This window comes from Melospiza melodia, chromosome 25 (assembly GCF_035770615.1).
Source record: "Melospiza melodia melodia isolate bMelMel2 chromosome 25, bMelMel2.pri, whole genome shotgun sequence".
Taxonomy (NCBI): Eukaryota; Metazoa; Chordata; class Aves; order Passeriformes; family Passerellidae; genus Melospiza; species Melospiza melodia.
Genome location: NC_086218.1, coordinates 3,317,625 through 3,389,713, shown reverse-complemented (window position 1 = coordinate 3,389,713; position 72,089 = coordinate 3,317,625). Strand labels below are relative to the sequence as shown.

General features: G+C 49.6%; 1 long non-coding RNA gene across 1 annotated transcript; it reads left to right on the top strand.

Annotated features, from left to right (window-relative positions):
* Positions 1-33,567: 33,567 nt before the first annotated feature.
* On the top strand, positions 33,568-47,829 carry LOC134429171 (uncharacterized). The gene is made up of 4 exons (XR_010030536.1): positions 33,568-33,641; positions 37,689-37,802; positions 47,163-47,219; positions 47,510-47,829. It is a non-coding gene; the product is annotated as an uncharacterized LOC134429171 (long non-coding RNA).
* Positions 47,830-72,089: the final 24,260 nt, after the last annotated feature.

Below are 72,089 nucleotides of genomic sequence, written 5' to 3'. Positions count from 1 at the left end.
TCTGGAATGAAAGAGGATTCCTGAACGGTCAAAGTAATCAAATCAAACATGCTGAACAAATACTCACTCTCTTAGAAGGCATTAAGAAATCTACAGTGGTAACTATCATGGTCACCAAATGGTATAAAGGTCACCAAAATGGTAAAGGTCACCGAAAAGGAAAAACCACTCCAGAACTGGGAAATCGCTTTGCTGATAAAGCAGCAAGAGGGATTGCAGAAAAACAGATTCTTGCAGTAATTCCACAAAAAAAGGTTGAATTGTCAGCGTTCACCCCAAAATATGACCAAGGAGACCACAACTAATTAAGTTCCCTAAAGCTGAGATCACAGAGAGTGGATGGGCTGTCACACCAGCAAATCAAGTTGTAGTCCCACCCCTGATCTTTCAGGAGCTAGTCCAGAGGGAACATGAAAATATATATTTTGAGGTTGAAAATCTTCTGAAACATCTGAAAAAGGTAGTAATAGGAAAGGAAATTACTGATATACAATCAGTAGTGAGCAAATGTGAAATCTGCTTTAAAAATCAACCTGACATGAGGAAAGGAGTTGTGTTAGGAGTAACAAAAGCAGGGGATCTTCCTGGAGATTACTGGCAGATAGATTTTGCAGAGTTACCATGCAAGGAGGGATACTGGTCCATACTGGTATTAGCTGACACCTTCAGTGGATGGCCAGAGGTTTACCCCTCTCACACTAAGGCAGCCAAGGAAGTGATGAAAGTTTTGCTCAATCATATAATTCTGAGGTTCAGAGTTCCCTTGCGAATGTTATCAGGTAGGGCACCTCATTTTGTTACAACAGTGGTTAAGGAAGTTAGCTGGATTTTGGGAATTTCTTGGGATCTGCATACACCTTATAGACCCCAAGAGAGTGGTAAAGTTGAACATATGAATGGGACTCTCAAAACAAAAATTAGCAAAATTTGTCAGGAAACATCCCTGAGATGGGTTCAGGCCTTACCTATAGCTTTACTAAGAATTTGCATTCAATTGAGGCGAAGGGATAACATCCGTCCCTCTGAAATACTGTGTGGCAGGCCCTATCAGATTCCACATATTCCAGGTGAAATTCACATGAAGGCAAAACTTGATTTGCAGAAATATCTAATGACTTTAGGTTCCACTTTGCAGAAGCTCCAGAATTACATTGTGCTATCCAGACCCATGGGACTGGACACACCTGCACATCCCTTCCAGCCTGGGGACTGGGTCTATGTTAAGTGGTGGGACAGTGATCCTCTAGAAGCCAAGTGGAGTGGACCATTCCAAGGTCTGCTGATCACCCTCACCACAGTCAAAGTCGCTGGCAAAGGACTCTGGATTCATTACTCCAGAGTTAAAAAATCTTCTGCTCCTGAAACAACTGTAAAGAGAGAGACTAAATGCAGATGAAAACCTGGTTTAAATTATTCCTTTGCTGTGCCCAAAGAACTGTTCACAATAATCATTATTCTTTGCAGGATAACTGACTGTCCAAGACATTACTGTTGTTAGACATTTACTGTTAGATATTTTTCTGCTTATTATTAGATGTTTGTATTGATAGTTGTTTATTATTGTTAGATACTCATCTGTTATTAAATACCTATTATTAGTAAATATTTAGACTACAGACTCAACAATGTAAAGGCCTTGTCAGGCCTCTAAAGGAGGGAAATGATGCCTCAGGTTTTAGCTTTTATATTTTTCAGATTCTGTTCTGCTTTACTGTGTAAGTCTAGGCTTCATATTAGGGGATAGTAAGCTCTCTTCACAGAGTAGGGAGACAAAACAATTCCTTCTCTAGCTGGGGACCAAGGACAAATGATCCAGATCTCAGGCCCAAGAGCACAAACAATGGTGGACTGAAGAGAGAAAACAAGAAGGATGGGACTTCATGGGCTAAAGTTGTAATTGGATGTTGTGGTGTGCTGTATTGTCCCATTTTGGCCTTCCAGGTCACTTTCCCAGGTGTGCCTATGTCTCTCTCCCTTCCCCCTTGCCCCCATGCTGAGTGAGTCCTGTCACTCAGACCTAACATTCCAGCAAGGCGTCGTGTGGTTGGTCAAGTTCAAAGGATGCCCCTATGCCCAGAGGTCATTGGCCTGTCTGGGTGTCATCTTCCCCTGAGACCCTGCCCCTCTCACCTGGTTGGTGGCTCACCTGTACCTCCCCTCCCCCTGTCCCTGAGCTTAAAAAGGTGATCAGACCATGCGGTCAGCGTTCTGTTGGAGCAGGTCCTCACGTTCAGACCTCTGTAACCATGGAATAAACCTCTGGACATTAAACCCTCCAGCAGAATCCATCTCCTTTTTCTCTTCACCATCGCCTGAAGCTATCCTCTTGAGGTAAACGGGGTCCTAACAAGCCTGGACTTGTTCAGTGCCCAGCTGCAACCACCAGCAAGCTAAGGTGTCTCTGGGGTGACACACCACAGTTGCTGCCTTTGGCCCAGCAGCGAGGGTCAGACTGGCTCAGGCACAATCTAACTGGTAATATAGGGAGCCTTTCCTTCCAATAATTGGACAATTAGCTCCAATATGTTAATGGAACAACACTTCTAGAAGTGTGAGACCTGTGACCAGTTGTCCGTTTTTGTGGCCATTTTGGGTTGTGGTGCCCAAGATGGATCCATTGAGGCCTCTTAATAAATACCTACTTTATTCTTTAGCTCCATCCAGTCTCTATTCTACGTCAGCCTTCACAAGGCATCAGATGGACATGGAGCAGTTCCTGACTCTACGGATGAACCTGGAGCAGTTCCTGACCCCATGGAAGCTCATGGACGAGTTCTTGATCCCATGAATGGACCTGGAGTCCCATTCCCACACACAGACACCAAGCTCTGCTGAGAGTTTATTGATCATTCCGGGGGAGTTCCCAGGAGTTTGGGGTGGGCTTCTCCAGGGACAGTGATCTCCTCCTGCCACTGGAGGGGTCAGCACACGGGTGTCACCAGCAGGCCCGATCCTACAGCCAGAGCCCAAACCGTGACCTGGAGAGGTTCTTGACCCCATGGATGGTCCTTGAGCAGTTCCTGACCCCATGGAAGGATATGGAGCAGTTTCTGACCCCACAGATTCACCAGCTCCAGGACCTGGAGCTGGTCCTGGCCCCATGGAGCCTCCCAAGAGCAGCCAGATGATGCTGCCCCAAGAGGTGGGGTCAGGGTGGTACTGGGGGGGAATTGGGAGGCACTGGGGTGTACTGGGGCACTCTGGGGTGACCCCAAGGATGATGGCCATGCCAGGGGAGGGTCCAGGCCCCACAGAACTCAGGGTGCTCACCTCAGATCTCCTCGCTTGAGAGGCTCTCACTGTCCCCTGTGGAGAGACCCCGAGATGTCACCAGGGTGTCCTCAGTCCCAGTAAGGCGCCCCCAGTCACTGCCAGTAATGAGTCCCTTCCTTCCAGTAAGGTCCCCCCTCCCAGTAAAGTCCCCCCTCCCAGTAAGGTGCCCCCAGTTCCAGTAAGGGATGGGAGGGTTGGGGTGAAGGGAGGCCCTCAGAGATGGGAAAATGGGGAACTGGGCACCCCAAGGGAGTGGGATGGGGGAGGAGGAGGAGGAGGAGGAGGAGGAGGAAGGAATTCCAATGGGGGGGGACATGGGCCTGAAACTTGGGGTGGACAGGGACGGGAGAAAATGGGACAGGGGACAAAATCCCGAAATCTGAGGGTTGTGGGAGGGGCTATGGGAGTAGGGGGACAAGGAAAGGGATTTGGGTTGGGTTTGGGATTTGGGATTCGGGATTTGGGATTTGGGATTTGGGATTCGGGATTCTGGTTTTGGGTTGGGTTGGCTTGGGTTTGGGAAGGGGATTTGTGTTTGCGATTTGTATTCGGGATTTCGGTTTGGGATTTGTCTTTGGTATTTGAGTTTGGGATTTGAGTTGGGATTTGGGTTGGGCTTGGGATTTGGGCTTGGTAAGGGGTTTGGGATTTTGCTTTGGGTTTGGTATTTGGGTTTGGGATTTGGGGTTGGGATTTGAGGACATCATACAGATGAGCAATAGGAATGGGCAAGGTGAGAAAGAGGGCAGGGAATGGATGGAGAACAATGCAATGTGGGGGTTACTGGGGAACACTGGGATAACTGGGAATACAATGGGGCCCTCTGGGAAGCACTGAGATATACTGGGGTGTACTGGGATTTACTGGGATGCATGGGAATAAAATGAGGAGGAATCCCTGGGAAGCACTGGAATGTACTAGAGTGTACTAGGATTTACTGGGGTGTACTGGGATTTACGGGGTGCAATGGGATGGGTGGTAGCCCTCTGAGGGGAAGTCTGGCCCCACAGTTCCCAGTTCCCACTTCGCTCTTCCTGACTGTGCCTCCCCCCTGCAGAGAGATGGTGACACATCGCTGGAGTGGGCTGGACAAACTGGTTCCCAGTTCCTACAGTTCCTGCAAAAACTGGTTCCCAGTTCCCCCAAAATTCCAGATCTTACTGTGAGGATGGAACAACCCACCACGTCCAAGGTGCCCTGGGGAAGGGGAGCAGAGGGACCTCAGGGTTGGACCTTATGTGGCAGAAAGGGTCCCCAAACCCCCATCCCATGGCTGGAAAATCCCAGGAAGGCAAATCCCAGAGATTCTGACTCAAAGGAAAATCACAGAAAGGAAAATTCCAAAAAGGAAAATCCCGGAGATTCCGACCCAAAGGACAATCCCAGAAGGGAAAATCCCAATGATTCTGACCCAAAAGAAAATCCTAGATATCACAACCCAAAGGGTCTCCCGCTCACCATGGCGATGGAACCCTCCACCAGAGCCGAAGTCATGGTGGCAAACCCAGCCCCGTCTCAGGTCCAGGGAACATCGTCTCCCAGGCCAAGCATCTGCCGGGGGGCACAGCAGGACGGAGAAGAGCAGGGCCACGCTGAGCACAGCCACCTTCATCTTCCTCTGGCTCTGGGCAGCGCTGCCTGAGGCTGCAGGAGGTGAGGAACACCTTTATCCCTGCCGGGACACCTCCCTGCACCCTCCCTGCCAGCCCCCAGGTCAGAGCCTGGCTTGGCACAGCCCCCAGCCCTGGCCACAAGCCCAGCCCTGGCACAGAGTCCATCCCACCCCACCTGAGGCACAGATCCAGCCCCCTCGCCCGGCATCCCTCCAGCTCCCTGCATGGGACAGCTGCCCCTGGAATGGCCCAGGCACCTGGGGCGCCAAGGGGGGGAGGCAGGGAGCCAAAGGCACATGGGCACCCTGTGGGGACAACCCCCAGTCCAACACAATCCATTCTCCAGCAGCCACCAGTGCCAGATCCCCCATCTCCTGCTGCCCCTCCCCTCCCAGAGCTTTCCCTGTGGGACACCCCAGAGCTGAGCCCGGCCCCAAACCCTGCAGGGCTGAGCAGAATTGTCCCTGTTCCCATTCCAGTCTCACGGGGAAACTGGGGCTGGACTGACCCCACTTCTTGGGACACCAGCACCCCAGAATCAGGAGAATGGGGAGGGGGGGGGTCAGTGTGTGACTGTCCCATGGGGACACCTGGGTGACTGGGATCTCCAGGCTCTGGAGGCACTGGGGAGCACTGGGCAATGGTGGCCCTGGGACACCAGGGCTGGGCTTGGGGCAGTGCTGGGGTGGTCACAGTGCACACCTCCAGCCCATTCTCAGCACCCCTGCCCCTAACTGCTCCAGGCCCCCGGAGGAAGATCCCCTGCCCATCTCCAATGTCCCACCCAGGACCCCGGTGTCCTGCTGGATCCCCCCAGTCCTGCTGTATTCCCCCAGTCCTGCTGGGTCACCCCAGTCCTGCTCTGCTGAGCTGTCCCACACATCAGGTCCCAACAGAGCTGTGGCTCCAGACTGGGCTGGCACTGGGACACAGCTCCCACAGAGTCCCTGGCCCCAGGGATTGCCCTGCCCTGCCCTCAGCCCAGCGCTGGTCCTGAGCAGGGCTCACCTTCCTGCCCGAGGCTCCCGTGCTCCTGTCCCAGCTCAGAGCCCCTGTCAGGGTGGCCCCCGAGGGCACAGAGCAGGGACAGTACCTGGCAGGGCCTTCCGTGAGCTGCCAGTGCCTCCATTCTCCACTGACATTCCATGACATTTCCAGGAGATGTTCCCTCCTCACGGGCCACTGACCACACAGAAGGGACCTGTTGTGGCCACCTGGCAGAACCCATCGAGCACCTGCCCTGACCGGGCACGCTGTGTTTGCTTCCAGAGCTGCCGCTGACCTGGAGGATTTTCCTGCTGCCCTTTGTGTTTGGGCCTCCTTTGTTGGGGAACTGGGGGGTCTTGACCCAGGAGGGTCCAGGGGAGGTGGCCCACTCCAAGGGAGGAAAAGTCCAGTCCCTGGACATCCAAGTTGCCATTGGGGACCTCCCAGCTGTCGGTTGGTGCTCAGGGTGCCCAGAGCAGCTGTGGCTGCCCCTGTGTTCCTCGAGGTGTCCAAGGCCAGGCTGGACATGAGGACTTGGAGCAGCCTGAGATATGGGAACGTGTCCCCTGCCCACGGAAGGAGTGGAATCGGATGTACTTTATTCTTTTGTTCCTGCCTTTGCCCACCCAAACCATTCCAGTATTCTCAGATTCTGTGCTGAGAGCAGGCCCGGCCAGTTACTGTTCCCCAGCTGGTTCTCTCTGTCCAAACCAGTCCAACACATGGAGCCCCTTTCTGAGTCCCCTCTCCCCCAGCCCGCAGTTCCTGGGAATTAGGGGGCTCTGATGCCCATGATACCGAAAAGCAGGAAGAACAGGGCCTCCTTTCCTCCTCCCCTTTCCCTCTGTGACCCCCTCAGAACCCCTCCCTGAGAAGGGCCAGGCCCCAAATGGATTTGGAACCCCAGAGTGAGAGAAATCCCCTGCAAGAGGCTGCGGGAATAAGAGGGATTTCCCCAGGTGTTTGGTTTCTGGATGCTGAGAATTTTAGACTTTAGACTGTCTGTGCTGACAGACTCTGACCCCCACGAAAGCACTGCATTTGACCTGAGGCCATGGAGAAAGTTTCCAAAATTTAATTACAGAACTAAGATTATAGGTGTGTAGTTTGATTAAAAGCATGTAATATCATGTAGTAGAAAACTTGAAGTTTTAGAATATAGAAATATATATACAGCAAAATAGAAGTTATAAGACAGAAGCTAGTCCTTCTTCTTCATGAGTTTAGATAGTATTTTGTTATTAAACTAAAAAGGTCTCATTAGGAGACACAAATAATTAGTTATTAAGTTAAAAGTAAAAATAATTTAAGGATCATTTCTCAATTGGATAGTTTTTCCTTAAAAGACCTTGTAAAAATAGATACGAGGCCATTTTGTAGCTTATTAGTAAAATGTTACAAAACTCACAGCTTGTAAGACTATAATATTGATTAAAAAAAACAAACATCTAAGTCTAAACACGAAATATTGTCTCAAGCACTAACAATCACCCAGGACAGCTCCCTTAGAAGGGCCAGGCCCCAAATGGAGTTGGAACCCAAGAGGGGGAAAATCCCTTGGAAGGGGCTGCAGGAAGAAGAGGAATTCCCTGAGATGCTGCCAGCCCCAATCAGGGAGGAAAGGGGGACACACAGGTGGCACATCAGTCTTGTGCCCCCGCAGCCCCAGTGACATCTCTGATGCCTCTCTCTGTCCAACATCAAAGTGGGGACATTTCCCCATTCCCAGGAGCTGCTGATCCGCAAAGGAGCCCGGCCATGCCCAGCCTGTGGACGCACAACCGGCATGGTCCCCAGTGTCAACTTGGATGTCCAGGGACTGGACTTTTCCTCCCTTGGAGTGGGCCACCTCCCCTGGACCCTCCTGGGTCAAGACCCCCCAGTTCCCCAACAAAGGAGGCCCAAACACAAAGGGCAGCAGGAAAATCCTCCAGGTCAGCGGCAGCTCTGGAAGCAAACACAGCGTGCCCGGTCAGGGCAGGTGCTCGATGGGTTCTGCCAGGTGGCCACAACAGGTCCCTTCTGTGTGGTCAGTGGCCCGTGAGGAGGGAACATCTCCTGGAAATGTCACGGAATGTCAGTGGAGAATGGAGGCACTGGCAGCTCACGGAAGGCCCTGCCAGGTACTGTCCCTGCTCTGTGCCCTCGGGGGCCACCCTGACAGGGGCTCTGAGCTGGGACAGGAGCACGGGAGCCTCGGGCAGGAAGGTGAGCCCTGCTCAGGGCCAGCGCTGGGCTGAGGGCAGGGCAGGGCAATACCTGGGGCCAGGGACTCTGTGGGAGCTGTGTCCCAGTGCCAGCCCAGTCTGGAGCCACAGCTCTGCTGGGACCTGATGTGTGGGACAGCTCAGCAGAACAGGACTGGGGTGACCCAGCAGGACTGGGGGATCCAGCAGGATTGGGGGATCCAGCAGGACTGGGGGAATACAGCAGGACTGGGGGGATCCAGCAGGACACCAGGGTCCTGGGTGGGACATTGGAGATGGGCAGGGGATCTTCCCCCAGGGGCCTGGAGCAGTTAGGGGCAGGGGTGCTGAGAATGGGCTGGAGGTGTGCACTGTGACCACCCCAGCACTGCCCCAAGCCCAGCCCTGGTGTCCCAGGGCCACCATTGCCCAGTGCTCCCCAGTGCCTCCAGAGCCTGGAGATCCCAGTCACCCAGGTGTCCCCATGGGACAGTCACACACTGACCCCCCCCCTCCCCATTCTTCTGATTCTGGGGTGCTGGTGTCCCAAGAAGTGGGGTCAGTCCAGCCCCAGTTTCCCCGTGAGACTGGAATGGGAACAGGGACAATTCTGCTCAGCCCTGCAGGGTTTGGGGCCAGGCTCAGCTCTGGGGTGTCCCACAGGGAAAGCTCTGGGAGGGGAGGGGCAGCAGGAGATGGGGGATCTGGCACTGGGGGCTGCTGGAGGATGGATTGTGTTGGACTGGGGGTTGTCCCCACAGGGTGCCCAGGTGCCTTTGGCTCCCTGCCTGCCCCCCTTGGCGCCCCAGGTGCCTGGGCCATTCCAGGGGCAGCTGTCCCATGCAGGGAGCTGGAGGGATGCCGGGCGAGGGGGCTGGATCTGTGCCTCAGGTGGGGTGGGATGGGCTCTGTGCCAGGGCTGGGCTTGTGGCCAGGGCTGGGGGCTGTGCCAAGCCGGGCTCTGACCTGGGGGCTGGCAGGGAGGGTGCAGGGAGGAGTTCTGTGAGGCATAAAGGTGCTCCTCACCTGCTGCAGCCTTAGGCAGCGCTGCCCAGAGCCAGAGGAAGATGAAGGTGGCTGTGCTCAGCGTGGCCCTGCTCTTCTCCATCCTGCTCTGTCCCCTGGCACAGGCCAAGGTGAGGCACCAGCCAAATGCTGTCCCCACATCCTGCCTGTGAAAAATGGCATTCACTTGTGTTAAAACTTTAGAATTTATTAGTAATGAAAATAGTAATAAAAATTAGGACAATAAGAGACAATTATAAGAATTATGGAAATACACATTTCTGGCACTCTGCCGAAAAGCTTACCTTGCTAACAAATGATTACCCCTTAAAAGCAATAGCCTATTTCATATTCATAGATCGCATACATGATTCAAACATTCTTTTCAAACTAGGGTGTTTCTGCCTAATTTTACCTTCCCTCCCTCATCTTGTAAATCAGTCTTCTTGGTTCATCGAAGTCTGAGCTATCCCGATTAGGAGGCAATAATTTTTCTCTTGAGATCTTGGTGTGTGTTGCTGTTATCTCTATCCAGATAGGATAATGAGAAGAATTTCTTGATTATCATTTCTATTCCTTGAGCTAGTTTCAAAACGTATCTTACATCACATGGTTCATATTTTTATATTATGCTATAGCCAAAAACTGTATTTACCATACTACTTATAAGAAATTAATGCTGCATTACTTAAAAGATATTATTACTGCATAATTTTCCAACATAACACATATAGTATTCATTTAAATATTTGCAAAGAGCCAATCATATAATATGCATCTATAGTACTGCCCTTTCTGGCCTCCCATCCCACCCTTTTGGTCTCTCCTCTGTGTCCCATTCAGGGTCCCCAAGTGCCCTCCCACTGACCATTCCTGGGGCCTTTCCTTCCATGCCCCCCCTCAATCCTTTGCCTTTCTTCCTGGCCACTGCAGAGGGGTCCCCCTGTACAATTCCCTGACTCACCCCCACTCCCACACCATCTCCCAGTCCTGTTGGTTTTGTCCCCACCTGTCCTCATTCTTCTGTCCCCACCAAGCCCCTCCCTTGCACTCCCATGTCCCTACACCTCAATTCCTTTCTCCTCCCCTGTACCTCACACACTGCTCCTTCTACACCCCCAGCCCTGTCCCCTGGACTCTCCATTGACCCCAGATCAGTGTTTTTGGGTCTCCCCCCACCTCAAACAGATTTCCTTGGAGGCCATGAATTCCCATCCCTCTGCCTGCGCCCTGCTCCCTGCACACGTGTGTCACCCCATCCCCACAAGGTCCAGTTCAGACCCAGCCTTTGCTCTCCTTTCCAGGCACTCCTGGAAGGAACCCAAGATGCTCTGCAGGAGGTGAGCAGGCTGCTGGCATTGGAGGGCATCCCCTCAGGGAATTGGGGGGCAGTGGTGTCCCCCCATCCCTTGCTGGCACTGGGGACATCCCAGTGACCAGCGAGGTCTCCTGGTCTCTCTGCAGTTGGATTTAGACAATGTCGCAGTCCAGGAGACGCCTCTGGTGGGTACCACGAGTTCTGCCGGTGTCAGACCCTCCCGTTGCATGGCCACCACAGCCCAGGCCATCCCAGTGTGTCCCAGCACAGCCCAGTGCACCCCTCCTGACAGCCCAGACAATGCCCTGCCCCAGGGCTCCTCCCCAGGGAATCCTTTGCCCAGGGCCTTGCTGCATTCCATCCCTGTCACCCCAGGACCCCCTGGATGAGCCAGGACGCAGCCCCTGCCCCAGCTGTGCCTCTTGGCCAGGAGCCCAGTGCTTCTGGGCAGCAGCACAGCAGCTCCTGCACCCCATTGCTGCCACAGCCCCTTCTCCAAGGTCCCCCTGCTCTCCCCTGCCTCCCAGTCCAGCCCTATGCCCTGAGTGTGTCTCTAACACTGTCTTCATTCCCAGTCCACTCTGTGTTAAGTATTGAAGCAGGGGTGTTGTTTTCTGGGGCAGCAGGACCCGCCTGACCCATGAGGAGGTGAGCTGTGCCTGCAGGGACAGGGGTGGGGATGAGGCCCCTCTCCCATCCCAGTGGAAACAGAGGAGTGACGTTTTGGGCTTTGTGTTTTAGGATTCTAAGTGGTGCTGACATCTGTGTCCTGTCCTCCTCCGGTGGCAAGGGGAGATGATCGATCCTGGAGGATCCCTCTGAGCCTAGGGCCATTTCCCCTGAATAATAAAAAACCCTGTCAGCAAAGCTGTGTTCTGTATTTATGTCTCTATGTCTCCCTCCATACGTTTGTCCTTGTGTCTGGATTTCTGCTCTCCCGCTCTCTCCCGGTGTGCAGGGGAGCTCTGCCTAGGTTCTGGTCACTTCATGCCAGGCTCTGCTGCCCCTACACCATCCCCCCACCCAGGTTGTTTGCTGTGGGTTGTGTGGGGTCTGGTGGTGGCAGTTTGAGTGGGTGGGTGGATGGGTGTGCAGGCAGAGTCAAGAGCAGATGCTGGTTGTGATCACCACTGTGGTGTTGTGGGTCCGATTTAAAAAATGTTTACAAAATATATTTCTGAAGGAGTTTCTTTCTTCAATGTAGAAATGTGTCTATTTAAAAAAAAAAAAAAAACTAAAACAGTTTATTTTTGTCAAAAATATATTTATTGATGTTGAAATTTGATTCTGGGTTGGATGGGGCTGCTGGGTCTACCCGGTTCTGTGGTGGAATGGGACTCTGGGGTTTCCCCATGTCTAGGGTGGAAGAAGGATGCCAGGTCTACTTGATCTGGATGTTCCTTGGGGCCCAGGTGTGCCCAGCTTGGGAGGGTGGTACTGGCCGGCTGCAAGGTCTGCTCGGTCCCTGGGCCAGGTGCGGCTGCAGCAATACCCAGAGATGTGAGGGTGGCAACACTGCTCTGCTCAGCTCTGGTGGGACTAGGACCAGTTTCAGAATGGGCGAGGAGACCGGCTGTCACCGGCTGTCACAGATGCTAACCAAGGGCTTGCTGGTTTTCTCTGCCTCCAGTTACTCCATTGAGGGAGCCGCTGCCGCTGGCACCGCCCTGGGCAAGCCTCACAGCAGAACTGGCGCAGGGCATTGCCCTGGCAGAGGGGCAGGGAAAATGTCCTGGCTATGAGCAGCAGAGCAGAGAGAAACCCACTGGCCCAGGCAGCTGCTGCTGTGGGGGCACAAGCTCTGCTGGCCAGGAGGGTACCAGAGTGACCACAAGGCTTTGCAGATGGAGACAGAGCAGACATAGGTCATGATGGGGAGAAGAGAATATTCTGCTCCAAGGCAGAGGAACAGGAAAATTACCAGTGCAGCCCATTCCCCTTAGGAGATATCCCTGGTATCTCAGAGTGTCTTGGGCTGAAATGCAAGATGTAACCAGAAGTATTTATTCTATCATCATCGGTTGAAATCAGGTGAGCCAGTGCTCTTTATCTCTTCCAGACCCATCTCTCATAACTCTGGAGGGGATATTCTCTGTTAATGGGCCACCTGCTAAAATCAGGTGAGGCAGTTTTCTTTATCTCTTCCCAACCCAATCCTCCCTCCGGGGAGGTATCTTCTGTTAATGGGCCACTGAGTCTCACTGCATGACTGATAAAAATTACATCATCCCATTGGGAGATGCTCTGCCCAGGAGGAGGAGCCAAGAATTCCTATCTGGGTATAATCTGAAATTTGGAACATGACAGGCAGCCTTTTCCACTGGATTCCCAGAGGAAGACCAGGCCCATCTACACCACCACTGGATCTTTAGAGGAAAATGACACCCTTCTACAGGATCACTGCTCCAACAGAACCACATCTGTCACTTCAGGAGGACTTCAGCCACCATTTAATAGGACTGCTACCAACACTGCGACCCAACAGGGTGTCAGGTCATATTCTGGCTCTGGCAGTGTTTTTTCGTATTACTGCATTTTTATTTTTATTTTTCCTAATAAGTAGCTGTTATTCCTATTGCCATATCTTTGCCTGAGAGCCCTTTAATTTCAAAATTATAATAATTCAGAGAGAGGGGGTTTGCATTTTCCATTTCAAGAGAGGCTCCTGCTTTCCTCAGCAGACACCTGTCTTTTAAAACTGAGACATTCCCACAGCACGGTCCTGGAAAAGCTGTTGCCCACGGCTGGGACAGGAGCACTCTGTGCTGGGCTCAGAACTGGCTGGATGGCCCAGAGAGTGGTGGTGAATGGTGCTGCATCCAGCTGGCAGCCAGGCACCAGAGCTGTCCCTCAGGGGTCTGTACTGGGGCCAGTTCTGTTCAATATCTTTATTGATGACATGGATTAGGGTGTTAAGTCTACCTTAGCCAGTTAGTAGATGACACTAAGGGGGGAGTGTGTGTCAAGCTATTGGAAGGCAGGAGGGCTGTGCAAAGAGACCTGGAATGGTTGGATGAATGGGCAGAGTCCAAGAAAGTGATGTTTAACCAGTCCAAGTGCCAAGTCCTGCATTTTGGCCACAATAATCCCCCTACAACGTCCCAAGGTGGGGACAGTGTGGCTGGACAGTGCTCAGGCAGAAAGCGCCCTGGGGGTGCTTGTGACAGCCGGTTGAACATGAGCCAGCAGTGTGCCCTGGTGGCCAAGAAGGCCAATGGCATCCTGGCCTGGATCAGGAATGGTGTGGCCAGCAGGAGCAGGGAGCTCATTCTGCCCCTGTATGGGCACTGCTGAGGCTGCACCTTGAGTGCTGTGTCCAGTTCTGGGCCCTCAGTTTAGGAAGGACATTGAGATGCTGGAGCACATCCAGAGGAGGGCAACAAGGCTGGTGAGGGGTTCGGAACACAAGCCCTGTGAGGAACAACTGAGGGAGATGGGGTTGTTTAGCCTGGAGAAAAAGGAGACTCAGAGGTGACCTTACCACTCTCACCAGCTACCTGAAAAGGTGGTTGTAGTCATGTGGGCGTTGGTCTCTTTCTCCAAACAACAACTCACAGAATGGGAGGACACAGTCTCAAGGTGCACCAAGGGAAATTTAGGTTGGATGTTACAAAAAGTTTTTTCCTGAAAGAGTGATAAAGTACTGGAATTGTCTGCCCAGGGAGGTGGTGGAGTCACCATCTCTGGATATGTTTAAAAATGACTGGATGTAGCACTCAGTGCCGTGGATTTAGTTGAGGTAGTTTTAGGGCACGGGTTGGACTTCATGATCATAGAAGTCTCTTCCAACCTAGTGATTCTGTCTGTGAAAGTATTGTTGGAATCACCAGCCAATGATGTCCAGATATAAAGTGAAACAAATTTAAGGTAAGAGCTGCATAGCTTCTGTCCCAAAACCTGGCCCATGGGTTTTTACTGGGCAAAGACCATCAAGTGGTCAGGGGCTCCACTAGCAATCTAATACTTCCTCTCCTTAATTTGCGACAAACTAAAATTCTAGACCTGTAAAATGGGGCCATTGGTACGCTTATTCCAGGTATCAACCTGCACCCAGGCCAGCCTTTCTGACTGAGTAGATCTGGGATCTAGAAATTTGAAATTAGACCCCTTGTACACCTGTTGTCTGCAAATTTACCATCTGCCCCCTTAGATTTGGTGGAAAATGAAATCAAACTGGTGACATAGGAATTTTATAACTAGAGAGTGTTTGAAACGAATGAATGTGTTCACTTGTCCACAAGTTGGGAGAATTTGACCAGGCTGCCAGAGGTGTATGAACATCTTACACATCATAGAAGTGTGGGAAAAGACAACTGTCTCCAGAGGACCAATAAGCTGTTGGTACTTAACCACAGGGAAAAAAGTGGTGAGCATGAGAGAGAAAGCACAATGGAAACATCACGTCCTCAGCTGGAGAACAACATGCTGGCAATATCCCCACCCACACCAGGAACCATGTTAATCAGATGCCTTAGGGCATTCCAACAGTGATGATTCCTGACAAAAATCCACCATGTCCAGGCTGTGGAACCTGTATGGACTGTGTGTTGGGCTTAACTGAACACCTGAAGAGAGCCTACAGCAAAAGGAGGATTTGTTTTCGATCTGCTAAGTACAGGAGGAAAAACAGTAACTAACACAGTATTGCATGTCATCTTCTAATGCAGGACAATGGCTGAAATAGCTGCAACTGGGTAGTGGATCTGTGAGCCATGGGGATGGTACTACAAAACAAAAATCAGTCTGGAACAACACAAAAGATTGGTACATCCAATCGTCAGAAATTGGGAAAGCATTGTTGCTTCCCATGCAAAGGAGACCTCCACCTGCTTGAGGAGCTCACAAAAGGTGTTGGACCAAGGAGGAAGAACATCTACTGCTCAGGTTAGAAGCTCTGTTTCAGGGAAACAAAAACATCCATAAACTCATAGCTGAACACATTCCATCCAAGACAGCAAAGCAAATTCCTGACAAAAGGAGACTGTTGCCCAGAGAACCAGCAACCAGCGGTGGGTATGAGAACAGAACCTGGCATGAGTCATTGTCCAGAAAATAAGGAGGAACAGCTGGGGAACATCAACTAGCAAAAGGAGGGGTAGCTCAGGCCCATTATCAGAGAACTCCTGGTGAATGGCTTTCAGCTGGGAAACTTGACACCTTCCCGAGGGCATTCAAGCAGTTGCTTAATGGCCAGGAGATGACATCACTGGTCAATGAGTCAGTGCAGGACTGCTTCTGATGGCTGCATATGGTAAGCCAGATAAGAACATCAACCACAGATAAGAACAAAATAGGGACCCAAGAAAGAAACTTGAGGTTGCCAGAAGTGGATCATGAAGAGAGCAATCAAGAGAGGTAATTAGCTGTGCTTCTAGCACCTATTCCATCTAAATAGGGGGAAATTAGCCAAGATTATTCTGGATGATGTTGAATGTTTGTACAGTGACATTCCACCCAGCAAAGTTTATTCAGAAGTTAAAGCCCGATGGAAAACATTAAGAGCCTTGGGAATTTCCAAATTAAAGGGAAAGCCAACAACTGTACCTTCAGGGACTTAATTACAGCTAAAGAAATTGAGAAGAATGTGCAAGAAATGAGCAGATGGTCCAGATGGGATCATCCTAAAGGACATCAAGAAAATGGACCCTGAATTCTCCTGGATCATGGAGATATTAAACCTTTGGTTAACATCAGGTAAAATCCCGGGTATGGTGAGGAGATGCAGGAGTGTTAATGCCAAAGTCAACCAAATCAGAACATTTAAAGGACATTAATAACTGGAGACCCATCAAGATTGGTTCTGTCTTCTGTTCTCCAGAATGACAGCAAGGCTAACTAAGGTATGCCCCCTCAATCCAAGGCAAAGAGGCTTTATAAGAGCAGGGGGATGCTCTGAAAATTTGATACTCCTGCAAACAATAATTTGACCTGCCAAAAGAGAACACAGACTGCTGGGTGTCGTACTTGTGGACATCGCTAAGGCTTTTGACACCATGAGCCACCAGCACATTTTCTACATGGTCTGCAGCAAAGGGAAGTGGACTCCCATGAAATTAGCTTGGTGAGTAATACGGATGAGAACATATATCATCATGTCAAAATCTCTTCAGAAAACTGACACTCCAGAAAAACATTCATCATCCCCAGACTAATGTACTTGGCAGACCACATGGATGCAAAATCAGGGCTCCTTGAATCCCCTGACCTACAGATTCGATCAACTGTCAAGGAATGGCTACACTTAACACCATGCATGTGTAATGTCAAACTGATGCATCACATGAACATGGTGTTAAGTGTAGCCAAGGATGTAGGTTTGGGTATCATGAAGCTGATGGGACTCAATCCAAGTACACAGGCTTGAAAATTACATGGAGTTGTCCAATGTTCAGATGATGCCTTAAGATTGATCCTGAAAGAAGAATGCTTAGGTCAAGTATATAGGAAATTATGGATCAGAGCTGGAGGAGATCAAGAAAAGATCCTGTCAATATGGAAGCCTAAACCTAGATAGAACTGCTGGATGGTGCTGGTGATGATACAACGTCAGAATGGAAAGCAGCTACCCCAAAAACTCAGTATCCACAAGCCTGTAACTGGAGGAAACAGGAATTTAATAAATGGAAACAGCTGGTATCCCAAGGCTGTGCTATTACAGACTTTAAGAAGGGTAACATCAGCAATTTCTAGATCTCGAGATATAGAGGCACACCTCAGAGAAAACTAGTAACAGCACTGCAGCTGTGGGCCAATGTCTACACAAGGGAATTCCTGGCAAGAGGAAAACAAGATCAATGCATCAAAAGCTGCAGACACTGCAAGCCTGCAAATGAAACATGCTCCCACATCATTAGAAACTGTCCAATAACACAAAAGGCTAGGATTAAAAGACACAACTACATCTGTGACATATTAATCAACAAAGCTAAAAAGGATTGCTTCAAGAGCCACATTGTGAGAGAACACAACAGTGAACTACATAGCAGATCTGATCTTTGTAAGAGAAAAACAGGCATTCTGGTGGATGTGACAATTGGATATGAATGCACTGACACATCTTTACAAGAAGCTGTAACCCAAAAGGTCAGTTTTGCACAGCCTGGTTTTTGGCAGCAGAGGGGCCACAAAGATGGCTCCTGTAGGAAGCTGCTGCAAGTGTTGACCATGTCCAGCAGAGATAATCCTTAATGGCTCTGAGGAGGGACATGCTGCTGGCCAAAACTGGGCCAATGAGAGAGGTTGGGAATGCCTCTGTGATGACATATTTAGGAGAGAAATCAAAACAAAGTCACAGGTTTTTGCATCTAGTTAAAGAAGAGAAGGAGGTAAGAACATGCGAGGGAAAACAAGGTGAGTGGAGAAGGAGGGGGAGGTGGTGCTCCAGGCTTCAGAGCCAAGACTCCTCTGTAGGCCTACCAAAACCCCTGTCTGTGTGGATTCCATGGCCTGGCACATCAGATCCACAGAACTACAAAGCTTTAGTAGATACCAGTGCACAGTGTACACTGACGCCACCAAGGCACAAGAGTGCAGAACCTATTGGATCTCTGGAGTGACAGGGGGATGCCAGAAGTTGTCTGTAATAGAGACTGAGGTGAGCTTAACAGGGGACAGATGGCAAAAGCACCCCACTGTGACTGGCCCAGAGGCCCCGTGTATCCTAGGCATCAACTACCTCAGGAAAAGGTACTTCAAGATTTGAAAGGGTATCAATGGGCTTTTGGTGTAGCTACAGTGAATGCAGAGAAGATCAAACAGTTATCCACCCTGCCTGGCCTCTCAGAAGCTCCCTTCATTGTAGGATTGCTGCAGGTGCAAGACCTGTAAGTACCAATTGCTACCAGGACAGTGCACTGGTGGCAGTATCACACAAACCAAGACTCTGTAACTCCTATCCAAGAACTAACTCGACAACTGGAGAGCCAAGGAGTAATCAGCAGAACCTGCTCACCCTTCAACAGACCCATCATGGCCAGTGAGGTGTTACAGTACAAGCTGGCTTGTACTGGGCAATTCATTTGGCTGTAAATAAGAAACTCAGCTTGGTTCCATAAACAAGTCCCTGGCTGAGCTATGATTCTCCACTGAGGAGGATCAAAACAATGGACTGATAGATAAGGCCATCAAAATTGCAATAGCTCAGATGGACTTAGACTGGGAAAGAAAGGGTGAGCTATTTACAGCCCAATGGGCCCATGAAACATCAGGGCATCTTGGAAGGGATGCAACACATAGATGGGGTCTTGATCAAGGGATGGATCTGACCATGGAGTCCATCAGTGTGAAACAATGCACTGCCATCAAGCAAGCCACAGGAGTGAAGCATCTTTGGAGTGGAGGGCAGTGGCTGGGTTTCCAGTATGGTGAAGCCTGGAAAACTGATTACATTGGGCCATTGCCACCAACATGCCAAGGCAAGAGTTATATCCTCATCATGACAGAGACTACAACTGGCTGGCTGGAAACATACCCAGTAAACCATCCCACTGCCCAAAACAATTTCAGGTCTTGAAAGACGCATTTTGTGGTGACATGGAAGCCCAGCTAGAATTGACTCAGACAGTAGGACTCATTTTCACAAAAATCTTACAAACTCCTGGGCAAAGATGCATGGCTTTAAGTGGATATATCACATTCCCTACCATCCACAGGCCTCTGGGAAGATTAAAAGATAAAATGGGCTGCTAAAAACTATGTTCAGGTATTAGGTAATGAGACATGGAAGCACTGGGACGCAAACTTGGCAGAAGCCACTTGGCTAGTCAATACTAGGGGATCTGCTTACCGCCCTGGTCCCACCTAAACCAAGCCCTTAGACACTGTGGAAGGAGACAAGGTTCCTGCATTACACATAGGGAAGTGGCTGGGGAAGTCAGTGTGGATTTCTTCCCCCATGGGAAAAGGCAAACCCATTTGTGGGATTGTCTTTGCCGAGGACCTGGGTGTACTTGGTGGGTGATTCGGGAGGATGTGGAGACTTTGTGTGTACTTCAAGGAGATTTAACCTTGGGGTAAGAATACCCTACAACATAAATTGCATGTTACGGGAGGTAAAGTAGCAGGAGGGAAGAATGGACATGGAAGAATGAATTTTGACAAGGAGCAAGAAAAAGATTATGATGAACAGAGACAATGACAGTGCCCAATAATACACCATCAGGTGTACTATTTCTCCTGTCCTGACCTCATTCAGGTGGAATGGAGATCATCTGGAATAATATGAAAGGACAGGTGATAGTAGCTAATAAAATGTATGTTTGGTATAGAGAAGGCTTAAGGATTCTAGCAATGAGAGTATATAGACTATATGGGATCCAAGCATTACACAAATTGTACGGAATTGGGGTGGAGATTGTACTGGGTCTGATGAAGGTAAAGATCACTGGCCTTACAGTGCTGTGCTTTGCAGTGGTAGCTGGATGGGTGGGGTGTGTCCTGTCCTTCTTCTTCTTCTTCTTGGCCTCCATCTACTGTGGTGATGGTGGCACTTTGGGATTGGTTCTTACTAAAAGTGCACTGGTCTATAAGGGTGAAAGGTATTGGGGAAAATAGGTAAATATCGTATACGTAGTTTTGAGTATAAATATAAGTGAGTGCCCCGGGGGCTCTCAGTGTGCTCATGGCTGGCTTGCTGTGCAGACCTCTGTCGGGCTGAGAGAAAATCCTGTAGATAAAAAACTAATAAACACTGAAGGCCGAGAAAAAACCTGAAGACTCTATTCGTCCTTTGGAGCGCGGGCTGCCCAAGGCCATCCCAAGCCTTTCCAGGTCATAAAAGAGCCGAGACAGCGACAAGTGGCAGCCGCCGCATGGGCTGCTCCCACCAGGCGGGGGGCTGTTAGCCCTGAAGAGCCGAGAGGGAAGCTCCGAACTGGGATGAATTCCCAGGAGAGCACTGATAACTCCTGAGGAGAGAAGCCAGAAGAAAGAAGAAAAAAAAACACCGGCCAGGAGAGTCTGAAAAAACAGCAGTCACTGAGAATTACAGCTCTCAGCTTCTGCCAAAGAAAGTTCATAGCAGAGCAGCCCAGATCAGAACCAGAAAGGCGCCTCTGGATCCATCTCCTGTGATCTGCTGGACGGAGATCGGGAGCCTTCGGACAGCTCTGACGACAGAGATTCGGTGAGAAGATCAAAAATAAGAACATGGGGGGCACACTCTCCCAGGAACAGCTGGGAATTTTGTCCACCTTACAAGGCGTGGCTGAATCATACACAGTAGGGATCCAAAGAAGGAGCTAAAACAGCTTTTATTGTGGGTGAGACTTAATTATCCATTTTCAGAGACACGTCTGTTATTCGAAGTAGGTTTTTGGCAGGAAATTAATAGGCATTTATATCTCTTACCCACAAAAAAAATGAGACAGAGTTAAAGCTGCTGTCACCAGCAAGAATAATATTAGAAGGCATTTCTGTGCAGACAAAAAGACTGGAAAAGCAACGAGAAGTTGCGGGATCCTTAGAAGAAGGGGAAGGAGAGCAAGGCTCTTGGCAGAGGTTAGATCTGGCCTCAGTTAGCCAGGGGGAAAAAGCTCTCGAGGAACGGGAGCAGGAAATAATATCAAAGCCTCCGATTCCAAGACGCAGAAACCCCAGGAAATCCCTAAAACGTCCTGAAACCCCAGAGAGCACAGGGGTTTCAGGCTCTGACTCAGACGCAAGATCGGAAAGGGAGGACCTAGGGGGAGAAAAGGGGTCGGGAGAAGCGCTTTCTCGCGGTGGGCAGGGCGTCACGACGGCGGCAGAGCAGGGTGGCCAGGCTGCGGCGGTGCAGGTGCAGGCAGAGGTGCGGGTAAGGAGGTAATGGGAGATACGAGTTCCAATAGAGCTTTCATCAGCACAACGCCGGGAGCGGAGGCCGCTCCAGCCGGCACGGTGCCAAAGACGCGCGCAGAGGGCAGGACTCGCAAAGACCCGGGGGGGGAGTAACAAACCAGCGCAGGACCGTTAGACACAGGCGGCGAATTGGGGGAAGCTGCACAGCCCCAAAGGGCCACCATACAGAGATGTCAGAGGCGTGCAGTTGTGATGTCAGACCTGGTGCGGAGGTCGGCTCAGATGACGGAGCCGGCCCGGGTGACGGCGGGGGCGGGCTGCGCACACCGGTGGGGGGAGTGGACACAGCGTCAGAGGAGGAGGAGAGAGAGTCAGGCAAAGACCGAGGGGAGGAGATTTCGGAGGCGGAACAGGGGGGGGAGAGAGTGACGTTAGCTCAGGAGAGACAGGGAGCAGCTCGGAAAGCACACATGCGCGGAGAGCAGAACGCGGGCGGAGGCGGGCCCAGTCCCCTGTGACGTCTCGGGCAAGGAAGGGCCATGCTCGAGGTTCCACATCCTGAGGCTCCACACCCTCTCCAGACCCGGTGCCTTTAATCAAAACCCTTGGAGTCCAAACCTCTTCCCTTCAAGGGAGACGTTCTGGTGTCCGAGCTCCATTTTCAGCTGAATTAAAAGGCATGCAGACTCGGGCTCAAACGAGATCGCAAACACGGCAGTCGACCGGAAGAGGAGCAGTCGAGTTCATTCCGTCGTCCGAGCCACGGAGTCCGGTGACAGCACCATCTTGTGGGGGGATGACAGAAGTGCACGACATGCCGGATCTGTTCGGTGGAGCTACACCGCCATCTCGTGGCGAGACTGCAACAATGCAGCAATTTTTTCCAACATCATACAAAAAGAAGAGTACTTCTAAGAAGACAATGATAACACAACAAATGGATTATCCTTACACTTCGCGATTTTGCGATTTTGCGAAGACGATGAAAGTTCAGATGAAGCACAGCAACAAGGAGAAGATGTCATACGGATCACAGCATCGGAAGGTGTTCCGGCATGGATGCTGTCAGCAACAGAAGCAGCAAAAAGCTTCTTGCATTCATTTCATACAGCAAAAAAGAAATATCGACAGGATCGACAGGATCCTCGAGTTTCCTTTTCGGATTTAGGAGCGAGGCCAAAAACCTCAAGACGAAAAATGAATCACCGATGACATCCACAACCCCGTTTTTCATGCAAATCCCAATGGAGTCTCAAGAGGAGGAATTTCAACAGACAGTGAAGACGATGGATTGGAAGCGCATCAGAAAAGCATTGGCAAAAGACAAGCATTTATTTCCAGGATAAGGAGATTTGACAATGCCGGTGACATATGATGCCCAGGGACAGAATCCAAGATGGGAAAGGATGGGTCACGAAACACTCAAAGTGTTAGGGAAGGCGGCTCAAACTTTTGGGCTGGACTCACAATATTTCAAACAGCTATTAAGAGGGACATTCACCACGTATGACCTCATGCCATATGATATTTGAAGCATTGTGGCAATGATTCTCACTGACACACAGAGTCTCGTCTGGGAAAAAAAGTGGAGAAAGTATCTTTCTGAGTTGCGGAATAGATATCAAGGTGGGCCAAACGCAAATGTCACAGAAGCGCAGTTAGCAGGGGATCCTCCAGATGACAACCCAGGGGAACAAGCAGTGCGGCTTCCACGAAGAGTGTTAAGTGACATCAAAGAAGCAGCACGAATGGCAATCATGCAGATTACACCAACAGGAGCTCCGGATGTTCCGTTCTCTTGCATCAGGCAAGGTCCCGCAGAACCATTCATGTCGTTCATCAATCGACTCACGCAAGCCGTGGATCGACAGGTGACGATTGAAGAAGCGAAGAGACCTCTCTTGGAGAGCTTAGCTTTCGGCAATGCCAACCCGGATTGTCAATGGGTCATTAGCGCCATGCCAGGACGGCCATTCTTGGCAGAGATGGTGGAGGCATGCAGCAAGGTGGGGACACCTCAGCATGTCGCATCGATTGTGAAGAACGAATTAAGAGAGGAATGGGAAGGACAGATAAAGGGACACTCAGAAAGGCAATCAAGAGGACAAGACATTAGAAAAGATGCTAGAAAAAATACTCCATCAACAGGACGAGAACATCAACAAAGTTCTTGCAACGATGCAGAAGAAGAGCATTCCCCCAGGAGGACAGTGCTACAAATGTGGGGAGTTTGGTAAAATGAGAAAGAATTGTCCACAGACACATACACCAGCGCCAGCACAAAAAGCAGAAAGGCCAATTTGTGCGTGGTGCAGAAAAGGAAGACAGTCTGAGAAAGAATGTTATTCCTAGACAGACGTGGAAGGATATCTGTTACCGCATCCTGGAAACGAAAGAATCAGCGCAGGAAATCGCCGGCACGCTCAGACAAATGTACTGGCGGTGGCACAAGAGCAGACAGGGCAATCATCAGTGAGCGACAAGCAGATGCCCTCAGCAAAACACTCAATAGATTCCAAAGCGACCCAGACCTCCTCCCACCAGGGGCAAAGTGTGCATTGGCAGCTTCAAAACTTGTATGCTTTCTAGATGAAAATCATGCATGGATACCACCAGTTATCCGCGGGGATTCATCTAAAAAACAAGATTTCCTGATAGTTGGGCAAGATAAATGCAGTATCCATGGACTCATTGTTTATTCTACGGTTGTCTCAGCGGACAAAAATACAGAATTGATGGTTCTGGCAAGAGCGCTTCATCCACCATTGACTGTGCCGGAAAATACTGTGGTTGCGAGAGCTTTTGCCTTGCTGCCACACACAGTTGGAGAGGTCATGTCAATCTTCGACGAAGAAGGGCTCCCTATGAAGGAACACGTTGCAGTACACACAACATGGGTGAAGCACATAGGTCAAGATCGACCCACACTCACGTGCCAATTGACATGTAGACACAGGACAATAGCGATCAGAGGTATGCTCGACACAGGGGCGGATGTAACAGTAATATCGTACATCTTTTGGCCACACAATTGGAGCTTGGTCACACCCTTGGGTTCTCTCTCAGGCATAGGGGGAGCATCTCTGTGTCTGCAAAGTGAGAAATCTGTCGTTGTCACAGGACCAGGAGACAAGACAGCGATCATTTGTCCTTTTGTCATCCAAAAGCCAATCACAGTCTGGGGTCGAGACCTTTTGGCAAAATGCGGCGCGAAGATCGAAGTGGATTTTTAATAGGGGTCACTGCAGCACTCGTCACATTGAAGTTGACATGGAAAACCAATGATCCAGTTTGGGTGGATCAGTGGCCCCTTGAGCGGAAAAAGTTGAGTGCTTTGAAAAACCTGGTCCAAGAACAATTGCAGAAGGGACACATCAGGCCAACAGACAGCCCTTGGAACTCTCCAGTCTTTGTCATCAAGAAAAAGCTATCAGGCAAATGGAGGTTGTTACATGATCTCAGGAAGATCAACAAAGTCATAGAAGACATGGGACCACTTCAGCTGGGACGTCCATCTGTCTCAATGATTCCCAGAGAATGGCCGCTTGTGGTCATTGACCTCAAGGATTGCTTTTTCAGTATTCTGCTCCATCCAGATGATGCTCCGAGATTTGCCTTTTCAGTTCCGAGTATCAACAAGGAAACGACTCTGCAGCGGTACCATTGGGTCGTCCTTCCACAAAGACTGAAAAATTCTACGACGATCTGTCAATGGAATTTGGCACAAGCGTTGGCACCAGCGCGGAAGAAATTTCCGAAGGTGAAGATCATTCATTACATGGATGATTTGCTCATTGCAGCGTCAACACAATAGGAGCTGCAAGAAGCTCGTGACTGTGTGATCGCAGAGGTGCAAAAGGCAGGTCTGGAAATCAGCATTTGGAAGATTCAGGAGGTTGCACCTTAGAAATATCTAGGGTGGAAAATTTCAGAGAGAACAATAAAACCTCAGGAAATGGAGATCAGCACTAAGATCAACAATTTGCATGATTTACAACAACTTTTGGGAGAAATCAACTGGATGAGACCAGTTTTGGGAATCACAAACAGCGACATTTCAGCGTTGCTCGATCTTTTGAGAGGAGACACAGACATTCGATCTCCCAGGACACTCACGCCAGAAGCGAAGAAAGAGTTGGAGAAAGTCACGGACGCGATACAGAAAAGGCAGGCACATCGATTTGTTCCAACGTTGCCTTTTCAGTTGGCATTGCTGGGGAAGAAAACACAGTTCCATGGTTTGATCTTCCAATGGGATGAATCACAAAAAGACTCCTTGATAATCATAGAGTGGGTTTTCCTACCACACAGGCCCTCAAAGACAATTCTCACCGATTTAGAGATGGCAGCACAAATCATCATAAAGGCGAGAACGAGGCTGCTGACAATGGCAGGACGGGAATTCTCAGTCATCAGATTACCTCTGAAGCAAGACTATTCTGATAGGGCAATGCAACAATCGAAAGACTTATTAATCGCGTTGTTAGCTTTCCCAGGAACTTGCACAGTCCATTTTCCACAACATAGAATACTACAATCACAAATATGTTACAGAGCGAAAGCGAGAATAAGTGAAGAACCTTTGGACGGGATCATAGTGTTCACTGATGGCTCAGGGAAGACACACAAATCGGTGATCATGTGGAGAGACTGAACGACAGGGGATTGGGAATCAGACGTGGGGATGGTTCAGGGCTCTCCACAAATTGTGGAGTTGGCAGCCGTTGTCCGAGCATTTCGGTTGTTCAAACAACCTCTCAATCTGGTGACAGATTCCACATACATTGCGGGTGTGGTCAAGAGATTGGAGGGTTCGCTCTTGAAAGAAGTCAGTAATGAGGTTTTATACTCATATCTGACGAGCTTGAAAATATTGCTAGAGTGCAGGGAAAGAGAGTATTTTATCACACACATTAGATCACACACAACACTTCTGGGGCTTTTAGCGGAAGGGAATGCTCGGGCGGACAGGTTGACAATGCCCATTTCGCAAACACTTCCAGACATTTTTGAGCAGGCAAGATTAAGTCATGCGTTCTTTCATCAGAATGCACAGGCGCTGATGGAGTCCTTTCGTCTCACAAAGAGTCAGGCCAGGGAAATCATTAGTGCTTGTCCAGACTGTCAGCTTGTGCAGCCATCTTCTTCTACAGGAGCAATCAATCCGCGGGGACTGCAAAGTCTTCAATTGTGGCAAGCAGATGTGACAAAGTATCCATCCTTTGGGAGGCTCAAAAATGTTCATGTTTCAGTAGATACATTCTCCGGTGCAGTCTTTGCTTCAGCACATGCAGGGGAAACAGCAGACCATGCTTGTCGACATTTTCTGCAAGCATTCGCATCATTAGGTGTGCCTCAGGAGATAAAAACAGACAATGGTCCATTGTATACAGGCATGGTTCTTGACAAATTCCTGAAAAGATGGGGTGTCAAACATACGTTTGGTATTCCACATTCGCCCACAGGTCAGGCAATCATTGAAAGAACACATCACACCCTGAAATCCCTTCTGGACATACAAAGAAAGGGTGAGCCAGAGGCAACACCTCATATGAAATTAAATAAGGCGTTGTATGTGTTGAATTTCCTAAATAGTTTGTCCTCAGAACCTAATCCACCCATCGTGAGGCATTTTCTAAACAGCACACAGGCAAAGCAAAGGGAAAATCCTTTAGTTTTGATCAGAAACCCAGAGACGGGACAAATAGAGGGCCCTTTCAAACTAATCACTTGGGGCAAGGTTTTCGCTTGTGTTTCCACAGATCGAGGTCTGAAGTGGGTGTCGTCTCCTGTGCAGGATCAAAGTCCAGCCACCAGACGCTTCTGGCAACATTCCAGGACCTCCGAGCCCCCCAAGGGTGGTCTCGGTGACTCGGCACATCAGTCCTGAGGTGCTGAGATCCCACATCTCCCCCTTCTGTTTGCACTAAAAAGACCTCTTTTGCTACCCGACTCATGACACGTCTTAGACATGCAAAGATGCATGGGACAACAAGTATGAGGGCCAAGAGAATTATTAAGATATAGAATCCTATCTTTAAAATTCCTCTCCATATGGGAGAGATGTCAAAGAATTCTACCAGATCATCGATCCATTATCCTGTGATCTCGCCAAGTTTATTTATGCTGTCCTTTATGTTTTTAATACTTTCATGAATTGATCTTGAATGATCTGAGAGATTCATGCAGCACATCCCTTCAAATTCTTCGCACCCATGTCCATGAGCGAGCAATAGATAATTGATCGCCGCTCTGTTTTGAAGAGTCGCCTGTCTTACACCACTGATGTCTTTTAACATGTCACTCAATGCAACAGACACAGACCGAGCCTGTTTGCTCAACCAACAACCCATGCGGTCGATTTGAGTCAAGGCCACCCCTGATGCTGCTTGAGGTGAGAAGATTGCTGTAGCAACTCTCGCTGCCTTGTCCCAAGTAAATATTTCGTCATTGCAATCTGCCGCATAATGTTGTATTGATCTTTTTTCTTTGCGCTTTTTCTCTCTTAGCGATTTCAAATCAGGCGATAACATTGAAATTTCCCCAATGCTGCATGGACCTACCGTGGCATTAGCAGGAATGCCGTGCCAAATTCTGTCCCCGCAAATTAGAAACAAACCTCGTGGCAATTGCACTGGGACTTGGATCGATCCTCTGGCAGTTTTCTCTGTGTATTTGCACCATGATGATGCATTCTTATAGAATTCATGATTGGGAGTCAAATCGATAGTTTTTGCCTTTGTGACCCTTGGAGTTTCAAACTGCATGCAGAGTTCCATTGTCATGGACCCAAAAATCTCCAGTTCCTGAGGTTCTGTAGAAGCCACAGGAAGTAGATGTGTCCAAGCACACCACTCTTTCACAGGATCCTTAATGACCTGTGATATATTAACTGCGGAGTGCCCTGGAATTGGCCATTCGTCCACTGGCAATCCAAGCATGCATACTGAAAATGGTCTCCCTGGCCTCGAGTGTGGCAGACAAATACTATCCAAATTCACTGCTTGAGCTAAAGCCTCCCATACATTTGGTTTGGTTGATTAATAGGTAAATTTGCCCCATTGCTTATTGCAATGAATGAAAAAAGGATGCACATGAGCATCATGAAGCTCATGATTTCACTTTTGTGCGAAATCATTGTTATGTTTTTCATTCAAGACCCTAACGGAAAAATCCCCAAAGTCCTTAGTTTCTTTTTATTTCTCTTCTGAGTCGTCTTTTGCAGTCTGAGTCTCGACTTCTGTCTGAATACTCATCTCTGTATTTCTCGGATCAGCGTTCTCCTGTTCCCGTGTTCGATATGGCTTCACGTGTCGTGCTGACACCCACTTCAGACCTCGATCTGTGGAAATACAAGCGAAACCCTTGCCCCAAGTGATTAGTTTGAAAGGGCCCTCTATTTGTCCCGTCTCTGGGTTTCTGATCAAAACTAAAGGATTTTCCCTTTGCTTTGCCTGTGTGCTGTTTAGAAAATGCCTCACGATTGGTGGATTAGGTTCTGAGGACAAACTATTTAGGAAATTCAACACATACAACGCCTTATTTAATTTCATATGAGGTGTTGTCTCTGGCTCACCCCTTCTTTGTCTGTCCAGAAGGGATTTCAGGGTGTGATGTGTTCTTTCAATGATTGCCTGACCTGTGGGCGAATGTGGAATACCAAACGTATGTTTGACACCCCATCTTTTCAGGAATTTGTCAAGAACCATGCCTGTATACGTTGGGCTATTGTCTGTTTTTATCACCTGAGGCAAACCTAATGATGCGAATGCTTGCAGAAAATGTTGACAAGCATGGTCTGCTGTTTCCCCTGCATGTGCTGAAGCAAAGACTGCACCTGAGAATGTATCTACTGAAACATGAACATTTTTGAGCCTCCCAAAGGATGGATACTTTGTCACATCTGCTTGCCACAACTGAAGACTTTGCAGTCCCCGCGGATTGACTGCTCCTGTAGAAGAAGATGGCTGCACAAGCTGACAGTCTGGACAAGCACTAATGATTTCCCTGGCCTGACTCTTTGTGAGACGAAAGGACTCCATCAGCGCCTGTGCATTCTGATGAAAGAACGCATGACTTAATCTTGCCTGCTCAAAAATGTCTGGAAGTGTTTGCGAAATGGGCATTGTCAACCTGTCCGCCCGAGCATTCCCTTCCGCTAAAAGCCCCAGAAGTGTTGTGTGTGATCTAATGTGTGTGATAAAATATTCTCTTTCCCTGCACTCTAGCAATGTTTTCAAGCTCATCAGATATGAGTATAAACCTCATTACTGACTTCTTTCAAGAGCGAACCCTCCAATCTCTTGACCACACCCGCAATGTATGTGGAATCTGTCACCAGATTGAGAGGTTGTTTGAACAACCGAAATGCTCGGACAACAGCTGCCAACTCCACAATTTGTGGAGAGCCCTGAACCATCCCCACGTCTGATTCCCAATCCCCTGTCGTTGAGTCTCTCCACGTGATCACCGATTTGTGTGTCTTCCCTGAGCCATCAGTGAACACTATGATCCCGTCCAAAAGTTCTTCACTTATTCTTGGTTTCGCTTTGTAACATATTTGTGATTGCAGTATTCTATACTGTGGAAAATGGATTGTGCAAATTCCCAGAAAAGCTAACAACGTGATTAATAAGTCTTTTAATTGTTGCATTGCCCTATCAGAATAGTCTTGCTTCAGAGGTAATCTGATGACTGAGAATTCCCGTCCTGCCATTGTCAGCAGCCTCGTTCTCGCCTTTATGATGATTTGTGCTGCCATCTCTAAATCGGTGAGAATTGTCTTTGAGGGCCTGTGTGGTAGGAAAACCCACTCTATGATTATCAAGGAGTCTTTTTGTGATTCATCCCATTGGAAGATCAAACCATGGAACTGTGTTTTCTTCCCCAGCAATGCCAACTGAAAAGGCAACGTTGGAACAAATCGATGTGCCTGCCTTTTCTGTATCGCGTCCGTGACTTTCTCCAACTCTTTCTTCGCTTCTGGCGTGAGTGTCCTGGGAGATCGAATGTCTGTGTCTCCTCTCAAAAGATCGAGCAATGCTGAAATGTCGCTGTTTGTGATTCCCAAAACTGGCCTCATCCAGTTGATTTCTCCCAAAAGTTGTTGTAAATCATGCAGATTGTTGATCTTAGTGCTGATCTCCATTTTCTGAGGCTTTATTTTTCTCTCTGAAATTTTCCACCCTAGATATTTCCAAGGTGCAACCTCCTGAATCTTCCAAATGCTGATTTCCAGACCTGCCTTTTGCACCTCTGCGATCACACAGTCACGAGCTTCTTGCAGCTCCTATTGTGTTGACGCTGCAATGAGCAAATCATCCATGTAATGAATGATCTTCACCTTCGGAAATTTCTTCCGCGCTGGTGCCAACGCTTGTGCCAAATTCCATTGACAGATCGTCGTAGAATTTTTCAGTCTTTGTGGAAGGACGACCCAATGGTACCGCTGCAGAGTCGTTTCCTTGTTGATACTCGGAACTGAAAAGGCAAATCTCGGAGCATCATCTGGATGGAGCGGAATACTGAAAAAGCAATCCTTGAGGTCAATGACCACAAGCGGCCATTCTCTGGGAATCATTGAGACAGATGGACGTCCCAGCTGAAGTGGTCCCATGTCTTCTATGACTTTGTTGATCTTCCTGAGATCATGTAACAACCTCCATTTGCCCGATAGCTTTTTCTTGATGACAAACACTGGAGAGTTCCAAGGGCTGTCTGTTGGCCTGATGTGTCCCTTCTGCAATTGTTCTTGGACCAGGTTTTTCAAAGCACTCAACTTTTTCCGCTCAAGGGGCCACTGATCCACCCAAACTGGATCATTGATTTTCCATGTCAACTTCAATGTGACGAGTGCCGCAGTGACCCCTATTAAAAATCCACTTCGATCTTCGCGCAGCATTGTGCCAAAAGGTCTCGACCCCAGACTGTGATCGGCTTTTGGATGACAAAAGGACAAATGATCGCCGTCTTGTCTCCTGGTCCCGTGACAACAACGGAATACTCACTTTGCAGACACAGAGATGCTCCCCCTATGCCTGAGAGAGAAACTAGGGTGCGACCAAGCTCCAATTGCGTGGCCAAAAGATGTACGATATTACTGTGACATCCGCCCCTGTGTCAAGCATACCTCTGATCGCTATTGTCCTGTCCCCACATGTCAATTGGCACGTGAGCGTGGGTTGGTCTTGACCTATGTGCTTCACCCATGTTGTGTGTACTGCAACATGTTCCTTCATAGGGAACCCTTCTTCGTCGAAGATTGACATGACTTCTCCAACTGCGTGTGGCAGCAAGGCGAAAGCTCTCGCAACCACAGTATTTTCCGGCACAGTCAATGGTGGACGAAGCGCACTTGCCAGAACCGTCAATTCTGTATTTTCGTCTGCAGAGACAACCGTAGGATAAACAATGAGTCCATGGATACTGCATTTATCTTGCCCAACTATCAGGAAATCTTGTTTTTTGTATGAATCTCCGCGGATACCCGATGGTATCTCTGCATGATTTTCATCTAGAAAGCATACAAGTTTTGAAGCTGCCAATGCACACTGTGCCCCTGGTGGGAGGAGGTCTGGGTCACTATGGAATTGACTGACGGTTTTGCTGAGGGCATCTGCTTGTCGCTCACTGATGATTGCCCTGTCTGCTCTTGTGCCACCGCCAGTACTTTTGTCTGAGCGTGCCGGCGATTTCCTGCGCTGATTCTTTCGTTTCCAGGATGCAGTAACAGATATCCTTCCACGTCTGTCTGGGAATAACATTCTTTCACGGAGCGTCTTCCTTTTTCGCACCGCGCACAAAGTGGCCTTTCTGCTTTTTGTGCTGGCGTTGGTGTATGTGTTTGTGGACGATTCTTTCTTATGTGTCCAAACTCCCCACATTTGTAGCACTGTCCTCCTGGGGCATTGCTCTTCTTCTGCATCGTTGCACGAACTTTGTTGGTTTTCTTGTTCTGTTGATGGAGTATTTTTTCTAGCATCTTTGCTAATGTCTTGTCCTCTGATTGCCTCTCTGAGTGTCCCTTTATCTTTTCTTCCCATTCGTCTCTTAATTTGTTCTTCACAATCAATGCGACATGCTGAGGTGTCCCCACTTTGCTGCATGCCTCCACCATCTCTGCCAAGGATGGCTGTCCTGGCATGGCACTAATGACCCGTTGACAATCCGGGTTGGCATTGCCGAAAGCTAAGCAATCCAAGAGAGGCCTCTTCGCTTCTTCAATCGTCACCTGTCGATCCACAACTTGCGTGAGTCGATTGATGAACGACATGAATGGTTCTGCGGGACCTTGCCTGATGCAAGAGAACGGAACATCCGGAGCTCCTGTTGGTGTAATCTGCATGACTGCCATTCGTGCTGCTTCTTTGATGTCACTTAACACTCTTCGTGGAAGCCGCACTGCTTGTTCCCCTGGGTTGTCATCTGGAGGATCCCCTGCTAACTGCGCTTCTGTGACATTTGCGTTTGGCCCACCTTGATATCTATTCCGCAACTCAGAAAGATACTTTCTCCACTTTTTTTCCCAGACGAGACTCTGTGTGTCAGTGAGAATCATTGCCACAATGCTTCAAATATCATATGGCATGAGGTCATACGTGGTGAATGTCCCTCTTAATAGCTGTTTGAAATATTGTGAGTCCAGCCCAAAAGTTTGAGCCGCCTTCCCTAACACGTTGAGTGTTTCGTGACCCATCCTTTCCCATCTTGGATTCTGTCCCTGGGCATCATATGTCACCGGCATTGTCAAATCTCCTTATCCTGGAAATAAATGCTTGTCTTTTGCCAATGCTTTTCTGATGCGCTTCCAATCCATCGTCTTCACTGTCTGTTGAAATTCCTCCTCTTGAGACTCCATTGGGATTTGCATGAAAAACGGGGTTGTGGATGTCATCGGTGATTCATTTTTCGTCTTGAGGTTTTTGGCCTCGCTCCTAAATCCGAAAAGGAAACTCGAGGATCCTGTCGATCCTGTCGATATTTCTTTTTTGCTGTATGAAATGAATGCAAGAAGCTTTTTGCTGCTTCTGCTGCTGACAGCATCCATGCCGGAACACCTTCCGATGCTGTGATCCGTATGACATCTTCTCCTTGTTGCTGTGCTTCATCTGAACTTTCATCGTCTTCGCAAAATCGCAAAATCGCGAAGTGTAAGGATAATCCATTTGTTGTGTTATCATTGTCTTCTTAGAAGTACTCTTCTTTTTGTATGATGTTGGAAAAAATTGCTGCATTGTTGCAGTCTCGCCACGAGATGGCGCTGTGGCTCCACCGAACAGATCCGGCATGTCGTGCACTTCTGTCATCCCCCCACGAGATGGTGCTGTCACCGGACTCCGTGGCTCGGACGACGGAATGAACTCGACTGCTCCTCTTCCGGCCGTCTGCCGTGTCTGCAAACTTGCTTGGGGCCTGGGCTGGCTGGCTTTTAATTCAGCTGAAAATGGGGCTCGGACACCAGAACGTCTCCCTTGAAGGGAAGAGGTTTGGACTCCAAGGGTTTAGATTAAAGGCACCGGGTCTGGAGAGGGGGTGGAGCCTCAGATGTGGAACCCCGAGCACGGCCCCTCCTCGCCCGAGACATCACAGGGGACCGGACACGCCTCCGCCCACACTCTCCTCTCTGCGCATGCGTGCTTTCGGAGCCTCTCCCCGTCTCTCTTGAGCTAACGTCACTCTCTCCCCCCCCCGTTCCGCCTCCGAAATTTCCTCCCCTCGGTCTGTCCCCGACTCTCTCTCCTCCTCCTCTGACGCTGTGTCCCCTCCCCCCACTGGTGCACGCAGCCCACCCCCTGCTGCCACCCAGGCCCGCTCCGCGATCCGAGCCGACCTCCGCGCCCCTACTTCCGGGTCTGACGTCACAACTGCGAACCTCCTGCGTCTCTCTACGGTGGCCTTTTGGGGCCGTGCAGCTTCCCTCAATTCACTGCCCGTGTCTGACGCTCCTGCGCTGGTTTGTGACCTCTCCCCAGGGCTTCCGCGAGCTTTTCCCTTCGCGCACGTCTTGGCCACTGTGCCGGCTGGAGCAGCCGCCACTCCCGGCGTTGTGCTGACGAAAGCCGCACCAGAACTCGTGTCTCCCATTGCCTCCTTACTCGCGCCTCCCGCCTCCGCCTGCACCACCCTGCTCTGCCGCCGCTGTGCCGCCGTGCCCACCGCAAGAAAGCGCTTCCCCCGACCCCTTTTCTCCCCCTCGGTCCCCCCCTTCCGATCTCGCTTCTGAGTCGGAGCCTGAAGCCCCTGTGCTCTCTGGGGTTTCAGGAGGTTTTAGGGATTTCTTGGGGTTTCTGGGTCTTGGAATTGGAGGCATTGATATTATTTTCTGCTCCCATTCCTCGAGAGCTTTTTCCCCCTGACTAACTGGGGCCAGAGTCAATCTCTGCCGAGAGCCTTGCTCTCCTCCAGCTGCTCCTGAGGGTCCCACAACATTTTGTTGCCTTTCCAATTGCTTTGACTGCACAGAAATGCCTTCTAACATTATTCTTGCAGGAGACAGCAATTTTAAGGCTGTCTCGTCTTTTTTCGTGGCTAAGAGATATAAGTGCCTATTAATTTCCTGCCAAAAACCTACTTCGAATAGCAGAAGCTTCTCTGAACATGGGTAATTAGGTTTCACCCACAATAAAAGCTGTTTCAGCTCCTTCTTTGAGATCCCGACCGTGTAGGTCTGAGCTACCCCTTGTAAGGCTGACAAAATTCCCAGCTGTTCCTGGGAGAGTGTGCCCCCCATGTTCTTATTTTTGACATTCTCACCGAATCTCTGTCGTCAGAGCACTCCGAAGGCTCCCAATGTCCGTCCAGCAGGTCATGAGAGGTGGGTCCAGAGACACCTTTCTGGTTCCGATCCGGGCTGCTCTGCTACGAACTTTCTTTGGCAGAAGCTGAGAGATTAAATTCTCAGTGACTGCTGTCTTTTTCAGACTCTCTCGGCCGTTTTTTTTTCTTCTGGTTTGTCTCCCCAGGAGTTATCAGTGCTCTCCTGGGAATCTGTCCAAGTCTGGAGCTGTCCTCTCGGCTCTTCAGGGCTAAAACCCCCCCTTGGTGGGAGTAGCCCACCCAGCAGATGACAGTTGTCCTGTTCTCGGCTGTTTTTGATGGCCTGGAAAGGCTCGGGATGGCCTTGGGACAGCCTGCACTCCAAAGGACGAAAAGAGTCTTCAGGTTTTTTCTCGGTCTTCAGTGTTTATTAGTTCTTATCTACAAGATTTTCTCTCGGCCCGACAGAGGTCTGCGCAGCACGTCGGCCATGAGCACACTGAGAGCCCTTGGGGTGGTCACTTATCTTTATACCCAAAACTACGTATAAGATATTTACCTATTTTCCCCAATACCTTTCACCCTTATTGACCAGTGCACTTTTAGTAAGAACCAATCCCAAAGTGACACCACCACTACAGAAGATGGAGGCCAAGAAGAAGAAGAAGGACAGGACACGCCCCAATTCTTCCATCTTGCTTCCCTAGACCCCCCTGTACCGAAATTCTAAAACCTGTGTTTCACACTATAATTAACCTATCCCTTCACCATTTATCCCCGTGAGATCCTCCCATCCTCATACAGGTGTCGTCTCCTGTGCAGGATCAAAGTCCAGCCACCAGACACTTCTGGCAACATTCCAGGACCTCCAAGCCCCCCAAGGGTTATCTCGGTGACTCTGCACATCAAGACTGATGTGCTGAGATCCCACACTGGTTGGCACATAAGGGCAGTGGGAATGACACAATTCTTCCAAGGATGCAGCATTGTATTTCACTTACATTGGAGGCTAAATTCTACTGATTTGGACCAAGGTGGATGAGACACCAATACTTAACCCAGAAAAAGAACATATAAAAATTAATGCTCAATAAATAGCCAAATGCCTCATCATCTAATTAGTGACATGAATGAATAAATGAATGAACAAGATACCCACAGTCCCTACCTACTATCCAGTGAAACCACAGCCAAGGGAACAGGTTTGGCAGAATCAGCAGGGGAAGAAGACCTTGTTGAGCCTGGTGCACTCTCAACAGTGTGGGATGACCCCCCGCTGGCATCCCAGCTGCCAGTGAAATAGCACTACTCTGATCGTTTTGGTGAGCAGACCTGGTCTCATGGGTAGAGGAGGGAAGGCCTCCCATGCTGGCAGCAGGCAGACCATGTCTGAGACCCCAGTGGGTAGACCTGGCCTTCTGTGCCCAGACTCAGCATGCTGGGGACACAGGGTACACCTGGTCCCCTGCTCCAGCAGGGTGACATGGCCTCCCATCCCAGCGGAGGGCAGACCTGCTCCCTGTGACAGGACTTGGCCAGTGGGGACATGAGTGTTTCCCAGGCCTGGGTTCGGGTGCTGTCCCTGATGACTCAGTGCCTGAGCAGCTCCCAGTGAGCCCTGCCACACGTTCCTCCCCCACCCTCACCTCCCTGAACCACCACCACCGCACTCCACTCCCTGGTGATATCAGAGTTGTCTCCAGCCTGCTCGGAAGGAGAGAGGTCACAAACAGGCACAGGACATCCACGGTGACATCCCAGAGCTCTTTCATCTTCCAAAGACTTGCAAGGTCACAGGCAGTCACTGGTGTCCATGAGGACAACAGAGGTGTCTTGACATGCTAAAGGGCCCATTTGGCACAGGCACTCGCTGAGGTTCTGTGGTGACATCCCAGAGGTCTCCAAGCTCCTAAAGAACACTGAGGTCATGTCCAATCCCAAGGGCTCCATGAGGACATCCCAGGAGTCCCCTGTTTGCTAAACTGCACTGACCTCACAGGCTGTCACAGGGTCTCAGTGGCAACATCCCAAGTGTCTCCAGGCTGCTAAGCAGCCATGATGTCACAGGCATTCATAGGGATTCCATGGTGTCATCCTAGAAGTCTCCATGCTGCTAAAGAGGTGTAATGTCACAGGCACTCACAGGCTCTGCAGTGACACTCCAATGTGTCCAAGGTTGCAAAAGAGCCATAAGGTCACACGCTGTTAGAGGAACTCCACAGGGACATCCCAGGGGGCTCCAGGCTGCTAAAGAAGTGCTTTGTCACAGCCACTCAGAGGGGCTCCATCGTGACCAGCCAGTGGCCGCTGTGCTCCTAAAGAGCAGTGAGGTCACAGGCAATGACAGCAGCTCTGTGTTGACATCCCCTGTGTTTCTGCACTGCTAAAGAACTCTGATGTCACCGGCACTGACAATGGTTCCACAGTGACATCCCAGGTTTCTCTAAACTGCTAAAGAGCACTCAGCTTGTGAGATGCAAAGCTGTGTTTCGTGTCAGGTACAAACAGGCGATGTGTGTACTTGCGAATGTGAAATGTGTGGACATCGACAATGGGATAGTTGTGAATTCTAATAATAACTGAGGAAAATAAAGCATGGAAAAAGGCCTTTGAACCTATCTTTTGTTTGCAATTAACCCTGGTTGATTTAGGAGCATTGGAATTAAGGTGTTAAGGATGTTGCTTTTTGCTTGCATTTAATCCATAAAAAAGCTCTGCAATAATAACCTTTTGAAGTATAATTTTGAAATATTACTTGTATCCTTGAAACTACAGCTTTGGAATATATGAAAAGGAAATGTGCTTATCTCACGCCTTAGTGAAGCAGAGAAAAACAGCTTGGGAAAGGAAGATGAACATCACCTCAAGAATGTATGGGTTCGACCAAAGGTAAGCTAGACATCACTGTTATGATTTATAGTCTGCAATTAAAAGGTGGACACACATCTGGGGAGCTGGACCCCACTAGATGGGATCCGTCTTTCTTCTTTCGGAAACTGGACCGTCACCATCTGGGGATACTCCTTTGAAAATACATCCTGAGAAATTAAAATCACAATAGTGTATAGAATTGTGATGTAATAAGTTGGAATAAAAATTGCTGATGAGTAAAAGATTGGAAATAGAAACTGTTGAAGAAAACCTGATGAGTACCCCTATAAATACTTGTAACGATCAATTATCGGTGTGCAGTTGGAGGGAAATCTTCCCCCACTGTACCCGGCTCTGTATTGCTCATACTTTACCATATTAAATAATAAATTGATTGCTGCTTGAATATTGGCCTAGTCAAGCTTCTTATTCATAACAAATTTGCTGCATTGGCCAGGAATTTCCAAATCCATTGAGGGAGACTCCTGATCTCAGGGAGGTGCCCCACCTTGGAGGCTTCTGCCTCCGGTGGCCCTGAGTGATGGGGGAATCTCTCAGGGAAGAGGAAATCCATAAGGTAAATTATGAGCAATGAATTTTGAGCTCCCGGAGTAGACTGCAGTAAATTCACCAGTAAAAACTCATGCACGAAAACCTAGGCAAGAAAAGGAGGTTGTAAGTATCACTTGGTTTGGTGGGATAAGAATGGGTGTAGGTGTGTAAGAGTGTGAATGGTGTGTGTATGAGACGTGACCTAGTCACGACACAAGTGAGGAGTTCTTCTAACCTCGGTTCCGCTACCCCGTGAGGGGGGCGGCAGGTGAAGGAACAAAGTGTGCAGAAAAGGATTCTCTGTATGTAAAGAGGGTCGGGGGTGGTGAGATAAGATAATAATTATGGAGAGGAATTTGTTTTCCCGGTAGAGAATCAGAGGCGGGAGGCGTTAGAAGGGAAAAGGCGTTGTTATTAGAGAAATTCCTGACAAGAAAGGACTAAGGTCTGAATGAGTGAGATCAGAGCGAGTGAGGGAACACCCGTTTGGTGGAAAAATGGGTCAATGCCAGACCAAATACCCAGGAGCTGGTATAAACCAGCAGGAAAATAAAGGTACTGGAAAAAGAGGGAGCATTTTGCCAGATATACCCCAGGACAGCCCCGTTGGGGTAATGTTAAAATTGTGGGACAAATGTGAATCCAGGAGAGGAAAAAGTAAAGAGAAAATGATACAATATTGTATGGTAGAATGGACTAAGGGAATGATACGACCTGGTAATTTATACTGGCTAAATGTATGGGTCATCTGAAGGGTGGATCTGTAAGGCCCTGAATGCCTATGTAAATAAAAAAGACCCTATTAACCAAGAAGAAAGTGATTATGCTGCTTTATGGCATGGTCCTGGCCTACTCCCCTGTATGCATTAAAAACCAAAAAGAAAAGGGATCAGTGGGACCCTTTAGATAACCTTCCCCCCCTTATGTACCACAGCCAGCTGCACTGGCAGAGGTGCCTCATCCAGCACCTAACCCGGCACCCTTTGCACCCATTCCAGCACCCACTGCACTGCAAGCCCTGGTGATTCCACTCCCACTGCCACAAGCCCCGGTGGCTCCACTCCCACTGCCACAAGCCCCAGTGGCTCCACTGCTGCTGCCACAAGCCCCGGTGGCTCCACTGCTGCTGCCACAAGCCCCGGTGGCTCTGCTCCCAGTACTTGATTCACCACCAGCACACAGATTGAGAAGTCAGGAAAGGGCACAAGCAGAAAGCATTGGGGATAGCAATAAAGAAGGCAAGGGGGGCAGCTGTACCCATTGAGGGAAGTACCATTAGTAGGAAACAAGGGAGACCAGTCATTGGGTGTGTGTCAGCACCCCTGAACACCGGGGATGTAAGGGCTTTTAAAAAAGAAATGGGAAGGTTACTTGAAGATCCTCTAGGGGTGTCTGAAAAGTTAGATCAGTTTCTAGGACCCAGTATTTACACCTGGACAGAGATTCAGTCAATTTTAGTATTTTATTTACAGCAGAGGAGAGACAGCTGATAAGACAGGCTGGCATGAAAATTTGGGATAGAGACCACCAGCAGGGACCTTTAGGAGAAATGAAATGGCCCCTGGCAGCCCTTAACTGGGACCATAACAATGATCAGGATAGGCAGAATATGGTGGATCTCAGGAATATAAATATTCAGGGGATTCGAGAAGCAATCCCTGGACGGTAAAATATTAGCAAGGCCCTGGATGAACATCAAGGGAAAGATGAGTCACCCATAGATTGGTTAGAAAGAGTAAGGAAGAGTATACAAATGTATTCGAGATTAGATCCTGATACAGCAGTGGGGGAAGAATTAATCAAAACTCAGTTTGTGGCAAAATCATGGGAGGATATTAGAAGGAAACTTGAAAAGTAAGACAGCTGGCAGGAGAGAGGTTTGCAAGAATTGCTAAGGAAGCACAGAGAGTTTATGTCTGCAGAGATGAAGAAAAGGCGAAAGCTAAAGATAAGGTTTTCGTGGCTGCAGTAAAGGAGGTTCAGAGCGGCGGTGCATCTTCAGGGGATGCTAAAACCACGAGAAAAATAACAGGTGAGGGTTCTAAAAAACCTACCTGCTTTTACTGTGGTATGGAAGGACATGTTAAAAGGATTTACATGAATCGGGAGGCAGAGCAAAATGTGTTTGTAGAGGATTAGAGGTGTCAGGGGCTTTCTTTATTAGGGACCAGACCATCACAAGAGCCCTTGATAAAATTAAAAGTAGGTCCCCAAGGTGAAGAAGTCACTTTTTTAGTAGATACGGCTGCTGAAAGATCAACAGTGCAAAGATTACCAAAATGATGCAAAATCAGTGGGAAAACAGCTCATGTAATTGGAGCAAAAGGGGAGGCCTTTAAGGTTCCCATTATTGAAGAAGTACTAATTGAAGCAAAGGGAAAAGTGGATATTAGTGATCTATTACCAGTTTCAGAAGCAAAATGCAATCTTTTGGGGAGAGACCTGATTCTTTCATTAAAAATTGGTATTCAACCCCAAAATTATCAATTAATGGTAAAGATGTACACACTGATGGACCAGAATGAGAGTAAAATATGTCCTGATGTCTGGTGCACTCCTGGGGAGATCAGTAAATTGGATATAGAACCTTTAAAAATCACCATTGTAAATGCTGAGTTTCCTATAAGACTGAGACAATACCCTATTCCACTAGATGGGAGGCGAGGGCTGAAGCCAGTAATTGAAGAACTCTCAGGGCAGGGCAAGTTAGAAGAATGCATGTCACCCCACAATACCCCCATAATCCCTGTGAAGAAAAGTGACAGCAGCTACCGTTTTAGTCCAAGACCTGAGGGCTGTCAATCAATGAAAAGCCACAAGATTTCCTGTGGTAGCTAACCCGTATACATTACTAAGTCAGGTTTCCTCTGACTATACCTGGTACAGTGTAGTGAATTTGAAAGATGCCTTTTGGTCCTGTCCTTTAGAGGAGAGATGCAGAAACTATTTTGCCTTTGAGTGGCAAGATCCAGACAAAGGGAGAAGACAACAATTAAGGTGGGCGGTACTTCCACAGGGTTTTACAGAATCCCCAAATCTTTTCAGTCAGGCTTTAGAAAGAATTTTACAAGATTTTGAAAGACCAGAAGGAACTAAACTAGTACAATATGTAGATGATCTATTAATTGCAGGAGAGAATCAGGAGCAAGTGAGAGAAGCAACAATCAGTCTGTTGAATTTCTTGGGAAAGAAAGGCCTAAAGGTTTCGAGGGCTAAGTTACAATTTGCTGAAGAGGAAGTGAAATATCTAGGTCACTGGCTGAGTAAAGGAACAAAGAAATTTGATCCTGAGAGAATATCGGGAATACTAAGTCTACCTTCACCTAATACCAAAAGGGAGGTATACGACAGCTCTTAGGGTTATTGGGATATTGTAGACAATGGATAGATGGACATAGTAAAAAGGTGAAATTTTTGTATGAAAAACTAACAGTCAATACAATGAAATGGAACCAGGAGGATGAAAAACAATTTAAGAATTTGAAAGATGCTCTAATTCAAGCCCCAGTACTCAGCCTACCTAACTTAGGTAAACCTTTTCAATTATTTGTAAATACTGCTGAACAAACTGCTTATGGAGTGCTCACACAGGACTGGGGAAGAGACAAAAAGCCAGTGGGGTATTATTCAAAGTTACTGGACCCTGTTAGTCGAAGATGGCCAATATGTTTACAAGCTATAGTAGCAACAGCTCTTCTGGTAGAAGAAGCAAAGAAAGTTACATTTGGAGCTCCTTTAGTAATATATACCCCCCACAATGTTAGAAGCATATTGCATCAAAAAGCAGAGAAGTGGCTCACTGATAGCCGGATTTTAAAGTATGAAGCTATCTTGATACATTCCCCTGAACTGGAACTTAAGGTTACTCTGGCTCAGACCCCTGCTCAATTTCTCTATGGGGAGCCAGCTTAAGAGCTTGCTCATAACTGTGTGGAATTAATTGAATTACAAACAAAAGTGAGACCAGATTTAAGTGAGATGGAGCTATCAAGTGGGGAAAAATATTTAATCAATGGCTCATCAAGGGTGATAGAAGGGAAAAGAAATTCAGGATAAGCTATTGTAGAAGGAGAAAATATGTCTGTAATAGAATGAGGAAAAGTAAGTTCTAGCTGATCAGCTCAGGCTTGTGAATTATTTGCTATATACTGAGCTTTAGAACTTTTAAAAGATAAAGTGGGTACTATTTACACAGACTCAAAATATGCCTTTGGAATTGTACACACATTTGGAAAAATCTGGATGGAAAGACGTTTGATAAACACTCAAAGGAAGAAACTGATCCATCAGGAGTTAATAATCAGAGTGCTTGAAGCCCTGAAAGAACCTAAGAGAATAGCTGTAGTACATGTAAGAGGTCATCAACAAGGGTCAAGCTACTTAGTGAGAGGAAACAACACAGCTGACCAAGCTGCAAAGGAGGCAGCCTGTAAATTAAAAGAAACTATTCAGCTGAACACTCTAGCAGAAATTCAAGAGGAGCTGCCAAAAAGCAATAGTACTCAAGAGGAAGAAAAAGCTATAAAAAGATTAGAAGCTAAGAAAGAGCTGGGAAAATGGGTACTACCAGATGGGGGAGAGATTTTACCTAAGGCTTACGCTAGAAGGATTCTAAGCCTGCTACACCAACGTACTCATTGGGGAACAAGAGCCTTATGTGATCATTTTTTAAAACAGTATGGATGTATTGGAATTTTTGAGCTAGCAAAACAAATAACCCAGGGGTGTTTGACTTGTCAAATAGTTAGCAAAAAGGTAATGAGACGAGCTTCAACCGGCGGTAGAAAAATAGCCTACCGACCATTTGAAAGGGTTCAGGTAAATTATACTGAATTACCAAGGGTGGGCAGATGGAAATACTTGTTAGTATTGGTAGATCAACTAACTCATTGGGTGGAAGCCTACCCGGCTGTCCGAGCCACAGTGAAGTTTGTAGTTAAAATATTGTTAGAACAAATCATTCCTCAATTTAAGGTTATCAGGGCCAATGATTCTGATCAGGGCTCCCACTTTATTTCCAGCATCATAAAAGGAGTAACACCATGGGTATTATCTGGGAATATCATACCCCTTGGCACCCCCAGAGCTCTGGGAGGGTGAAAAGAATGAACCAAACTATAAAACAGCAGTTAATAAAATTAATGACCCAAATGTCATGGGTAAAATGTTTATCTTTAGCATTGCCTAATATAAGGACACTTCCAAATGCAGATACGGGACTTTCTGCATGTGAGATGCTTTATGGAATGCCTTATTCCCAGGAAGTACCCCAAACATCAGTAGTCATAGCCGATATGACTATTCAAAAATACATCCAGAAGATGGGACATGTCCTAGAACTAAGGGAGGAAGGAGTAATTGCTCAATCAGCGCCTCTTGGATTTAGCATGCATCAAATAAAACCGGGTGACTGGGTGCTGATTAAAAGCTGGAAAGAAGAAAGTTTGTCTCCTAGGTAGGAAGGTACATATTTAACTCTGCTGACCGCTGGTACTGCTGTCCGAACTGTGGAAAAAGGCTGGACCCAGGCGTCGCGGGTCAAAAGACCAGTGGAACCACTGACAGAGACGGAACCACTGACAGAGACCCCTGCTGAATCCCAGCGGAGAATTGCATCAACTCCCGGAGAAGTGAAAATCAAGTAAAAAAGAGACTGATGTATGTCACGAAAATGCTCCTACCTTAAGCTGCAAAACCAATTGTACTCCCCAGAGGTAGAATGTGCTATTCCAAACCGTAAGTGTTATCTATGGGGTTCTTTTAAGTGCATAGAGTGTGAAGAATTTTGGTATACAAACCTACCAAGGGGACAGATCCCTTATGCTCTCTGCTGTAATTGTATGAAAGAAATAGAGAAAGAAACTGACAAAAGTTTGTGGGCTGCAGTAAGGAAAGGATATATTAAAACAAGAGATAAAGATTGGTAGAGAATTTGGGTACACAGAACAAGAGCAGGAATTGATTTGCAGGAAGCACCAAAGGCCAAATTAGAAAAAGTAGAGTGTGACAAGGGCAATTGGATACCAGACGAATATCAAATTAAAGCAAAAGAGTGGCAGGAAGCCAAGTATCGCTGGAAGAGGGGGAGGCACATACACCAACCCTATTGTAGTCGCACATGCCCCGAACTCAGGGGCCAATTGGCCTGAATTAAAAAGAATCGGGCCACAACCACAATAAATAGAGATCTGAAGGCTCATGAGGCAAAAGGCAAATATGAAACAAAAGATATCGGTGACTAAATCCCAAGGTATAAACTCTGCTACAGAGAAGATCTACATCTCAGCCCTTGGACGCAACCCAAGGGGCCTTGAAAGAGGTAGAGAGTTAAGCCCTCTGAGGATTATTTTCACTGTATTGATCATTGCATCCCAGGCAATGGGCGTTAATAGCCTCACTCCTGAACTCCACATAATCCATGAGCGAGCTGCAGGATCAGAGCCTATTGCTGCAGCTGTCTGTGACAAATGCAATCATACTGTCTGGTTCAGAGGAAAAATGGAATCAATATTCATGGCACATTCCCATGTTAGTGAAGTGTGCTATGACCATAACCAATTAAAGATGTGCACTATGGGTGGCAAATTATACGGTGTTGGAGAAAATTAAAAACATGGACTGAAAGTTTCTCCCAAAGATAGACCCGTTCTAACCAACCTTCTCAAAGAGGATGATGAACGAAGTTGTTTGCGATATGCAAAATTCTTTTGTTTAGCAAAGCACAGAGAAGGAAGAGACCCAGAAAGTAAAATATCAGAACCAATTAAGTGAACAATGCAAACAGTTAGAACAGCAGTATGGTGATTGGGGTCTTCTGACTTCAAATAAGAACCTTTTTGTAGATCTAATGCAAGAAATTGCCACAGAATTAGAGTTATTCAACTGTTGGATTTGTGGGAGACTAAAATCAGCTGAAAAATGGCCATGGAGAGGTGAGAGTCTAGCTCCAGTGCAATTTCTAAAATACAACCATACTCAAATTTCCAAAATATTGAAACAGCCTTAGGGATGGATTTTAAATTATCAAATAATTGGGACAGTTTGCATCAGCAGGGAGGGGTGAAAATATACTGAAGTCGTGGGGTATACTCCCTGCACGTCTACTTTAGCTGTAAATTCAAACAATAATGCTAGAACTTGGCAGCCAACACCTCCTGCTGTGTACTGGAGCTTAAATAAAGAGAAAAATTGCGAATGGAACAACAAAACAAAGTTGTGCTGGCATAAAAGTCCTGGAGCTAACCCTTACCAATCCCTGGAGACCCTAAGAATATACTGAGAATAACCTGAGGCTGTAAATGACCCATGGAAAGTCCCAAATGGTATATATTGGATATGTGGGCAAAAAGCTTACAGTGAACTGCCCTGTAGATGGAAACGATCCTGTACTTTAGGGATTATACAATCCTTCTTCTTTGTACTACCAAAGTCCAAGAGTAACCTGTTAGGAGCACCCTTATATGAAAACCTGAACAGGGAAAAAAGAGAATTGAAACTGGAGTTTCCAAGAGCAGGAGGGGACCAAAAATGGGGAGAAGAAGAGTGGCCGGCAGAAAGAATAATAGATTATTATGGGCCAGCCACTTGGGCTCAAGATGGAAGCTGGGGATATAGAACCCCAATTTACCTGTTGAATAGGTTAATTAGACTGCAAGCAGTGGTAGAGGTAGTCTCGAATCACTCCTCAGAGGCCCTGGACTTGTTAAGCCAGCAGGACACTCAGGTGCGGGCTTTTGTGTATCAGAATTTAATAGCCTTGGACTATTTGCTCGCCGAAGAAGGGAGAGTGTGCGGGAAATTCAATGAGTGGGAATGCTATGTTGAGATTGATGATTACAGAGACACCATCCGGGGTTTGGCAGCAGAGATCAAAAGAGCAGCTCATGTCCCTTTCCAAAAATGGAATTCCATTCTTCAAGCCTCATGGTGGGACCAGATGCTTAAAGGAGGAGCTTGGTGGAAGAAAATAGGTTTCCTGATATGGTGCTCATTGTCTGGGTTATTGTTTCTACCTAGCCTTATTACATGTTTTATCCGACTAATCCACTCAGTCATTCAAAGCATGCAGATTGCAGTAACCGACTCGGAATTGGCTAACAGAGAAGTTGGTAGATTTGAGAAAAGAGCTAAGATAACAAATAAAATGAAATTAAAGAAAAGAGACCAAAAAGAGAAAGCTTCCAAAGTTTGGCCAGATTTGAAACCCAGACACCAATGAGTAAGGTAAATGAAAATTTATACAAACAGAGGGGGAGCTGTCAGAAGCAAAGCTGTGTTTCGTGTCAGGTATAAAAAGGCGACGTGTGTATTTGTGATTGCAATATGTGTGGAGATTGACAATGAGATAGTTGCGAATTCTAATATTAACTGAGGAAAATAAAGCATGGAAAAAGGCCTGTGAACCTATCTTTTGTTTGCAATTACACTGATTAATTTAGGAATATTGGAATTAGGGTGTTAAAGAGGTTGATTTTGCTTGCATTTAATCCATAAAAATGGCCTGCAATAATAACCTTTTGAAGTATAATTTTAGATTATTACTGGATCATTGAAACTATAGCATTGGAATATATAAAAAGAAAATATTCTTATCGAACGCCTTATTGAAGCAGAGAAAAAATGCTTGAGAAAGGAAGATGGCCGTGGAGCCCCGCCTGGCCCGGGCATTGCTGCTGCCGCCCTCTGGAAGCCGTGCCCTGGGCCGGCAGCGTGCGGCAAGGGCCGGGCTGAGCCCTGCCAGGCCAGCAGCCCGTGTAGCCACAGCGCCGGCAGCGCCGCAGGCAGGGAGCTGTGCCGCTGGGGCCGTGACAGGCTCTGTGTTCACAGGCATGGCCGCGCAGCACCTTAGGGGGAAGAAGGAAGAGATCCGGCTCATCTGCAACGGTGAGTGAGGCAGCAGCGGGCTGGCGGCGGGGTCTGCCGGGGGAGCTGCAAGCCCTGCCCCGGCTGCGTGGGCTCGGCTCCCTGTGTGGACCAGGGGCGGCGTGGGCAGAGCACATAGAGATTTCAGGGCCACATGGGGGATTCATGGCCGGCAGCTTCGGGCTGCTCCCGTTGGTCCCTGCACCCTCGTGGCCACAGCTAGAGCCGGCTGGGATGGCCCCGGCAGGGGGCTCCCCTCGGCTCCCCGCGGATCTGGGATCTGACCATGGCTCTGTTTCTTTTTCTTTCAGCCCTTGAACACCTGACAGTGGACACCAGCAGTGCTGTGTCACATGTGGCTCTTCAAACACTGTATGGCCTCCAAGCACTGCAGTGTGCGCGATATTCCGCATTCCAGAGGCTGCAAGATCAACTCTGCAGGGCATGGAGGACACGGCCTCGTCTGTCGGGGCTCGGCTGGCTGTGCTGCTGGAGCTGTGCAGAGAGCTGATGCCAGAGGCTCTGTCTGCTGGGAACACTGGAGCCAGCAGGAATTTCCCATTTCTTTAACATTGTTCTCTTCTTCTTTTTGTTTTTTCTTTAGTATATAAATATAGAGTGTGTTATAATACACAGACTCCCAGGAGCTTTCTTTTGCTGCCCAGGGTCTGCAGGGCATAAGAGAAGAGGGGGAGAAATGTTCCACGGCTCAGCAAGCTGCCCAGGCGTGCAGTGTTGCAGGGAAAATGGCCAGAAGCCCCTTGGCCTGTGGTGGTTCTGCTGAAGCCTTTGGGCTGGTGACAGAGCGGGTGGGCAGGGGCCGGGGCTGCGGGCATCCCAGCCAGAGCGGTGCCCGGAGATGGCCACAAGCCCTGTGCCAGGCAGGAAGCGCCATCCGTGTCCTCCTGCCCGTGTGCTGCTGGCTGCCTTGCTGAGGGCTCCCAGGTGCCCCTGGATGGGGCTGCAAGTTGACTTGCAAGAGGGATCCTGGGCACTCTGGCACTAACAGCATCAGTGGTGTTGGAAACCCAAATGCAGGGAAATCTCAGACCTTTGGTCTTGTCAGCAAAGCTTAGAATTAAACACAGGATTTGATCGGAGACCTTGGAAAGGGCTTCCAAAGCTAGGTGCTAGAAGCGAGAATGAAGATTTCTAGTTTATTATAGCAGAGACACGAGGAGGAAGGTTGAAGTGGAGGAAAGTTTAGAGTTTTAGTGCTGAAGATCTAGAAAAAAAAAGTAGTTACAATGGTAAACAAGAAGCTTAGGATGCAGTGCTGTGAGTTTGTGTGTCATAACAGGATTGGCTAAGGAAGCTTACACTGTAGCATGAGTCCCTAAGACGAAATATTGAAGGATTGGCTGCAAAACATAAATATTCTTGTTGGCAGTGTCTTCTTGGCCAAGAAATCCTTCAAAGCTCTTGTAACTACAAGTCTTGCAGCCTTGTGAGCCATGCAGGGCAGATGTGAGCCAAACTCACCCTTCCTGTCTATGTAGAAGAGAAGAAAAAGCAATGGCATCATCTAAAAAGCTCGGAGGTCTGCTCTCTAGCTCGTTCCAAACTCCCTCAAATCCCCCAAAGTGGGATTTAGCTACAACTAGATGACATGGACTCTTAGTGCTGGCTCTTTGACTCCACAGCAGCTGCTTTAGAATCTTTCACACAAGCCTGTGTAGTCATGTGCCAGAAATGTATCACTTGAAGAAACTTTCCCAAGCGACTTGCATGGAGGTTTGTCTGAAGGATATTTGAGGAGAAAGGCTCCCAGCAGAGGTCTGGGCTTTGGCCTAGCTGTGTCCCCTGCTGATTGTGAAGTGTGCCATCAGCTGCAGGGCTTTCTGGGCTAAAAATATCATCAAGTCACTTGGACTTGCTCTTTTAGGCCTCTAAGAGCTGGACCCAATTTCGGGGCACATTTGGAGACCTCATCTGTGGGTGGATGGACCACCTAGGATTTTCCCAATTGCTGGGAATGGTTCTTCACGTCCCTGCTGTAGAACGGGGCTCCCCAGCAACTGCGCATCTACAAGATGATAAACAATCGTCTTGGTTTGAAGAGAGAGGTGTCTGCTAATGAAGGCAAAAGGCTTCTCTGAAATGGAAAAATAAATCCCCTCCCTTCAAATGGTTCTAATTTAGAAATTCAAATGCTCTCAGGGAAATATATGAGGATAGGACTGTGCCCGCAGAGCCGGGCAGCGTTTGCTGATGGTCGGAGCCCTTCCCAAAGATCCTGTGCGGGCTGTCTTAGACACCTGGGGCAAGGGATTCCTTCCAGCCTGGGCCACTTTGGCTGGGCTGGGGGTGGCCCCAGGGCAGCAGGGAGTGTGTGCAAGGGCCCTGGGTGGCACGCTGCAGCACGGTCTCGGTGCCATGGAACGGAACCCGGTGTCCAAGGGCCCTTTGTGACACGTGGGAAATAGAAGCTTGCCTGGCTGCTGGGAACACACAACGGGGCAGAACAGGACAGAGCTGTGCCGTGAGGAGCCCCTGCACAGCGCACTCGTTCCCGTCTGACCCGGAGCCTTTCCAAGGCGTTCTTCCTGCAGCTGAGCTCGAGGCCAGACCACAGGACTTGGTGACCTGTGGCCTTCCCGAGGCTTCTCTTCTGCAGGTGCCCTCACAAATCCAGTCATTATCATGGAGCAGAGACCCCTGAAAGTGCCCAAGGTGGCCTGGGGGGAAGAGGAGGAAGAAGGCCCTGCAGCTGTCCCACCACATCAAACCAAAGCCGTGGTGCCGTTTGAGCTGCCTCAGGAGGGTGAGTGGCAGAGCTGGGCCACAGGGTTGGTGCCTGCAGCAAACTTGGCGCCATCCCATCCCATCCCATCCCATCCCATCCCATCCCATCCCATCCCATCCCATCCCATCCCATCCCATCCCATCTCATCCCATCCCATCCCATTTTAGCCCATCCCACCCAATCCCATCCCATTCCCACGGACAGGACAGAAGAGGGGCCGGGCAGACACCCCGCAGGGGCCATGCTCCATCCCCTGGGGCATCCCGGGACTGTCCCTGCCTGGGGAGCACAGGGTTGGGCTGTGTTCTCCGGCCTCTCCCGCAGCCCCTCAGCTCTGGCTGCGCTCGCTCTTTGCCAGTTGCAGCCCTGCAGCGCACACAGGAGCAGGACCCCGCCCGTGGCCTCTTCCGCAGCACAGCCCAGGTACCTGCAGCCACCCCCACCTGGGCTGGGCCTGCTGGCACCGCGCTTGGAGCATTCCCTGCAACATCTCTGGCTTCTTGCCCTTCTCCTACAGCTGGTTTGCAAATTCATCAAGAAAATTCGGCAGGAAGAGACCAGCACCATGGGCACCGGGCTCAGAGCATATTCGCAAATCTTCAAAACCAAGACCAGTGCTGCCCTGCTGGATATGCTTGTAGAGGAGGGCTTTTCCAATCCAAAGCAAGTACGCAGCCTGTGGCCAGGGTATGATCCTCCCAGCAATTGCTTGGTCTCCCAAGCCATGACTGCTGGTCACTGTAACTCTTTGAGGCCATGGCAGTGTGGTGGGAAGGGAAGCACTTCTGTGGGGAAGCTGGGGACATTCCTCCCTCCGGCAGCTTTCCAAGTCTCCCCATGCCTTCCTCAGGTTCCTGCCCTGGTCAGGTACATCCACCAGTGGCTCCTGGCCAATCAGTTTGCTGAGCACAGGCTGGACAGGACCCTGCTGGATCTCACCGAAGCACAGCCCGCTGACGTGGTCATGACGCTCCTGCGTGTGGCCCCGTCCTGTGACAGGTATGGGCCCCACCTGCCCAGAGGGCTCAGGGCTCGCCAGCCCATCAGCCTGTACAGCCTGGCCCAGGTGTGTGACCAACAGAGAGTTCCAGGGCCCTCTGGCTGCTGCCTTGGCCAGCCCCGGCACGTCAGCCCCCAAGCCTGCTGCCGTGCTCCCTCGCTGCCCCTCAGGGGCCTGTCCCCAGCAGCCTGGACTGCCTGTGTGCTTCTGGCGAGTGGCAATGGGCACAGGCAGAGCTGGCAGCCAGCTCAGGTCCCCACTGCTGCCCAGGCCACAGTGCTGTGTCTGAGACCCACCTGAGACAAAGCTCTAACCCCACAGAGCTGCTTTGACCATGTGGAAGAGCATCATGTGCTCGCCCAGGACTGCAGAGCCAGCGCTGCTGATACTCCTGGATGTGCTGGGGAGCTGGCCAGAGCACAGCACGTGCACCTCCAATGGGGACAAAACGGGTGTCTTTGCCCTGGCTGTGAGTTTCTGTAACTGGCTTTTGCTGTCCCCAAGGCTACCTCTCCAGCAGCTCTCCATCCTCCTTCACCCCCGCATCTCCCTGCCTCAGGTGCTGGGTTGAAACCCGGCCCAGGGGCAGCTTCAGGCCCACCAGGCCCCGTGTTCCCCCTGCCAAGGTCTCTCTGGGCTTCTCCCTGCCCTGCTCGGGCCCTGCCACATGCCCACCTCGGCACTGAGCCCTGTCTCAGGGGGCTTTGTCCTTTGCAGGCAACCGTGATGATGTGGAAGATCCTCCAGATGCCCTGTGTCCCACATATGGTGACGGTGTATTTGCCCCGCCTCTTTCTGCATCTGCTCTCCCAAGTGTTTTCCAGCACTCTGGATACACCAGAGGAGGCTGATGCATTCTGGAAGGGATGCCAGGAGGAATACGGCCTTGTCACCAGCCCCAACAGGTGCTCCATCCCACTCCTCCTGTCCCTACCATGTCCCTGGGCAGGAGCCAGTGCTCCCAGCATGACCTGGGCTTTGCTGTGCACGCAGGTGTACAGTGCAGACCTTGAAGTCCCTGCTCTGCCGAATGCAGCACGAGGATGTGGTGGTGGCAATGGAATGCAATTGTGGCTGGGACACGCTGCTGTGCGCTGACACCCACCACTATGCCGTGCATCTGCTGGCCAGGTGAGACCCCCTTCTCCCCACTGCCTCCATCATTTGTGCTCTGTGCCCAGGGAGCTCCACACAGTCCCCGAGGTCGTGGCCCAGAAGGCCTTGTCACTGAGGGATGGCCAAGCAGACTGGTAAATGCTGGGAGAGGAGGGTGCCCACCAGGAGCTGCCTCCCAAATAGCCCAGGGCCCCTTGCAGGATGCTGTGACAGACCTCTGTGTGTCAGTCCTGGCAGAGGTTTGTCCCCTTGGCCCACAGTCTTGCTTCCTTTTTCTCCTGTGTGAAGGTCCGCCCGAAATAAACGGGTGACGAATGATTTTTGGGTGCAAAAATAACCAACACAAGGCACAGGGGTTTTGCAGTAACAAATCAACAAGGTGCAATTTATTGATTATAACCATAGCTAAATATGCGTTTGGTTAAGGGATCCGGGGAAGAGAAGGGTAAGACAAGGAAAAAGGGAGGAAAGAAGGTCAGGGAATGGGGTATAGCTACCAAAACGTGATGTCTTTGGGGTCCCGCCGCCGAAACTCGCTGGTACACGTCTTGGGGAGTACTCAAAGGACAGTCGGACTGAACCCCAATATATATAGTGTTCTTGGTTGGGGGAAGGTAACTGAAATTAGGTTTCCATGGAGGGGACAAGTCCATTGTTTTCATGGCTGAATGCTCACATGTACGTTAAGTTTTCCCCCTCCCTGAGTTGGGGGGGAGTACAGTCCCAGTCTCTGGAAGGAGGTTGCCAGGGGGGTGCCATGGGGGTGCCATGGGGGTGTCAATAGGGTGCCAGGGGGGTTCTTGGTTCCTTGATGAGGGATTCGCATCTCTGTTGGTCCGTCACGGTGGTTGAAGACAGGCAAGAGGGGTCTTCTTATGGAGCGGAGGGGAACCACCCCAGAGCTCAGTCCAGCCAGCTCAGGAGGAGTTTGGAAGAAAGTCCAGTTCAATTGTCCAGAAAAGGGCAGCATGCCCCCTTCGAGTACAGCATGGCGTGTTCTGCAAACATCACTTGTGAACACACTAGATAAGCAGGAGAATTTCTTTCCCAACTGGCTCAGCAATTTTAACCCTTCAGTAGTCTTTTCTCATGACAATTGTGAGGCAAAAAAATGAAGGATTTTTGGATGGACTTCTACAGACCCCCATGTTTACCCCCACGCTGCCCAACCCTGGCACACCCATTCCTCTGGTACCCCAACCTTGGAACCCAATTTCCTTCTGCCACCCCTTCCCTAAGACCCCCATCCCTGGACTGCAATTCCCCAGGATCTCCAACCCCAAGGAACACCATCCCAGTAATTCCAGACCATGGGACACCACTGCCCTTGGGGACCTTGATTCCCCCAGGACCACCATTCTCACAGGGTCCCCCTTTCCCTGGCACCCCCATTTCACGATCACAAATCCCAGGAGGTTACATTGTTCAGGGACCCTCATCCCCAAGTCTGAGTCTACCCAACCCTTGGGACACCCATTTACCTGGGACCCCATCCCTGGGCACCCCATTCTCCTGGACACTCATCCCTGGCTCCCTACACAGCCTTAGACTCCAAATTGTTGCAACACAATGTCCCCACCATGTCCCACCATCACCCACCATGTCCCCAGATTATGCAGCCTTGTCCCCAGCCTGTCCCCAGCTTGTAGCCACCCTGCCCCCACCAAGGGCCACCGACACGTGGGGACAGACGTGACCTTGCTTCCTTCCCCTTCATCCGAAGAGCCGCCAGCCAGGAGAGCGGTGGCCAGAGCAGCGAGTGACAGCCAGTGCACATGGCTGGGGACATCGGGATGGCCAGCAAGGTGGCACTGCTCCTGTGGGGTGAGTGCCCTGGGCACGGGACTGAAACCCGTGGGATGGGCCATGGTGAGGCAGAGACTGGTGGGGAGGGGGCACAGGGGGGCTGTGAGGTCCCCTGAGGTCCCCAATGGCAGCAGAGGCAGAGCAGGGCATTGAGCTCAGTGTGAGCAGAGATTTGGGGTGGCTTTAGGGACAGAAATAGGGGAACTGGGATGTGGAGACAGGAATAGGGAGATAGAGATGTGGGGACAAGGATGTGGCAGAAGGAGCCTTGGGGCTTGGGGACTGTGGGGTAGGGACAGGGGAACAGGGATACTGGGACATGGAATGGGGCCATGTAACATGCAGATGTCACCTGGCCATGGGGAAAGGTGCTATTGGAATGGGATCATGGGCACAGGACCATGGGACTTGGCCGTGGGGACAGGTGCTGTAGGGCTGGTGGAGGTGGGCAGTGCAAACATAGGGTGTCCACAGTGTCCCCATGAACCTCTCCCAGCCCTGTCCCTTCTCCCTTCCAGCCCAGACCCTCGGCCTCGCTGGTGAGTCCTCAGGGAATACCATGGCCCCACCCTGCTGTCCCCAACCCTGCAATGGCCCTGGCAGGCTGGTGTCCCCTGTCACTCGCAGGTGCCCAGACCACCCAGCTCCTGGTGGATCCCCCCTGGAGGCCGGCGGTGCTGTGGGACCGGGTGACACTGACCTGCCATGGCTTGGGGACTGCTGGTGACACCACCTGGTACAAGATATGGGCAGCACTGGGGGCAGGAGGGAGGCAACAACTTCACTGTCACCAAGAATGGCACCTACACGTGTGAGAGACCTGGAAGTGGGTGCAGCCCACTCGTGATTGTCTCAGACGGTGAGGGTTGTTTGTGTCCTCCACTTGGCACCCACGGGAACCCCGAGGATGCTGGATGAGCTCTACTCCATGGGTCACCCTCTGGTGTGACCAGAGAGTGTCCCATATACAGGGGGACATCCCAGAGCATCCCAATATGGGGGGACCCTCGTGTTGAAATTGGGGAAACCTGGTGTGCTGGCTTTGACCCAATATGGTGGTCCTGATGATATCAGGACCCTCCAGACCCCTGTGATGTGACAGCACCCCTCTGTCCCCCAGACCAGCCGGTGCTGCAGGTGACAGTGACAGTGCATGATGAGCACCTCACAGCTGCCACCCCAACAGCCCCATAGCGCCTCGCCGGGGATTCGGGGTCACTGTTTCCAAAGCCCCCCATTTCCTGCCCTGAGCTTGTCCGGGGACCAGTGCTGGAGAGTCCCCCCGAGCCCACCCAAGGGTCCCCCCTCACTCTCAACTTCCTCAGCAACCCCAGCCCTCTGCGGCCCCAAGCCCCCCTCCTGCACGTGTTCTACTGGGATGGGCAGGTGGTGGGGGGCCACCATCACCCTTGGCAGCCTATCACACCAGGTGCGTGCAGGTGACAACGTGACCCTGCTCTGCTTGGTGCAGGTGGGCTCAGCCACTGCTTGGGCTCCCTTTGGGTTTTGTGTTTCTTGCAGGGTTGAGCAAACCACAGGCAGGCCTTTTTCCCCCACAGAATTCTCACCTCTGCAGCAGCTCCACAGATTCAGAGCCCCTTGGAATCTGTCTGGGGTGACGCCCTGACTGCCGGCACCTTGTGGAGGCTGTGCTGGGCCACGAGTCTCCCAAAAATCTGGGGCACCCAGGGAAGGACCCTGAGACCCATGGGTCCACCCAGCCACTGCCCATCCCTGGGACTTCCATTCCCTTGGAAATCAAATCATGGGTGTCCCATTCCTATATGTTCTGCATTGCATAGGACCTCTACCCCATTCCCCAGGATCTCCATGGCCCCAGATCCCATTCCAAAAGAACTCTCTCCTATTCATTTCATCCCCTGAAATCCTCCTTTCCCCAGGACCTTGATTCTCCAAGGACCCCAGTTCTTACGGGACCCCACATTCCCCCAGCATCCCAATTGCATGACCCCAAATCCCTGGAGCCCACATTCCCCTGGGACTCCCATCTCTGAGTCCTCCCAGCCCTGGGTACCCCCATCCCCATGGCACCCCCTGTCCCTGGTGATTCCCCCTCTTCAGGATCCCCATTCCCAGGGCCCCCATCCCTGGGACTCCCCATTCCCCTGGACACACAGCCCTGGCTCCCAAAACTCTCTGAGACCCCCACTTCTGGGAACCCCATGTCCCAATGTGTCACACCCAGGCTTGTCCCCATCCTGTCCCCACCCTTCCCACAGCCCGGGCCCAGCTTGTGGCCACCCTGCCCCTACCAAGGGCCACCTACGCAGGGGGATGAGACCTGACCTCGCTTCCTTCCCCTCTGGCCAAAGAGCCACCACCCAGGGGACAGCCACCCCTGGCAGCAGTGACAGCCAGTCCACATGGCTGGGGACACCCGGATGGCCGGGAAGGTGGTGCTGCTCCTGTGAGGTGAGTGCCCCATCCATGGGCCTGACACCCCCCGGGATGGGGAGGGGATGGGGCACAGGGGGCCTGTGGGGTCCCCTGAGGTCTCCAATGCCAGCAGAGCAAGTCCATGTTACCCACAGCAGACCTTGATGGGACTCTGACTGATGTAGGATTTTGGGAATGGGGATGTGGGAGACAGGAATGTGGGGACTGGCACCTTTGGGCTCAGGTAGCTCTTGGCATAGGGACAAGGAAACTGGGATGTGGGGACAGAAGGGGACAAGCACGGTGAAGTTGTGGCCATGGGATGTGATCATGGTGATGCGATCATGAGCTGGTGGGGGTGACCTGGGCCAGCATGGGCTGTGTCTGGGGTGTCCTTATTCCCAGGGTGTCCACAGTGCCCCCATGTTCTGACTCAGCCCAGGGTGGCTTCAGTGTCCCTGCTCCCAAGGTGTCTGTGCCACATGGACGCGGTGCATGGGTGGCTGTGACACAGACATGTCTCCCTGCTTCACCAAATAACTTTTGGGGACCACCATCACACACTTTCCCAGTGGGAGCTGCTGTCCCCATGGGGATAGCTTGGGGAAGCCATCATGCCCTGTGCCCCAGGTGGCTCTGCCCCACAGTTCCACCCCCACTGACACCTTCTCCCTTCCAGCCCAGACCCTCGGCCTCGCTGGTGAGTTCTCAAGGGATGCCATGGCCCCACCTCACTCTCCCCAGCCCCACACTGGCCCTGTCAGGCTGGTGTCCCCTGTCACCTGCAGGTGCCCAGACCATCCAGTTCCTTGTAGAGCCCCCCTGGAGGCCGGCGGTGCTGTGGGACTGGGTGACACTGACCTGCCAGGGCTCAGGGACAGCTGGTGACACTACCTTTTACAAGGACAAGCAACGCCTATGGCAGGAGGAACGCGACCACTTCACTGTCAATGTGGAAGGCACCCACATGTGTGGCAGACCTGGCACTCAGTGCAGCCCCCCCATGACAGTTTCAGACGGTGAGGGGTTTTAGGTGTCCCCAACCTGGCACTCACGGGGACCCCGAGGGCTCTGGGTGGTCTCTGCTCCATAGGTAATCTCCTGTGTGACCAAAGCCCGTCCCCTGCTCTGTCAACATCCCAGAGCATCCCAGTGTGGAGAACCCCATGTTGGAATTGGGTACCTGATGAAGTGAAGGGAGACGACCCATCCTCTGATCAGCATTGAACTCCGATTTATTGATCCACCAGGCACATTTTATAACAGTGTTAATTAAGCTCATACATATTACAAAACCCGAGGTCATCATAGGTTACAGATTAAACATTAATCCCTCCTTTTGTTTTCAATACCTGTGGCTTGTTATTGAAACCAAGATTTGTGTTCTCACACTGATATGAATGGTTCTCAAGGCCTCCATGTTTGTCACTTTTGCTTTCCGTAACAGCCAAGGACAGAATGTTTACCTGTTATGAAAAAACAGCCTGAGAACTCTGCTGTTTATAGAAATGTGCCTGAGAAACAGGCTTGAGACTTAGCTGCTTACAGCTGCCTTTTACTTTTCCATCAGCTGTATATTTTCATGGCCTTTTTTCCTTCAAGCCATGTCTGAGCAAAATTCTCCAACAGGTACCCCTGGTGCCCTGGGTGTGACCCAATGGGGGGACCCTTATGAAAATAGGAGCCCCGGTGTGACAAGACCCCTGTGTCCCGCAGCCCAGTTGGTGCTGCAGGTGTTGGCATGGGCACTGCTGCAGGGAGACACGGTGACACTGCGCTGCCGGCACTGGTGGGACATGCCACTCACAGAGGTACGATTCTGCCATGGGGACAAGGAGGTGGGGAGGTCCTGCTATGGGGCCAAGCTGTGCCTGTCGATTCTGCAGCTGCACCACAGTGGCCACTACACCTGTAGGGGCTGGGTGGACACCGAAATGTCAATGTGGGCACAGTCGGTGCCAGTGCCAGTGACAGTGCATGGTGAGCACCCCCATGACTGGAACTCCAATATCTTGACACTCCCAAAGTCACTTCCCAGGAGACTCAGTCACAGTCCTCACCTCCCCTCTCCTTCCCTGAGCTCTTCTCGGTGCCGGTGCTGGAGGGTCCCCCCGAGCCCACTGTGGGGTCCCCCCTGACTCTCAGCGGCCTCAGCACCCCCAGACCCCTGCGGCCCTGAGCCCCCCTCCTGCACGTGTTCTACCGGGACGGGCAGGTGGAGGGGGGCCGGCAGGAGTCCCTGCAGCTGCTGGTGCCCGTTGTGGGGGTCTTCCACCCGGGGAATTACAGCTGCCAGGTGCGTTTGAAGGGTGGGGCTGTGCGGAAGAGTAGCGCCCGGCTCCGTATCACGGTGTGCAGTGAGTGTGGGGATGGGCACGGGGAGCCCCCACAGCCTCCTTGGGCCCCCAGCACTGCATGGAGACTCCCAGCGCTCCCTGACACCTGCCCTGGGCCCTAACCTTTCCCAGATCTGTCCCTGGCTCCCCTCCTCCTTTCTCGTGTCTTTCCCCTGATCCCCCAGCCCTACATGGATACCCCCATCCTTCCCTGACATCTTTTCCATGTCCTGCCCTCCCTGCCCCAGGTCCCTCCCCAGGTGCCCCATTCCTCGCCCATGTCTCCCTATCCCTCACCGGGTCCCTTCAGTCCTTCTTGCTTCCCCCCACCCCTCTCTGAGGTCCCCGCACATTCCCCAGGTCCCTCCACCCTCTTCCTGTGTCCCCATACCGTCCCTGGTGTTGCCCCACTCCCTCTCCAGGTGTCTCCCCTCCTGAACGCCCCATTCCCTTGTTTCCAAGCCTTCCCATCTGTGTGCCCCCTCTCCCACACTGGGGTCCTGCTGCCCCTCCCTGACTGCCCCGGGTCCCTCACTGTCTTCTGCTGTCCCCCCGTCCCACAGGGGTCCCGCCCTCGGGAGTGTTCCTGTCAGCACAGCCCCCCAGGATGACAGGTGGCACTTGGGGACAGCCTGGTGCTGGGCTGTGTGGTGGGGACAGGTCCCCTCTCCTTCTCCTGGCACCGGGAGGCCTCAGCGGCACTGCTGGGCACTGGCCCCCACCTGGAGCTGTGCCACATTGGGGACAATGACAGCGGCCAGTACTGGTGCCGGGTCAGCGACGGGGACAGCGTGGCTGAGAGTGACTCTGTGAATGTCACCATCCTGTGTGAGCGGGACCCTCGGGCTGGGGGTGAGCCTACCCACGGCACCCCCATCCGACCTCACCCAGTGCCAGCCTTGTCTGTGACCCCACAGTGCCTGTGGCCAATGCCACCATCACCCTCAGTCCTCTGTCACATCAGGTGCATGCAGGTGACAACGTGACCCTGCACTGCTCGGTGCAGGTGGGCTCAGCCCCTGTCACCTTCACCTGGCTGCACAATGGGCAGGAGGTGGCCCGGGGTCCCCCCCTGGAGCTCAGGGACTTTGATGTGGGACATTCAGGCACCTACCAGTGCGTGGCCACCAACCAGCTGGGACAGGATGGGCACCGCGTGTTCCGGGCACTGAGCCCTGAGCTGGCCCTGGAGGCCATCCTGGCTCATCCTGGGTCACAGGTAGGGTCACACAGGGTCACCGGGGTGTTACTGACCCCCATGGTTCAGGGTCACCTCAGTGTGTCCCAGTCTATTCCCAGCAGTGGCTGTGAATGTCGGCAGGACCCTCCTGTTCCTGCTCCTGCTCCTGGCTGTCATCGGGGGCTGTCACTGGTGGCACTGCAAGGTTGGTGACAATGGGGGGGATGGGGGGTCCTGGAGTGAGGGGGTGACCCCAGAGTGGAGTAAGAGTTCGGCAGCACCCAGGGCCCCTGAGCTGAGGGAAACTGAGCCTGCAGTCACCTCGACTGGAGGTCTTGGGCATGTGGGGGAATTTGGAGGGTCTTGGTTGTGCTCCAGGGTCATCGCTGGGTGGGCTTTGAGGAACATTGAGGTGGCACTGGGAGCTCCTGGAGAGTTTGGCAAGCTCCTGGAGGGCTGTGCAGGGATGTCGGAGGACCTTTTTGGGTCTTGGGGGAGTTTGGAGTTGCCCCTCCCTCCCAGGCTTGGGATTCCAGGGACAAAGAGGGTTTGGGGCACCAGGGGATTAGGGTCCTGCGGTGGTGCAGAATTTCTGGGGGCCTCAGGGGTGTTTAGAGTGTCCAGGAAGAATCAGAGGTTCATTGGGAATTGGGGTGAAATGGGGAATTGAGGTCCTGTGGGTGATTGGAGCTGCTGAGATCCCAGGATGGTTCAGGGGTCCCAGTGTCCCCTCGGTCACCCCCTTCCGTTTTCCTTGCTGGCACCAGGAAGCTCCAGGACAGGTGAGTGGGGGGCTCGGGCTGGGACTCCCCTTTCCCCCTCCCCAGACACCACCAGCACCCCCCCCTTATCCCCACAGGATGCCCCAGGAAGAGGGGGCTGTGCTCAATAACCACATCGTGGGTACCGAGTTGGCAAGGACTGAGCATGGTGGGGCAGGGACACATTTGTTTTGTGGAGAAAAGAAAAAGTACTCCACAACTTCTTGAAAGTGTTAAAGCTGGTATGTTTCTTATAGCTCTGGACGCATGCAGAGATTGCTCTCCTCAAAAAAGGCATGTGTACCTCTGAGAACTTCACGCCTCTTTTTATCTCCCTCTCAAATACATATGCATGCAGTTTCACAATATGGTTTATGGGTTTCGTGGGACATTTGCCACCAGTTCCTTTTTATCTGAAAGAATTCCAAGGTCAGGCTGACTTGCCCTTACAGCAGTCCCTGTCTTTCTCTGTCAATTTCTGTCTCCCCCCCTTTATCTCTGTCCTTCGCTGAAATAACTTCACTGAGCTTAGGCCTTGCAGTCTGGCTAAATAACTACGGTTTCTAAATGCAGACTTTACTCAAAAATGTACATTTCACCTAAATTAAAATGAATTTCTATCTTGGAAAAATTTCATTTTGCCTCATTCTCCCCTTGTCTAAAAGGGGGAAGTAAATTCTTTTACTTTGTTCAAATTCTTATTTGTACAAAGTAAAAGAACAACAAGTGTACTTTAGTGCTTTACCACGTACGTTTCATAATGGATAATCTTAAACTTATTCTAACTAATATTAACAAAACTACAGTAGGATGACACAACTTATTAAAGATTCTATTTGCAGTTGGTGACTGCTTAAAGACCACATCTCACCAGTGATGATCAGCATTTTGTTTTACTCTGCAGAATTCTAGCTATTTCTTTTTGTATCACATTGGACAGTTCTCTCTGCTTCTTTGAGTTTTTCTTTAGGATCTTTAGTAGGTCTTGGTGCTTAATTAATTGTTTTACTAATCTAAGGTCCACTCTAATAGGAATAGGTGATAGTCTGTGATTCATTGTGTAATTGCTTTCAATCAGCTGGTGGGATGTCACTCGGTCTAAGTACGTAAAACTACACTTGATAATCTTAACAAATTACAAATACAGAAATTAGAATGATTTCTACTAGACAAAATAACATCATTGCTATCAATTTTTACAGCAGCATAAGCAGTTCTCAGGCACACACACTCTTTTCTAGCATATATGAGCACAGTTTTTGGTCAGTGACTGGATGAACTTCAAAGTGACAAATACTCTGTTCACTGTCTAAACACATATCTTGGGCATTAATGGTATTGCTTTCACAAATGAATCGCATCTGTTCTCTAGTAATGCAGGATTCTAAGTTTACTGTCTGCATTTTTCATTCATCTTTTGTGCCCACACTCTATGTTCTGAAGGGTAGAGTATTTTTTTTTCATGGTTTAATCTTAGTGCAATGATGGGATGGGTAACATAAACAGTGGCATTGCATATAGTAAGCACAAAGGCAGTGGCCACATTAGAAGCAGGATCATAGGTGAAATTCACCATAGTCTACCAGGATTGAAACTTCCTTTCAAAATCAATTGCATTATCTCAAACAATTTTCTAAATTTCTGCAGGAAAATTACTTTCACCCCTTTCCCGTATGATCAGAGCTGCTGTTGTTTGCATCTATAACTGTGCTTGTATACAACTGAAAGCTAAAGACACATTATCCTGAACTGTACTAAGTGCTTTTGCTATTAACTTGTGGTCTTGGTCCCTGGCTTTTTCATACTTTCTTACTTTGGCAGTACTTTTGAAATCTGCCACTGGCTAGTTCTTAATGCCAATAGAGATGACTGTAAGGGCTGCTTCAATTTTGTTAGGCTACCTGCTGCAGTGGCCAGTTTATTCATCAGTATTTTTGAATCAATTCCATTTAAAACTGTTAATCTTGTCCTTAATATCTCAGTTAGATCTTTTCTTATTCTGCTCTGGAGATATAGTTGTCTTTGTAACTTCATTGTCTAGCCTTCAAAGGATGTTTTTAGGAAGGAGGAGCAGGCTGGTTGGATTTTTGAGATATTAATTTGCATTAGCAACTCAACACTTTTGAGAGACCATTCTGGATTGAATAATTCTTGTTGTTCTCTTACATTCTTTACTACGTAGGGGCCTATTTCATACACTTTAGGTTCAAATTTGGGTAGAGTCTGAACTATTTGAGTCCTAGTATGGGTTGTATAAGGCCCTGCTGTTGTTAAAATTGCAGTGTCTACTTTGAATTTAAATGAAAATCTGATAGCAACTCGAGCTCCAAGGCAGGTCACTTCTACAGGCTGTATTAAGGTGAAATTACACCAACAGTCAGATTGACTTAGGCTATCACAAACTTCCTGGTGTGTTGCCTTCTATACCAAGGCAGGCGACCTGGTTCTGAGGTACAGCTCGACAGCCCTCTCTCTAGGGCCGTTCGGGCCAATGACATACGCAGACACCAATGTGGTGGACGGTCAAAAGGCGTTTATTACTTCTTCTTCTGAGGTCTTATAGTCTTAGGGGTCTCTACGTCAAAAGGGGTTTGTCTTCCTTATCTATGGTTAGTAGGGAATGGAAAAGTACTGGGCAAGGAGTAGAGAGTTGCTGACTTTACAGTTAGTGGGGTTGCACTCCTATTGTTAATGGGGCCACGTTCCTATTGTTAGTTTCTTATCTATGAGTAACTGAGGGTCTTATCTACGGGAAGCAGAGGGTCCTGGCTTTCCGTGACATCGCGACATCTTCTGCAGCGCCTCTTCCCTAGCTACCACACTGGTGTTCATATACACCAGGAGAGGTTGAGTCACTAATTGCATCTGGTCTCTCATAAGCCATCCTATTGATGACCTGGCACCTTACTTTGATTTCTTCTCCTCTGATTCTTTGAAGTGCCCACAGTTCTCATTCCTGCCATTCTTGCTTCTCGTATACCCGATTCCCGTGGATTACTACAGTAGATATATTTAAATCTTTTATCTCAGGAAGTTCTCTCATGGATCCAGTATACTGATTAAAAGCCTGGGACCAAGGCCATTCAGCATTGCTTTGGATAGAGTTATTCTCTAGTTCTGAAACTTCAGTTATAATTACATACAAAACAATTCTGTAAACTAAAGTATGAACTACCCCCGACTGCAATATACTCATTTTGCCCGAGTAAATTTTAGTCTCAGTTCATTGTCTTCTGGTGTCAGTGGTGTCACTCTCCAAAGGACTTTAAGGCTTTCTTCACTCAAGAGTGATGGATGTAGGCATTCTGCCCTTTAATTTTGATTGCAGGGAAGGTGGTGAGAATTACTTGCAGCGGTCTCTCCCACTGTGGTTCCAAAGTCTTCTCTGTAAGAGACTTAACATATACATCATCCCCAGGCTAACTCCTTGCTCCGAGTTCTAGCCACATGTTTCTCAAATTCTCTGAGTTATTTGCTTAAAGCCACTATGTAGGTGGCCAGTGTTATCACCCTAATGTGGGTGGACCTTCCTTTTGTATTCCATATGGTCTTCTATAAGGCATTTCAAAAGGATTCAGCATTCTTTTAGCTCAAGTTTTAGTTCAAATTCGCAATAGTGCCAGTGGAAGAGCTTGGTGCTAAGGTAGATTTACTTCTTGCCCCAGTCTTACAATCTGCTGCTTAATCAAATGATTCATTTGCTCTACCTGGCTACTTGATTGGGGCGGTATGGAGTGTGAAGTTCCTAATCTATGCCCAGGTGGCTACTAATCTGTTGCACTGCTTTGGAAATGAAATATGATTCTCTATCTGAGGATATTGTGGCTGGAACTCTGAAGGTTGTTATTTTATCTTGTAACAATACTTTGGGAACCTCTTGAGCTTTGACAGTTCTGGTGGGGAATGTTTCTGGCCACCTTGAAAATGTATCTATCAATACTAGTAAATAATGATAACCCTCTTTCTTTGGGAGTTCTGAAAAGTTAATTTGCCACTGCTGTACAGGCCCGTGACCTCTCTCAGTCTGACTGAATTTTGGCCTGGGGTATTTTTGGGGCTAGTCTGGAGGCAAGGATCACATTGTCGGCTTACCTGAGTGATAGTGGCATATAAATTCCTGACAACAATAATTTCTTTCAATCAGATTTATGTTCTAGAAAGCCTGTGGAAATGACTACTTCTAAGTCAACACTTCATTTCAATGCACTCTGTATCACTGGCAGCCTTGGTCATTTTCGGAAAGGAACCACACTCTATAAAAAGCTTTTAAGCAGTTAGGCCCTAGTGTGTTTTCTAGTGCTCTTCCTTCACTAGTAACCATGAAAATGGGAAGGGGTTACTAGCTCTCTTTCAATGGTAGCCCATCCCTTGTAGTTGTATGTCTCTTTTGATTAGTATTATTGTATTCTGGCTTACCTTCGAGGAAAATCTGTCTATAATTATCTCACCCTTTGCTGCTTTCTTTGCCTCTCCATCTGCCAGCTCATTTCTTTCTTCTAATTTTAAGCTCACTCTCTGGTGTGCCTTAATATGCTTTTTCAGGTAGCTGAACTGCTTCCAGCAGCCGCATTGTCTCTTCTTCCCTTGTGAGGTTAGCAGTCCCCTCTCCTTCCAGATGGCTCCATGTGCGTGCACGACTCTGAATGCCTTTTGCTGTTTCTAAGGCATGGGTCAATGCATTTATCTCAGCCTTCTGTTCAGAGGTACCTATTGGTAAGGGTCCAGACTCTATTACCTCTCTGCAGGTAGTCACTGTGTACTTTGCATGTTGCTTTCCACTGGCAATGTAGCTCCTCCCGTCAGTGAACCAGGTCTCGGCATCGTCTAATGGAGTGTCTAAGTCTGTGCAGCTGGAGAAGGTAGCTTCAATGGTTTCTAGGCAATCATGGTGTACTGCTTCTCTTTGATTCCACTGAGAAAAGAAGCTGGGTTGACAATATTAGTCACCACTATCTCTACATCATCTTGCTCTACCGTGATGGCCTAGTATTTCAGAAACATCTGTGGTGAAAGCCAGTGGCCACCCTTTACTTCCAGTACTGCGGACACTGTGACACTGTGTGGGACACTAGCAACAGTCATTTTTTTCCTAGGGTAGACTTGGGTGCCTCCTGAATATTCAGCACAACTGCTGCTACACCTCTGGGGCAACCTGGCCATCCTTTGACAGTTGCATCTAGTTACTTAGAGAAGTAAGCAACTGCCCTTCGGTATAGACCCAAGTCCTGTACCAGTATTCCCAGGGCAATTCCTTGCATGGAAAAATAGAAAGAATGGTTTACTTACATCTGGAAGTCTCAAAGCTGGAGCTGACATGAGGGCACTCTTTAACTGGTGAAAGGCCCGTGTGGCTCCTTTTGTCCACTGGAGATCTCTCTTTCCATTGGCAAGAAGAGCATAAAGGGGTCTGATGAGCAGTCTGTAATTATAAACCCACAGCTGGCACCACCTTGCCATGCTTAAGAAGGTTCGGAGTGCCTTTGTTTTCCAGGGTTTTGGGGTTAGGCATATGGCTTCTATGCCTTAAAGTCTGCTGCTCAGCACTCACTTCTTTCTCCAGGTAGATTACTTTCTGTTTCACTACCTGTGCCTTTTTCTTTGATATCTGTATCCTTGGAGTTCTAGGAAATACAAAAGGCTTACCGTCCAGGCTTCCCTTGTCCAAGTGGTGACTAGAAGATCATCTATGTACTGCAACAGCCTCCTTTCCTCTTGTGGAGCTTCCCGGGACTCTGAGTCTTTGCAAGCTGTTCTCCAATTGGAGTGGGGAATTTTTGAAGCCTTCGGGCACATGGACCATGTGAGCTGTGTTTGAATGCAAAAATTTTCTGGCTGGCTTTGTGGATAGGGAGGCAAAAGAAGGCATCTCTTAGGCCTAAAACAGTGAACCAGGTTAGCTCAGGTGTTAAACAAGTTAGTAAAGTATATGGATTTGCTACCACAGGGTATAAATTCTGTGTTATCTTATTGACAGCCCTCAATCCAGTGCTATCAATTATTGGGCTGATTCCTTCCTTATCTTCCTTTTGAGGGTACTGCTCAATTCTCACTGGTTGTGTTCTTTCCTTAAGCTTGATTACTATGTGGGGGCATTTTTCACCGTCCCTGGTACAGCAGAGGCCCATACCCTCAAAAACACTTATTTACTTATTCTAATATCTCTTTACTAATGTCTTTCTTAATTTCAATGGCTGTTAATATTAAGCCTAACATCTTTATATCATTTGCCTCCAGAGTAACCTTTCTCATTTGAGACTGTTTAGCGAATTGAGCTGAATTGTACAAAATCTTCTAAGTATATATAGTACGCATGTTACTTTAAAGGTTTGCAAAAGTATTCCTTCTCAGACTGGCCAGTTGTTCCCCACACTACAGCATAAACATTCTCCACAGGTACTAAAGCTTTATTTAAAACTGAATATATGGCCCTTGCCTTGACTAAAATACTACCCTTTTCTTTCTTCTGATCTCACTGCCCCCTCTGACAGGGGTCTTTTACCTCCTGGTTCTGGATGAAATTGAACTGCCAGGAGGGGGATGGGTTCGAGTGGGTATACTTTTGGAGCCTAAGTCTTCTTCCCTTTTGGGAAGGTCATCTTTATCCTTCCTCCCTTACCTTAGGAGGAGCCTTTAACAAATCATATGTACTCATTTTACAAACTGTAATCGCTTTGCGTTTCAGCATGATAATCTTTGTCTGACTTCATACATTGCTATCTTATGCTGCATGCTGAACAACACATTGGATTTGCTTTCTCTTTGCCTTGTTTTCCTTTTCACGGGCCAAGACCAGAGGGCGGTCTGATCTCACAGTCTCTTTGCCATGCTGGGTGGTTTCTTAAAACAAAAACACATATCAGCATACAAAACCCCATCCCATTTACCTTCCTATTTTAAAACAGTTTAACTGCAATGAAATATTATAAATCTTTTTATTTTCTGAGCTGCTCCTACTGGCAGCCTTTTCCCAGTCAGCCCTCCTAAAAGGGGCTAATTTTGGAACCTTTTTGCTCTGGTCAGTTCTCATTATCTCTTTCTCCTTGCCCTATCTCACTTCCACCCAAACTTCTCTTTACAAAGCTTCACAGTAGTTTCTTAGTCTTCCTCCCACTCTCCCACAAACAGCTCCAGGTGGCAGGTATCAGATGTGATTTCTCATACACGAGCTTTAAGATCTTAGGTTTTGAATCAGCTTGATGAGAAAACTTTAATTTAGACTTAGGGCATGTGCCCTGACGCGTATTAGAACAGCAATACCAGCGTCTCCCACAAACTCTGCACTGCAATAATACTAACGCAGCGTGACAGCCTCTTGATCCACCAAAGGCTCTCAGGAATTGCCTGCAGAGGCAGGGTATTCCGTTTATTACAGAGAACTCTAAATCCCCTACAGCAGGCTGCTCCCAGTCCAGACTTACTATAGTACCAGCTGAAGTCTACAAACTCTTTCATCTCTTCTATCTAAACTCTGTTTTACAAAATATCAGTCTTTTCTAGTTCTCTCCTTGCACAATCTAATTAAGCACTGTGTCTACTTACCCTCGTTTTACTGCCTTGCAAAAAGCCTGTGCTTGTCACAGCAGAAACTATGATATGTCCACAGACACAGCCACACGCACCTCCCCCCCCCGCCCTTTATCTCAAATTCACTAGAGCCAAGGCTTGAATTGCTGTGGAGGGGAGAATTCTTGGAATTCCTTTAATTTGCTTTACTATAGTTAAACATAAATCACCATACCATAGTTCTTCTGTGTAAAATGCTATCCTTGTTTCAAACAAAATCTTAAAATCTCCACAAACACCACTATATAATTCGAGAATCAAATTGCCACAATGCAGTGGAAGAAAATCACCACACAAAATCACTGGGAAAGGGCATATCTCTCAAAGTGCCCACTTTTCTCAACACAACACAGCATACAATAATGCAGCATTTACTCCCATCAGTTTTCCCTGGACACAATCAAAATAACAGCACACAGTCCAGAGATTAAGTCCAAACATCCAGGGCAAAGGAACTCTCTGAGCTCGTACTCATGGTTAAAATATACCAAATCTACACAAATCACTGCATTTAAACACAATAAATACTGTCACTGATGTTCCTCCACTCATTCCGCTTCTCTGCGGGGCAGTACGCCCCCCACACCCTGCTGCAGCTGGCACCTCAGGCCTCACTCAGCTGCTCAAACATGGGTAGTACTCACACCCCCGCGCCATGGGTGACCTCACTTGTTTGCTTTCTCTTTCACATACCACACATTCACACAATTACAGACACATTCACATTAACCACACAATGCATTAATTATATAATGATACAGTCTCTGACACACATACGCACATAGAGATTCACTCAACGCACCCCCAGGGTCGCTCGCGGTCCACCCTATCAGACAGTGAACCCCTGTCGCTAATCCAGCTGCTCCATCAACTGCATCCATAGGCTGAGCATCCAGATGTCTCTGAGTGATTTACATCCTAGCTCTCTTTTCCCCCGGGGGCTGTTCAGTACATACTGTATCTGCCGCAGGCCAGCAGGTCCTTGTCTGTCCTCACAGGAGGCAAATCCAGATGAGCAGAGCCCCACCAAGAAAAAAAACCCTAGGGTGAGCCTTGGAGGGCTGTCCATCTCCCCTGCCCCTGCGGGGACAGAGAAGTCCCATCTAGGGTGCCATAATGTTTTGCGGAGAAAAGAAAAAGTACCCCACAACTTCGTAAAAGTTGTAAAGCTCAGTATGTTTCTTACAGCGCTGGACGCATGTGGAGATTGGTCTCCTCAAAAAAAGGCATGTGGACCTCTGAAAACTTAAGGTCTATGTTTATCTCTTTCTCAAATACATATGCATACAGTTTCACAATAGGTTCATACATATTCATTTTTATGGGTTTCGCATGACATTTGCCGCTAGTTCCTTTTTATAAGAAAGAATTCCGAGATCAGGTTGCCTTGCCCTTACAGCAGTCCCTGTCTCTCTCTATCATTTTCTGTCTCCCTGCCTTTATCTCTGTCCTTCACTGAAGTAACTTCACTGAACTTAGGCCTTGCAGTCTGGCTAAATAACTATGGCTTCTAACCACAGACTTAACTCAAACATGTAGATTTCACCTAAATTAAATTGGATATCTATCATGGAAAATTTTCACTTTGCCTCACAGCACTGTTGGTTTTTGTGGCAGTTATAACCGCGTCCAGAAGGGGGCGCTGCAGAGAGCACTCCCGGCCAGCAGAGGGCGCCCCGGTCAAGCTCCATCCCTTCAGGGGCCATGGCGGCCTCGGACGGGAGGGAGGAGGGGAAATCGCTCCTTTTGCAAATTCACGGCACCAATCACTCCCAGCACCACCACCAGCAGGTTGGATCCCAGTGCCCACTGGCAGCGTAGCAGTGTCCCGGGCTCAGGCACACGCCCTGCACAACACCTGCGACTGCTCTCCATGATCCAAATGGAAGGAAGGCAGGGCCCGAGGCCAGGCAGGTCTCAGGTCCACAGCAGCACCTCTGGTGGCTTTATGCCACAATTTCTACAAAACCTCATCCCTTCAGTCAGGTGAGGAGGGCAGGGGTGGAGCAGCTTTGGGGACACCTGGAATCTACACAGGGTCACTCCCCACAGCCCCACCATGGCTGTGGCCAGAGCCCCTGCTCAATATTTCCAAACTTTTCAATCCTTTCTGCTGGCCATGGCCTGAAGCCAATCATTCTTTCCATGAGTTTCCAGAAGGCTGCAGGTTTAGTTCAAGAAAGAGGGTCCTGCTCAGGTTTTTGAGCTGACTGCAGTAGTTTTGTGGTTCTCTCGGTACCTTACAAAGAGGAACAAATGAGTAATTGCTTCATTTCCAGACCGGTTCCCTCTCAGCTGCCACTGCATGGGCGGTTTCCAGCCAGCCCTGCTCTGAAAACCAAGGAGAGACTCTCAAAAGGGCCACTCCTTGGGCTCCCTTTGGAGTTTGTGCTTCTTGCAGGGCTGAGCAAACCACAGGCAGGCCTTTTCCCCCCATAGAATTCTCACCTCTGCAGCAGCTCCACAGCATAAGAGTCTCTTAGAATCTGTCTGGAGTCATACCCAGTCTGCCAGCAACTTATGGGGGCTGTGCTGGGCCCTAGGTCACACCAAAATCTGAGGCATTGAGGGAAGGAGTTGAGATCCATGGGTCCATGCAGGCAAAACCCGTCCCTGGCACTCCTATTCCCCTGGAAACCAAATTATAGGAGTCCGATTCCTTAGGTCCCACCATGCCTGGGACTCCCATCATACTCCTCAAATTCCCCAGGATCTCCATGGCCCAGGACCCCATTCCAAGGAACCCTCTCCCATTCATTAAAACATTTGAAATCTCCCTTTCCCCACAACTTTGATTCTCCCAGGACCCTCATTCCTACGGGACCCCTCATTTCCCCAGTATCCTCATCCCATGACCCCAAATCGCTGGAATCCCACATTCTCCTGGGACTCCCACCCCTGAGTCCCCTCAGCCCAGGGGAACCTCATTATCATGGCAACCCCATCCCTGGTGACTCCCCCACTTCAGGATCTCCATTCCCAGGGACCCCATCTCTAGGACTCCCTATTCCCCTGGATATGAATCCCTGGCTCCCTAAAGCCACTGAGACACCTGGGAACCCCATGTCCCACTGTGTTACATCCAACCTTGTCCCCATCCTGTTCCCACCCTGCCCACAGACTGTGCCCGGCTTGTGGCCACCCTGCCCCCACCAAGGGCCACCTACACATGAGGGTGGGACCTGACCTCGCTTCCTTCCCCTTTGGCCAAAGAGCCACCACCCAGGGGACAGCCACCCCCAGCAGCAAGTCACAGCCAGTCCACATGGCTGGGGACACCGGGATGGCCAGGAAGGTGGCGCTGCTCCTCTGGGGTTAGTGCCCCAGGGTCTGACATGCCAAGGATGGGGAGGAGAGGGGGCACAGGGGGGCTGTGGGGTCCCCTGAGGACCCCAATGCCAGCAGAGCCAGTTCATGTTACCCACAGTGGACCTGGGGGGGACTGGGGTGTAGGGTGGCTTTGGGGACAGGAAGAGGGGGCAGGAATTTGGGGATGGGAATGTGGGGACAGGAATGTGGGGACTGGCACCTTTGGGCTCAGGGAGCTCTGGGAATAGGGACAAGGGATCTGGGATGCAGGGACAGAAGGGGACAAGAACGGTGAAAATGTGGCCATGGAGATGGGATCATGGGGATGGGATCATGAGCTGGTGGGGGTGACCTGGGCCAGCATGGGCTGTGTCTGTGGAGTCCTCATGCCCAGGGTATCCACAGTGTCCCCATGTTCTGCCTCAGCCAAGGGTGGCCTTGGTGTCCCTGTTCCCAAAGTGTCTGTGCCACAGGGATGTGGTGCACGGTTGGCTGTGACACAGACATGTCCCCCTGCCTCTCCAAATCTTTTGGGGTCCACCCACACACATTTTCCTGTTCCCTACGGGGACAGTTTGGGGACAGCCCCCACCCCCTGTGCCCCATGTGTCTCTATCCCCACAGAGGTACCCCCACTGATCACTGTCCCTTCTCCGTTCCAGCCCAGATCATCGGCC